Here is a 72,089-nt window from a genome sequence, read left to right on the forward strand (position 1 = left end):
CTGGAGATGGCTTCCTCAAGAGGAACAAAAATAAATACTGTTCATCAATACGTAGACCATAGATTGGGCTTCTATTTCGCTGATTTTCTAAAATAAAAAAAATCACCCAGCACACTTGAGCGTGAAAAATCTTGTTCACATAAAATAAAAGTTCATCTTTTTTTCTGTAAAAATAAATAGATGTCAATGCAAGATGCTTATAGCCTATTTATGCTAACTAAATCACATGAAAGTTAGCCATTATTTACTAATTAGTAAAAATGTTCCTACACATCCCTTTGCATAAATGTATTATGTGAATGTGTCTGCAAGAGCATCTGTATGGCCACAGCAGGTAGGGCTCAGATATACAAGAAATAGTTTCTGAAAGATCATGTTTCCCATTGAAATATAGTGTGAAGAGTCCTGATAGTGAACAGGCAGAACGTTGCAGGTGCTGATTGGACTGGCCATCTTCACAACTAGAATACTTTGAATGAAATCTGTATGCCCCTAATTTGTTTGCACTATCATTAACCCTTTAGGTTAATTTTTATTATAATAGATTAAACACCTTTAATGTGTATTGGGCTACATAGTTTTGTAAATGTGTGGCTGTAGTTTATTTAATCAACATGCTGTATTATTGCAGGAGTCCTTCTATGAAGAAAATAGCTTAGTGTGTAAACCATCATCAGGGGTAAAATGTTGCATGCTGCATTTTCCCTGGGTTCATCTGCACCTTGTGTAGCATTAATGAAGGGTCTAGGAATTATGGTTGGGTTTTTAATATTCAGAGACGCAAAATCCTTGTACAAAAAAAGGTTTAATTATTAGTTATTTGGTAGTTGTCGAGCTGTTTTACATTTCACTTATATTTTGGCTATAGTTACATTAAAATCAGCATGTGTAAGGTGTATGTGGTGCTGAAACATCGTGTGGTTTTTCAACATGTAATGACCTTATGTAACAAGTCTGAAGCACATATATGATATTAACATAGGAACCAAATATTTTTTACTTTTTAAAGCGACAGTCAGTTGATCTGTATTCACATGATTATTTTTGTCCTCACTTTAATAACATTCTACTCTTTCTATTCTCAGTGCTTCTATTTCTCTTTAAATACCACACTCTCCAATGAATTTCTAGTATTATTTTGCATTGTATATGTGACACTGAAGAAAAACTCCTTTTCCAAGCACCACTGCAAAATGTATAAGTGGCACTCCTGTTTTTTCCTATTTTCTGGCAATTATTCTTGGAACAATTCTAGACTTCCAATCCGTTCTGGCATCTGGAGTTATTACTGGTTATTGTAGGACATGTTTTCTCACCAAGAAGACTCTACACCCGGCACAAAGAAGACCTACTCTTGATAGGTTGCAAGGCCAACAGATTCTGAAGATGGATCAGATTCAAGAATTGTTAATAGTAGTGAACAACCTGACTCTTCCAGTCCAAAGTCTGACCACAGAAAATGCTTCCTTACGTCAATCTCTGGTTGTCTTCCAAAAAGGTTCACCCTCCTTTAGCTGGGTTGGTTGAACAACAATGTGAAAGGAAATCTTAGGAATTTAAAGACACTTCTTGATACTTGTCAGGACCACTTCACTTTTAAACCCCGTATTTACTCCAGTGATAGATCTAAGGTGGGTTGTATATATGTAATACGAATAAAAATGCATTGGCTTGGGCTGTGCCTTTAGTTTCTGATGCTAATCCACTTCTGGACAACTTCCTGGCTTTTCTGACAGAATTTAAAAAGATGTTTGAGCACCAAGACCTGAAATATTCCACTTAAGAAGAAATTCTGGAAATTAATCGAGGTTCCATGGATCTACATACCTACCTCTTCAGGTTTAAGAGTTTGGATTGAGAAATGTGATTTGCCTGACTCTGTCTTGTTCATCTTAACCCAAAGAGGTCTGAAGGAAGAGTGGGAGAACTAACTTGCTAGAACAAACTGATAGACCTGTGCCCCTACAAGAACTTTTTCAATTAACCATTCAAATTGACTATGGTCTTTAAGAAAGACAAATGGAACGTCATAAATAATTTCAGTCCAAACCGCCTGAAAGTCCTGTATTTAAAACACAATCTATGGTTCCTGATTTGGAAGAAGAACCTAGGCAAATTGCTCACTCAATCAGGCCTTTGACTGAGGAAGAGAAGACAAGACTTTGTAAGCAAGGGCTGCTGTACTTGTTCAGTGCATCCACTTCACAAAAGTATGGAAACTAACAAGCTATTCCCAGTGCAGGGAACAGAAGCAAGTGAAATACCCCTGCTTCCTCCCTAGAAGTCCCCTGGGGTTTTCTTATTGCTAGGAGAACTTTGGAGTCAAACTCAACTTCTCCTAGCTCCTGACCTTGTGGATTGTGGAGCTTCCAATGTTTATATGGATAATAAATGGGGTCTTTCTATAGAAATTGCAGTTCAAACAAAAACAATTCCAGTTGCAGTAGAAGCAGTTGACTTGGGTCTAGTCTATTCACGGTTAGTTTAAGAAGAAACTCAGGTTTTGTCTCTTTGAACTGCTGCCCCTTATGATAAAATCACCTTTGATTTAACGTTCTCTACCTGTTATCCTATATTTTGTTTAATTACCTGGTTATGCTGGCACAACACATAGAGATACTGGTCTGCAAAAGCATTGTTTTTGGGTTATGAGTTCTGCATCTCTAATCGATCCATAGATCAACCTTCATCTATTGATAGTTAGATAGTTCTTTTGAAGAATTCTCCTCATTCAATTGCACAATTATCTGAAACTCACAAATACATAGATGTTTTTAGGAATCATCAACCAAGGAACTACCTCCTCATTGACCATTTGACTGTGACATTGAAATAGTTCCTGAGGCTATAGTTCCCCATAGGTACAGCTTTCTCTTTTCCCTTGTAGAGAACTGTCGGATCACTACATATAACATGTCTGTGTGTGCCTCTTTTTTTCATACTGAAGAAGGGCTCTTCTGAACTTTAGCCCTGCATCAATTATAGGGGTTCAAACTCAGTAACCATCAAGGATCATTATCCTTTGCCCCAAATGCCTGACATCCCAAGAACTAAATTATTTACTACATTTGATCTGAGAGGCTCATATCACTTGAATGCAGATCCGATCAAGTGATGATTGGAAGACTGCATTCAGAACAACTTTTGGGCATTACGAATACTGTGTAATGCTATTTGCTCTTTGTAAAGACCTTGATGTCTTAACAGTGTTTTACAGCCGCAATCATTTCTGATGTAATTCTCCAGACTATACTTGTCTATCTGGACAACAGTCTTGTATTTTCTAGGGATCCAGCAGACCATACCCATCACATCAAACAAGTTCCATGGTGTCTTAAGGAATGATGGCCAAGCCAGAAAAGTGTCTATTCAGGAAGTACCCAGTAATTTATTAGGGGTATGTTCTTTCTCCAGAATCTATGGATCTCTAGAAAGTCCAAATCATTTTGGATTGGCCTATGTCTTCTTCTGTAAAGGAGACACAACGTTTTTTAGGTCTGGCAAATTACTATTGGAAATTCATTAACAATTGCACTCAGTTAGTCTCTCCAATTGTAGACTTGTTCAAGAAGTTCCTGCTGAATGAAATTATTCTGTTCTGGAAAAAGAACTTCTAACTATAAAGTCAAAAGGTCGTTCATACACACCAAGAAGATTTACACCTTTCACCAAACAAACCTCCTCTTGACAAAAATGCGGAAGTAAATTCCCTTCCAGAAGGGGATGTGAAACAAAATCTACCTAAGCATAGTGGGAGTGCAACACTATAAATAACTAATTTTTGGCACCACTATAAGTGGTTCATCAAGAATAGAGTTGATATTTTCTAAAAACACTGCCAGGCCTTTTGTGGTACTGAAAATTCTGGACCCGTGTTATAAACATCGTCGTATCACAACGATTTTGGTATCAGCAGACCGAGAATGATTAGAATAGTATGCACAAGCATTGTATTCATATTCGGGTAACAAAATCACCCGAATATCAGAGTTTCCGTCCTGAACCCTCGTGTTCCATTTAAACGACAGCCATTTTGTGATTGCCCTCACATAGGCCAATGTCTAATGCCGAAAACGAGTCTGAAGGACACGTACATCTTTGCTGACTCCTCTGTGACCTGGGCAAGCTGACTCCACTGCCTGAAGCCAAACCTGTTCGGCCAGTTTCTTTCCCAGTGGCCGAATGAGATTAGTATCAAGGCACAACACATCATAAAACCTTTCATCACACACAAACCATGCCTAATCTTACACGCACCTGTCCCTGTTTCTTTCTTTATGACTTGCTTTACAAGGAGGAGGTGCCTGTTTATATTGGGGGTCCGTTGATATCTGATGAAAGTACTGAGCCTTGCCGGGTAATTGATTGAGGGCTGGACAAACTGAAATATGGGCTTGTCATCATAACCCTGCTATTTCTTTGTAGTGAAAATATGTGAATGGTCAACTGTAAAATAAGGAATGTTTGCCCAAAGCATAATATTTTGTATAAAAGAGAAGGTTAGCTTTGCAAGAGCAGCAGTCTCCTGAGAATATACACTGTGTTGTACTTCTAGGATACCTGTTACTGGCTGCAGCCAATAAACAAGATCTTTGACTTCACCAAGAAGACTCTGTGTTTCTGTAGTCTGAAACAGGAAGGACTCGAAGTCTTAGGGTGTGTTCCCTGGCACCACTGGGTTCTGAAAAACCCAGTACTTCAGTTGGCACCCAACGTGGGGCGATTTCAGCGGTACCAGTCCAAGCCAGAGGTTCGTGAGGAGCTTCGTGTGAAAATTCTGGAGGGAGGCCGCCACTTCATCGACCCCTGTATGTCGACGTGGTCCGAAAGTCTTTGCTGTGAGGTTCCCCGCTTCCCGACGGCTACGAAGGACTGCTGCCCTGACTATCGCCCTGTTTTGGACCCTTGATGATTTGGTAGAGCGAAACGATAAACGAGTCTTCTGGTGACGTCATCGATACCTCAGTTAAGTATAAGTGGAGCGTCTCCCAGTCCTTAGTTTCGTTCTTAGTTTGGTATCCCCTTGGGATCTTTGATTTGGAACTTGCAAGTACCAAAACCGAGGGATTCGTGTATTCACGAGACTATCGTATTCGATAATCCTTTGAAGTTTGAAGCTAGACTAGAGAGCGAAGATGCCTGGTCTTAGCAGACATGGAAATTTGTTTTGTCTTGGTTATAATAGGGATTCCCGATTGGAAGACTCGTGTCCGGTTCCTCCGATTGGAACTCCAACCTATGAACTATATGTGAAACATGGCATAGGCCCCCTCACATATAATGAAGTATGGATCCGATACACCAGGAAAGATGGTGTTTTAAAATGGCCCCAATATGGTAGTTTTGACACAGAGATTCTGAATAATCTGGAGGTTAAACTTTTCAAGAAGAAAGCCCGGCCGGCGATGTTTGACTCTTTCCGTCTATGGCGTAAGGAAGCCAAACAGAAGGAAATTAAATTAGCAAAGAGAAATAAGAGGGAAGAGGGTATCTCGATAATGCAAGCTGCCATGCAGTTTAAAGATGATGAAGAAGAACAGATGAATGAGCAGTTGCACAGGCAACGTAAATTGGTGACCGATAAATGTTATCCAGTTTTTCCGCTTCTTCAGCAAGATGCAGCAAAAGAACTTGAGAAAGATCCTTTAATGTCACACTTGTTGAGTTCGTCACCCCCTTATGCGCAGAATGCTACAGCACCCCCGCAACCTTTAGCTGTGCAACCTCCGGTTATTGTGCCTCAGGTTCTTCCACAGCCGCCAGCTCCTCTTCAGTTGGCTCCTATTACTATGGCGCAGCCCCTTCAAGGGCCGCAGACTTCGCTACCTGCTCCATCTGTACCTCCTGCGACTTTTCTGTACTACATCGACTGCCTCTTCTGGTGTTCTTCTTGATACTGCCTCTGCGTCTGCTTCTGCGTCTGCCTTGCCTCCCTCTGTTTTTCCTCCTGTTCTTTCATCAACTTCTCCTTCTGTCCGACAGAGAATGACAGATACTGTTGCCAGCCTTATATTTCCTCTCTTTGGGTCGTCTGGTGTGACCCCAGATTCGGAGCGTAAGCAGTCGCGTAGTCAACTGCCTAATTCTCGAGAGAGAGAAATGTTTGACCGTATGGCGCGTAAATGGGTTGTTTACCCTTTAAGATACGATGTAGAGCCTGTTATGGATGTCTTCCATCAATGGGAAGCACCGAAACAAAGATACGTTTTTGAGAAAATGTGTGCTTTCCTTTGTGAGGAATTGGAGGATAATGATTTGGAAACAAATCCGCCTGATTTGTGCCGTGTACGGTTTGAGTTTGAAAAAGGCACGATTGTGGGTCCCGATGTTGAGAAAGCAGTTGCGACGTTGATGTCCTTTAGGAATAAGGATCCTTCTCAGTCATTGTTCCAACATGACTCCTCTGTTAAAAAAAAGGTGCGACAGTACCCAATGAGAGAAGTCCCTCCGGTATGGAAGGACGCCGTTGCGGCTGATGTTGCTAATCAAATTGATGCTGTCCCAGCTCATTTTCAGAGTGTTTGGGTACATGTTCCGTGGAAGCGAGCTGAAGTTTTAGCCCTTAAGCAGACTTCGCCTGATCCCCGTAAAATCTCTGCAGGGTATTATAAGGAATTATCACAGACTGCAGACTCATGCATTATGAATTTAGCCGACATAGACATGTTATTTGGGAATGTTGTTCCACAGCCTTTGTGGGGATTGATTCGCCATACAGATCATGCGCAAGAGTTAGGTGACTCATGGGCTAATATTAGTGCTGCAAATGATAGACAAGTTGGTGGTGCCAAGCCTGAGCCTTTGGTAGCAGAACTGCCTGCTAGGATCATTACTTACATGAAGACTTTAATGCCTGCGATGCATGTGAATTGGGATAACTTGTCTGCGTGTAAGCAGAAGAAAGATGAAACAGTGTCTGATTTCTTCACCAGGTTTGAGGAAACGTTTATCGACCACAGTGGTCAAGATATGAGTACAGAAGGTGGTCAACGGTTGTTCGTCGACAAATTTGTGCACAATTTGCTTGCCGAGCTGTGTAAGAAATTGAAGGATTCAGAGAGTTCTTGGGCCGTTTTCTCTTCAGCATAAATATTGGCTACTGCACAGTACTACGAAAATAGGGATAAAGATGAGAAGGATAGAGCAGACAAGAAAACTAAAGAATTAAAAACGAAGGTTCTTTTACAACAGGCGTATCCGCCACGTGGTGGTCAGAGTAACTATCAGCAACCTCAACAGTTCCAGAGAAACTCGCAAAGGTTCGAGTTTTCTCAACCACGTGTTCCTATAGGTCCCAATCAGTGTTCATATTGTAAAGAAGAGGGTCATTTCAAGTATAGTTGTCCTATTTTGTTACAGCGTACGAATGGTGCTTCTGGCGCAAGAGGTCGAGGTGTTCAACAAGCTCCTAGAGGTAGAGGACGTGGAAGTTTTCCCCAGAACACGAGTTCCTTTCCGTCTCAAAACTCAATTAATAGTTTTGACCAGCAACATAACGCGTCTGGTAGGACGGCTCAGTACTATGCTGACGACTACTATGCAGAAGATGAGAACTTGGAAGGTAATAATTGCTAGGATAGCCATAGACGAAGAGAGGGTTTTGTTTAGTTCCAGTAGATCAGAATGGACCTTATGTTAAGGTGATTACCTCAGGTGTGTCGGAGCCTTTTCTGTTGGATACTGGTGCTACAAAGAGTTCTATTATGCACTCAAAACTCCCTGGCGCACCTTTGTCTGGCGAGATGAATGTTTCAGTAGGTTTTTCTGGCGCCCCGGTTGGGAACCCGATTTCTAGTCCTATGTCCCTTTCTGTTGGACCTTGTGAATTGGAAGCACCCCTTATTCTGACGACAGGTTGTGGTGAAAACTTGTTAGGATTGGATTTGTTGAAAAGATTGTATGCGACATTATATTGTTCTCCTTCGGGAGTACAACTTACACTGGGTAGGAAATTGGTCTCTCCAATGTATTTGTCGAAGGATAAACTTGCGACCGAATTGTCGTTTCTTCCTGATACCATTTGGGCTACTGGTCCTAATGACGTGGGTCTGTTGGAAATACCGCCTTATGTTGTGACATTGAAAGCCAACGTTAAATTACCACGCATTCAACAATACAAGATCTCTAGTGAAGGTGAAAAGGCGTTGCTAGCGATCATTTATGATTTAATTGAAAAAGATGTAATTGAAGAGACAAGAGGCAACGTTTGTAATAGTCCTGTTCTGCGTGTTTTGAAACGTACTGACCCCTCTAAGCCACCTGTTTACAGGCTCGTGATTGATCTTAGAGAGGTAAATAAAATAGTTGTGCCACAATTTCCGGTTGTTCCTAATATCACTGCCCTATTGACTATGGTTCCAGCTTCCGCCACCTGGTTTTCGGTGATTGACTTAAAGAATGCTTTCTTCAGCATCCCGATTGCAAAGGAGAGCATGGCTTCAGTTTAGGAGGCCGAAGTTTCTGCTTCAAACGCGCTCCACAAGGCTACTGTGAAAGTCCATCAATATATAGTCAGGCTTTAAAAACACAGCTTGATGCAATTGTTTTACCTGACGGCGCTACCCTTATTCAGTACGTCGATGATTTGCTAGTCGCTACAGATACTGAAGAGATTTGTAAAGAAGCCACCTTGTCGTTGTTGCGTCATTTATCTGATTTACATCACAAAGTGTCCCTTTCAAAACTGCAATATTGTCAGCAAGAAGTGACCTACTTAGGTTATCTCTTATCGAAGGAGGGAAGGAAACTGACCTCAGAAAGAATTCAGGCAATTGCAAAATTGAGTGTGCCAAGGACACAGAGAGAAGTACGTGCTTTCTTGGGCATTACATCATACTGCAGACAATGGATACCGAATTTTTCTTTGCTGGCCAAACCTTTGGTAGCATTGACCTATAAAGATACACCAAACCCCGTTCCGTGGTCTGAAGATTGTCAGAAAAGTTTTTCCGAATTGCGTAATGCATTGTGTTCGGCTCCTGTGTTGGGTACCCCCGACTACAGTAAGCCCTTTACACTGTATGTCCATGAGAAAGAGGGTTGTGCATTGTCAGTGCTGACACAGTCTTTTGGAGACAAGCAGCGCCCATGCGCATATTTTTCATCAACTTTGGATCCTGTAGCTAAAGCATTGCCGAGTTGCTTGAGAGCCACAGCGGCCGCAACTGTTTCTATTCGACAGTCTGCTGGGTTAGTGATGAATAATATGTTGATTGTGATGGTTCCACATGCAGTGGACACGTTGTTAAACAGGACCAAGACACAGCATTTAACTAGTGCTCGATTGTCAGGTTGTGAGTTGACACTGTTAGCGAGTCATGTGCACATAAAGAGGTGCAATACGTTGAATCCAGCCACGTTATTGCCGATTTCAGTAGAGACAGATGATGTTGAACAACATGATTGTTTTCTTAGGACAGAAGAAGAAACGAAAGGGAGAGTAGATCTTAAAGATACTCCTCTTGTAAAGTGTGATGGTACCTTATGGTGGATGGTTCATGCTTCAAGCTTCCGAATGGTGATATGACTGCAGCATATGCAGTCACAACTTTGCATACGATTGTTGAAGCTGCACGTATACCACATAATTCAGCTCAAGCAGCAGAGCTGATTGCACTTACGAGAGCGTGTGTGTTATCGAAAGGAATGAAAGTGACCATATATACCGATAGCCAGTATGCGTTTGGTGTGGCCCATAGTTTTGGACGATTGTGGAAAGAACGTGGGTTCCTGACTTCGCATGGAGCTAAAATTCAGCATGGTCAGTTGGTGAATGAGCTTCTTGAGTCACTGACCTTGCCATTACAAATTGCGATTGTGAAATGCAGTGCACACTAGAAGGTTACTGATGATGTCGGTCATGGCAATGCATTTGCTGACGAAATCGCAAAAGAAACAGCAAAAGATGTGATGAATCGAATGTATGTTGCAGGCTCCGCAAGATGGGTTGGTGACGTTGGAATATGTGAAGATACGATAGAGGGTGTGAAGTCTCTTCAAGCGGAAGCTTCAGAGAAAGAGTTGAGTGTGTGGAAAGAAAGTACGGTAAATTGGATGAAAATGGTTGTTGGGTTGACTTGTCAGAACATCAGCGATGGTTGTTACCCGATGCCAATGTGCTTGCAGTGGTGACAATGGCTCATGGAATGGCCCATATCAGTGTGAAAGGGATTTGTAAGTTGTTGGCTCCAGTATGGCAAAATGCTGGAATTCCTAAATGTGCAGAGAATGTGGTCAAGAATTGCATGGTGTGTCTGAAATACAATCCTGGTAGGGGAACCCCAACTCCAGCTGGTCATTTTGCGCCTCCAACGTATCCGTTCGAGGTTTTGCAGCTAGATTTCATCCACATGGAAAGGTGCAACAATCTGAAATACATACTCGTTGTTGTTTGTGCTTTTTCAAGATGGGTAGAAGCATATCCCTTAAAAGACAACACTGCCTTATCCACAGCTAAAGCCCTTGCCAAAGAATTCTTCCCTAGGTTTGGAATGCCGAAAATGGTCTGGAGTGATAATGGTAGTGAATTTGTGGGTCGAGTGATGAAAAAAGTATGTGAGGGGCTAGGTATCCAGCAAAAATTCCACGCTGCAAATCACCCCCAATCAGCTGGACTAGTAGAGTGCTATAATGGCACGCTAAAACTGAAGTTGGCAAAGATACAAGCGAGCTCTGGTCTTAAATGGCCTGACGCTCTGCCTCTAGCACTCCTATCAACAAGAATGACTGTGCATTCGCGAGTGGGACTTAGTCCCTATGAAATTGTGTTCGGCCGCCCGGCCAACACATGGGGAGTGCCAAGACCAACAAAATTCAGTGAGATCGAACACCCTGTACTGCTTGATTATTTGTATGAATTGACGGCTAAATTGCGTGTTCTACATCAACAGGTTCACAATACTCTGCCTCAGGTCTCTGAAGCTCCAGGACATCTCATCGATCCTGGATCATGGGTGCTGGTCAAGAACTTCCAGCGGACAAAGAATGACCAGCCCCGTTGGACCGGCCCCCACCTCGTGATTCTCTCAACAAGATCAGCTGTTCGAGTGGAAGGGAAAAATAACTGGATCCACGGCGTACACTGCAAGAGGGTCCCTTTTCCTCTACCGTACGACCGGTGGGACCAGGAGGGGATCGCTGACTCTGAGACTGAGACTGTGCCTCGTTTTTTGCCATTTAGCGATGCATGTGTAAAAGGAACAATTTCTGAACGAGAAAGTGACAATAATTTGCAAGAAGCTGTGCCACCGTCAATTCGATTGAACACTACCGAGCCTGAACTCTTGTTCCAGAACCAGACAGTACCTGGAAAAAGCCGTTATAATTTGAGACCAAGAACTAAGGACAAATAATTTTTTTCCCGTTCCTTTGCTATTTTTTTTTAAAGTGCGGCTCTTTCATTTGAGAAACTTTCTTATTTTTGTTTTTTTCTTTTCGAACCGCCATCCGGGTTCAGCTGTAGGGTCGTGGTTGCCCAAGTCTTTGGAGTGCAGCTGAAGACGTTAGGTCGACAGTTCTGGTCGGTCTAAGGGAGTTGCCCTGGACTGACAGAAGCATTCCCTAGCATAGAACACCCTACCACCACGAGCAGCAATTAGAGAGGATGGAGTTTTTCAAGAATGAGAGACCTGCCAGACAGATGGACTTTAAAGCCAGAATGTGTATAATAATGACAAAGAAACGATTTTTGATATTATGTATTTTCATGTTGCTTAGTGTAATGACGTTTTTAATAGGATATGTTTTATTCACTTTTCAAGCGACATTTGCACCCATTACACAGCCCATACCTCCTTCTACTGTTTCCTCGCATTCTTTTCACCCCCTGCCTGAGCACGAGTCTGCCAGAAGATTAGAATTTGTCAACAATTCATTCATTCAGCTTCTACACCAACACCAATTAGTAGTGAACACAACTAACTGTTGGGTGTGTGGTCTTATGCCTCATACTACTGATAAAGGTATCCCTTATCTGGTCCTGCCTTTCAGCCATAATGGTTCTGTATGGGCATATAGAACGGTGTTCATATACGCGTATGAAGCCAACCCCCTACGTTCTGTGAAAGATAATCCTAAAAATAGTCTAGCTAAGGGTATAGTAGATATGATTAGGGAAGATATTTCCTATGAGACTATCCCGAGAGATGAGACACTAGCATATATTGGATGGAACATAACAGGATATGGAGTTACTCTGAGTGGGAACCAGCGAGCAAAGAGATCCTCCCCGATTTGGATTGTACCCCATCAGGGTCACCTATGTCTGCAAGGTAATGGCAAGAATCCCAGAGCTCAGTTAGGGAAAAGTATCTGCACTGAAACATATGTTTTTGCGCCTCAGACTTCTCCTTCGTTCTTAGCAGCTAAGGGTACCTATTTCATCTGCCATAATAGAGCCTATACATGGTTGCCCCCTGACTTCTCAGGCACATGTTTTGTTTCGTTCCTGTTACCTCCCACCTACACGGCCGCGGCAGATTACCATAAGACAAGGATAGTTAGAGGTGTCATAAGTAAAGAAGACACTACAGGACAAGAATTTGGAGATTTCGGAAAGGGTTTTCTGCCGTTTTGGGGTCCTATGGTTAACAGCAGGAACATAAGGCAATTGACAAAGGTGGTTGAATCCACGGTAGTTGAAACCGCCGGTGCCCTTGGTAATTTGACTGCTGAGCTCCAGTCGGATCTCCTTATGACTCTTCAGAACAGGGTCGCATTAGACGTCATACTTGCAGACCGAGGTGGGGTATGTAAAGTGATCCAATCAAGTTGCTGTGTTTTCATCCCAGATAACGCTCCGACAGTCTACCAGGCCATTTCCAAACTGCACAAGGTCTCTGAGTCTATTCACGTGGATAAAGGAGATTGGTCATTGATGGGGTGGTTCTGGGAGCTGATATCCACCTGGGGATGGAAGACTCTGGTAGTCATTGGGATGATCTTAGCCATTCTTTTCCTGTCCTGTCTGTGTGTACAGTGTGCTCCTACAATATGTGGCCTCTGTGCTACATCGTGTGTAAGGAAACCTGTATCAAGGGACGAGCTAAGTAATAGGATGATGCTACAGCAACATCTAAACCACTTTATGAATATAGACCTGGACTCAGATTAGCGTGAGTATAGGTTATTGCCTATGTAAGGGCAAAAAGAGGGTCTGTGGTACTGAAAATTCTGGACCCTTGTTATAAACATCGTCGTATCACAACGATTTTGGTATCAGCAGACCGAGAATGATTAGAATAGTATGCACAAGCATTGTATTCATATTCGGGTAACGAAATCACCCGAATATCAGAGTTTCCGTCCTGAACCCTCGTGTTCCATTTAAACGACAGCCATTTTGTGATTGCCCTCACATAGGCCAATGTCTAATGCCGAAAACGAGTCTGAAGGACACGTACATCTTTGCTGACTCCTCTGTGACCTGGGCAAGCTGACTCCACTGCCTGAAGCCAAACCTGTTCGCCCAGTTTCTTTCCCAGTGGCCGAATGAGATTAGTATCAAGGCACAACACATCATAAAACCTTTCATCACACACAAACCATGCCTAATCTTACACGCACCTGTCCCTGTTTCTTTCTTTATGACTTGCTTTACAAGGAGGAGGTGCCTGTTTATTTTGGGGGTCCGTTGATATCTGATGAAAGTACTGAGCCTTGCCGGGTAATTGATTGAGGGCTGGACAAACTGAAATATGGGCTTGTCATCATAACCCTGCTATTTCTTTGTAGTGAAAATATGTGAATGGTCAACTGTAAAATAAGGAATGTTTGCCCAAAGCATAATATTTTGTATAAAAGAGAAGGTTAGCTTTGCAACAGCAGCAGTCTCCTGAGAATATACACTGTGTTGTACTTCTAGGATACCTGTTACTGGCTGCAGCCAATAAACAAGATCTTTGACTTCACCAAGAAGACTCTGTGTTTCTGTAGTCTGAAACAGGAAGGACTCGAAGTCTTAGGGTGTGTTCCCTGGCACCACTGGGTTCTGAAAAACCCAGTACTTCACTTTGCATAATCCTTGAGAGAACATATTATGCTTCCTTTGGGTAATTCCATAATCTGCATGAGCATTTTGCAGTAACTCCAGGTACATTTGAAGTAACAACTCCAGTGATGACCAGTGCAAAAATGACATTTTTATGGTTCAATATTGGAGTGGGGTTGAATAGTAAATTTTACCCCCAATATATTTACTTCAAAGTTTGTCCTACTGGAGTTGGATAGTAAATATGCCCCTCAGTGTACACTCTTTCCCCACTCTTTGTTGAACTGGAATTAGAATAGTAAATCACACCCAGCCCAAAATATATGTGTTCACAAATGATAACCCCACATCAAATTTATGCATTTTCCACAATGTTTCCTTGAATGCGGCTATAATAGTAAATCCGACACCCTATTAGAATAGTGGATTTGACCCCAACTCCACCCAATAACGGAGTGTGTTCATTTTTCATCATGGTTTTGGAATGGTTTTAGATTGCTATGCTACTTTATCCTGGACATTTGTTTTAGATATACTGAGCATATATAATTTAAAATTATATATATTTTAAATTATTTATTTCTTTTAACTATGTACCTATTCTGTTTTGTTTTTGTAAATTTATCTACTATCTTTGTTATGTTTTATAGTATTCTTATAATAATTTTGTTACATATTTTCAACCACTATAAAAAGCGAATACTTTTAAAATATATCAAATATATTTTAAACTAAATCATATTTATATGTTTATGTTGTGTTTCATTCATTAATGTTTAGTGTTCCATGATTAGTCTTTAAACTATTTGCTTGCCTTATTACCCCTTCATCTCTACTGGTCATGCTTATAACACCTTGGGGCCTTTTCACAAACTGCATTTTGTAGTACATTCAGTATATATGTCTCCAACTAGTTGAGAAAAAGCTACCAATAGCTCCAGACACAGAGTATCTCACCACCATAAATTAATTTTTAAATAAGCACAGGGTCATATTTTCCTTTTAATACTAAGGGAAGGCTGTGTTATTTTACATTATTATCATCAGGCTGCAGTGATCAAGGCATGATCAAGGTATGATTGCTGCTATCATGTTTTTAAGCTTTTGCACGATGTCTACAGCCTGTTTCTAGTTTTGCTTCCTGAAAAACTAGTGATTTTTAAAAAAGGATTAGTTGCACTTTGCTATTTTTGTGTTGCGTCGCATTTTTATATATTTTATACTTCAGTTAAGGCACTGTTTGGATTAAGGAAGGGACTGGTGTTGTAAATCCTATAGCTGTCTTAGTTGTCAGGCCTTGTTTAGTGCCTCACGATTAGGATGAGAGCAACCGCCATTTTGGGTGTAGTTAGTACACCAGTTGCTATTTGCCCGGCCCTGTATTTGATGGAAACTGGGGTGCGGATGTGCCAAAAGTGCACCAAAGGCAAGCCCGTCTGGGCCAGTCCACGTCAGGGCTGGTCTAGGGGCTGGGAATTTGCCAGTCTAAAGTTCAGAAAGAAAGGTTTTCTCAGCTGACCAGTTAAAAGGTCTATGTTCAGAGTGTCTGGAGTTGTGTGGATCATCTTTGGACCCAAGTAAGGAAGAGCAAAATTGTAAATCGGGAAAATGTTTGTGGATATATATCCCCAGTTTAAACAACGAAGGAATTCTAGAGACAGAACAGGACGAGGAGTGGAGTTGGATCAACCCGCTATAGATACTCGGCTGCAGGATGTCTTAAATATTAACTATGTACCAAGTTAGATGTTATCAATCAGTCCCGTGGTTTCAAGAGGCATTGCGGATAGAGAATGACAGCTGTAAAAAACTGGAAATAGAATGGAGGAGAGAGTATGCGGTAAAAATAAATATAAACTTGCACTAAAAAAATATCACTGGAACTGTAAAGCTACCCATACAGTTTACTATTTGGAACAAATCAACGTAACCAAAAATGTTCCAGAACCCTTTTCAAGGTAGTCAGTGAAAGTTCAGACCCTAGTAAGAAACTCTCAAGACCAGAGTTGTCACAAACAAAATGTGAGAAATTAGCCTGTTTTTTGGGAAGAAGGTTTCAGATATACAACTGACCTTGATCCAAGGATAGAAAGAGAAGTCCCCCCAAAATACTACATCAGGGATATTGGGGCCTAAAGATCAAGTAGACCTAGACCCCTTATAAGAGGTTGATAAATTGAGGTCGTGGAATACACTAGACCTGACGGAATTTATGCCATTATTATCAACAATTAAATCAGGATCACCTGAAGATCCACTCCCTGCACATAAGATAAAGTTCCTAGATTTGGATAACGTGCAGCTATTAGTGGAGGTTATCAATGCCTCACTAATACGGGGAACTATACCAAAAGCATAGAAACATGCTGTGGTCCAACTATTATTAAAGATGCCTAACTTAGATCACAATAACTGGGCTAACTATAGACCAGAATCTCTGCTGCCCGTTATGGCAAAGATAATAGAGAAACATATTAATGGTCAACTATATAGCTTTTTGGAGTCACAAGAGCGTCTTCATTCCTCTTAGTAAGGATTCAGGAAAGAACACAGTACCGAGTCAGCTCTGCTGGGAGTCACAGAACACCTCAGACGACTCCTAGACAGGGGTGAGATGGCAGCGCTGATACTACTTGATCGCAGTGCAGCATTCAACACTTTGTAACATTCAACTCTCCTGGAAAGACTGACAAAAGTGGGTTTGGAGGGATTAGACCTTGCCTGGATGTCTTCTTTCCTACAGGACCGGTCATTCCAAGTGTTCTCAACATTGGCTGTGTCCAAGCGACATCCTCTCATGTCAGAACTTCCTCAAAGATCATCCCTAAGTCCGGTATTATTCAATATCTATGTTTATCCATTAGAAGACTTAGTGGAACGTTGTGGTGTCATGTTATTTTCTTATGCAGATAACACTCAAATCATATTTTCTCAGAGACCTTGAACTCCGGACTAAGACAAATTGCAGAGTGTATGGACAGGCATTCACTTAAGCTCAATGGAGGGAAGACAGTGATACTTCTATTACATAAGAACTCTGTTCTGTTGGGCCCTCAAAATTTGCCGGAAAGTCTGGATCCTTTTCCTATGCCTGTACTCAAGGCAAAAAATCTGGGAATCATTGTGGACAATAAGTTGAAGCTGCACACAACAAACCTAGCAGCTACGTGCTTTGCTGTTTTAAAATGGCTTTGAAAAATCATCTGGCTGCTCCCAATGTATGCCTAAAGGACAGTGATCCAGGGTTTAGTCATCTCTAGGCTGGATTAGGGAATGTTCTATATCTCAGAGCAGACAAAGCAGGCATTAAACAATTGCGAGTGTTCCTGAAGTCAGCAGCCAGGATATTGTTTAGGCTGCTAAAAAACACTTCTGCAACAGAGGCTCAGTATGGAGTGGATCAAGGGCGAAGTGTCAACCTTAACAAAACAAAAACTATTTTAGTAACAAGGAGACGATCCTCATCACCCATATTTTATATAAGTGGGTCTGTCTTGGAACCTGTGAAGAAGTATAACTACCTGGGGGTGATTTTCGACTCTAGAGGGGCATTTGACAAGCGGTGCAGTGCAATATTAAAAATAAATAACACTCTGTGCTGCCTTTTATTGATTAAAAAATACCTTAAAAGGCTTGTCCTTCCAGCCACTTCTGCCATTAATGGTGGCTAGGCATACTCCCTCCCCTACATATTGCTTAGAGGCTTTGAGAGGAAGAGCCATCATTGGGACACATCGGCGCTTATTTCAGCTACCTCTTCAGGCTTCTCCAGCCCAAACTCGATTAGAGTTTGGTCTAAGAAGGCAGAGTATAAGTAGTCTACATTCTTACTTGAAATTCTGTTACAAACTAAAGAATGCCACAAGACCCACCTTATGTTCCATTGTCTGGAAAGCTATAAGCGACCCAAAAAACATCAGGGCATATGACTATTTTAATTTGGCCTTAAAATACATACAAGGCAGAAGAACTCTGGGCCTTGACTATTTCCCAAACTGCATTTAACAGAGCCATAAATTTAACCGCATCTCAACTGGGCAAAGCTGTGCTGTCAAAAAGATCCCATGCGTGGATGGTAATGGGCTCATATGGCCCCCTTAATTTCAGCCATACTTAGGGGTTTTGTAGGCAAAAATCCAAGCTTAAGCTGTTGCACCTTTGGCTGGGTGATATTCACACATGTAATAACTTCCCTGTCTGGAGAAAATCTTCTGAGGAGTCAACTTGTCTGCTTTGTAATTACCATAAGGAAGATATTTGTCACATTGTTTGCACTTGCCCTGCACTCATTTTAGTACAGAAATGGCTCTTGAGACTGTGCTTTCATAAAAGTTAAGTATGTAGATGTAGGCAAGCAACAATAGCCTATCTTCAGGGGAATGATGTGATGCTCTGGGGGAAATTTCTGAAATTAATATGCAGTGCAGAATCAAAGCTCGCAAAATTTGAGTTATGAAGAGTTGCTACAAATTGCTGTTGTGGTTAATGGGCGATGTAAAAAGAATGACAATTTTTCCTGGTTTAGTTTATGGGATTAGCAAAATTAATCCTTGAAGTGCTGTCTTTCTTGTTTCAATGCTCTGGAACAATGGGTATGATTTATTTTGAAGCCATATCTTTTTATATTGAAATGGTTTTTAGCATCAAGTCCTGTAATGATAAGTTAGCACTTACCAGAAGCTTTTTCACTTACTGTAAATTTTGGTTTGAATAAGCTTTAGGCAAATTCAACAGGTCACTATATATAAATGGTATTTTAAGATCTGGATAAGCTAGACACTAGGCACTTTATTGAAACTGCTCACTGAATTTAAACCAAGACCTGATGCAGTTGTGGTACCCATTTCAGCTATACAATTTTGTGTGATTTTAAGATTGAGGGCCTCATTATGACCTTGGTGGCCGGCAGTAAGCTGGTGATATCACCGCCAACAGGCTGGCGGTGTTCCGGCAGCTATTATGACCGTGGTGCAATAGCCACGGCCATACCCCTGGCCCCTCCACTGAAGCCTGGCGGTCATAATCTCTAGGGCAGTGGTGCAAGCACTGCTGCCCTGGGGATTATGAGTCCCTGACCCCCAGCCCGGCCACAGCGGTAAACACAGCCATGGTAAGGCTGGTGGTAAGGGGGACTTGGGGTGCCCCTGGGGGCCCCTGCACTGCCCATGCACCTGGTGTGGGCAGTGCATGGGCCCCCAGGCATAGCCCCTTTGTGCATTTGACTGCCCGAATTTCGGGCAGTAAAATGCGCGACGGGTGCTACTGCACCCGCTGCACATCAGCATTGCTGCTCTATTACAAGCCGGCAGAAATGTTGAGGTGACTTTTCTGCTGAGCCAGCGGATGGTAACACTCTTATCGTCCGCTCCCCCAGCAGAAAAGTTGTAATAGCGAGCCAGAAATACGGTATTCTGGCTCCTGCAGCCTCGGCAATCTTTGGAAAAGACCGCCGAGGTTGTAATGAGGGCCTTAATATTTTAGAATATTCCACAATCACTGTAATGTGATTTACGACTTGTGCTATTGCTTCTCGATTCAAGTTAAGAATTCTGGTTGGGGTAAAAGTGAAATACAAGTGTGTAATATATGTGATGATATAGGTAGTCTTATGTGCTATGACAGAATTTATTGGTAATATTTTATCTTGGATTTGAATTTTTTATTTTTATACGTTTTAATTTTAAATAACAATAAAGTATTACCTTACCTAGGCAACAGCTCTGCTTTAAGAGTTACATTGGCTACCCATAGCGAAAATGATTCAATTTACAACCCTATGCTGTGTGCAGAAAACTAGAGCAGGGATGGACCCAAAGTACATACAAGAACTGATAAAATTATATCAACCTTCTAGGACATTATGGGCCACTGTACAATCTTTATGTGTGGTCCCTGTAGTAAAACGCACATGCATGGGAGGCCGATCCTTTGCATTCCTAGGGCCAAAATTATGGAATAGGCTTCTAGACTCCCTCAGTAACTGTTCATCAATGATGATGTTTGGAAAGAAGCTCAAGACATGGCTGTTCTAAGGTATTTGCAATATATGATACCTATTTTTGTGTAGGACCGGGGAACCCTATGGAGTAGCCAAGAGCTTTACAAATGGCCATAACATAACATAACATGATAATGAGCAGTGCTCAATCAGATTTATGACCCAGGCTGGGGCACAGAGGTGAAGAACTGAAGCACTAAGTTATTTAACTCTTAAATGAAAGTCCTTGTCAGCTCACTATTAGAGTGTGAGTGCAAATTATGTTTCTGAACACTTTTAAATGGGAGAAAATGAAAATGAAAAGTTAGTGTAATGATTAGCTCTTCATTTTAATTTTCTCCCATTCCATTTCAAAGTGTTGTATTTACAAACAGCAAGTCTCTTGCTCCCAGTGGCTACTAGACAGTGTCATATTTATAACTGAAAAATACAGTAATTTTTCTAAATGTTAGAAATGTTAAGTGAAGAAAAATATTTCTATGAAACATTAAGGGCCTGATTACGATCTTGGCTGACGTGGTTACTCCATCACAAATGTGGCATACTAGGATCCTGTTTTATACTATGGAGATCGGAATATGGTGGATGAAATATCAGTCACATTTGTGACCGAATATTCCATCTGCTAAGATCGTAATCAGGCCCTGAGTCTTATTTCTTTCTCCACTTTCAATTAAGCTAATTACTTTCTAAAGTTTAATGAAGCATGGTTCTTCACTTTAAATTCCTCCCATGTAAACAACTAGCAGTATTTTTCTGTTATAAATATGGCACCATATTCCCTGGGAGCAAGATGCCTGGTGTTTGTAAATGTGACACATTGAAATGGGAGAAAATGTAAATTATGTGTTTTATGGAATCCATATAAACATAAAGTAGCTCTACAGTTTACTTATCTCCCATTTACAAAGTATCTTCTTTGCATACAGCAGGTTTCTTGCTTCCAGTGGCTGGTAGACACTTTGGCCTATTTATAACTGAAAAATACAGCCATTATTTTCTGTGGCAGAAATTTAAAGTACAGACAAATGTTTCTTATTGTGAACATTTTGCAGAACATTTTTTGCACTTTAGATTTTGCCCACTTAAAAAATGGTTGTATGTTTGTGTTACACTTGTAACTGTGTCACATATGGTGAAAAGTATGTGCTATGCCACAAATACATATTACACAGGGTCTAAGTCACCCACATACATATATCCCATTCATATGTACACATGTTCATACATCCCTGAAGCCCACACCCTCTCTGACACACATGGCAGCCCTGTCATAGTGCCCTTATGGTTCATTAAAACCATAGTATCTGGCCTAAGGTCATAAAGCTTAAAGTCAACGAAGCTGGGCGTGGGGTGTCTGGTAACAAGGCACGAGTTGCTTATCCTTCAGTGGTCACAATGATTTGGATTGAGCAGAACTAGCTCTCACAACAGAAAAGTTTGAAGATCCCTGATTTGGAAGAACTACACTAGTGCAATTAACGTCCTACAAAATGCTATTAACTAACCTTCATGTGATGGTCGCTACCTCTGCCCATCCCATCTTTAATCAATGGTGGTCTCCACCCCAGCAGCAGAGATCTCCGCACACATAAAGGGCAGGGGTGTGGCTGTAAAATGGTATATACTTTTATTAAATGGGAAGGATTCAGGGCAGAGTAAAGAGGGATTTTGTGAGGGTCAAGGAGTGGTTTATGGAAGGGCATGCAACTACCCGCAATACATTAAGCCCATTGTTATTCTCAAACTGCATGCCTGTAGTTACTACGGTGAAAGAACACCCAAAACGGTAGTAACTATACTCCAGAGCTGGATTAAGTGAAGCACTACACAGGGCCAACCACTAATACAGCAGTATGCTCCCATTGAAAATAAAAGAGACAGGGACTTAAAATAAATGCCTATAGGAGTTAATGTTAATACATAAATAAAAAACATTTATCCATTTACTATAAAATATGCTAATAACCTTTTTTAATCACAATAATTAATGTACCTATTATTTTTTAAAACATAATAAATGAATTTAAATTAAATAAGTACATAACTTTAAACCATATGACACACAGTTTGAATTTTATGCTTTAGGTGGGATTTTCCTTTATTTAAATCTTAGAAAAGTTATTTTTAATTAATTTTATATATTCAAAATATTTAGGTATTTAATTTTTATTGTGTGTTTAGAAAAAATATTTTAAGTTAACTTAGAATAATATTTGACATAAACATATGTTTACTATTTTTTTAAAGTTTAATAAACTTTTCTGTGTACTTTTAAGTAGGGAGAACTCCACCCAGTATGAAAGACCTACTTGTGAAATGTTACAGGCAGTAACTTTACACGTATACATTAGCCTCCAACCCCTGAGTTAAGAGGGTAGTGGCATGTGAGGGAGATCTAATTGTATTAATATATTGGAAAGTAACGTAGCAATGTAAAATGTGCATGTGGCTGCCATGCATATTTAACATTATGTTTTAACATGAAAGATATATTGCATTTATATTAAATGAAATACTAATATGAATTAACATTAGGGGTGTTATTATTATGATTGATATTAGAACTGAAGTATTAAATGGACATGAATTAATTGTACTTATATTGATTTAAATCAATTTTATTAACTTGAGTTACATGTGTGTAGAAAAATAAATGCACATTTAAAATAATTAACATGTCGTAAATAATTATTTCAATTTTAAAGGATTTGCTTTGCATATTTAAATTTAATTATAAAGTGTGCAATAGGTTGTATTAATGCATTAATTGTATTAATATTATATTAAGGCTTTCTTAACTTGACTAGGCCTGAAAAATCCATTTTTCAGCAGTAGAGGAAACTATTTGTTTATTCTGTTCCCTCTGACCTGAAATCTTTCCTGAGGTTGCTGATGTGATGTTGAATGTTCTATTGTATTGAAGGTGAAGAGCATGTTTCATTATTAATTATGTAGCAGAATTTGTTCTACCTGTCGAACAAGACAGGAAACTCATGATTCTCATGTGAATTGTGTTAACTTATTTTGTGTATCGTGAGAAAGGACTTGAAGTAACACACAATGAGATAATGTGATATTTTGTCGGAATTATGTGAAGTCATTGAACTGACAATGCACTTTTGCTGAGAACATCCGGCATAATTGCAAACTTCATGGTGCCACCGGCAGCATCTGAATGCCAAATCTTGCATGAAGGATGAGCCCACCTCAAGGACCAATCGATGAATGGTAGTTATTTCTAATTAGTGGGAGACTTTGAAACTTTGAGTTAGTCCACTCCTGCCTCAAGGCTGTCTAGAACTCTGCCAGCATCAGTCTACTCCTGTCTTAAGTCTGTTGCTTTCATCTTCTGTTTTTCTCATCTTAGTTTTAATTGCCCCATGTGTTTATGCTGTTCATTACTAATTTGCCCAACTAATTCTAAACTGCTTACTTGTTCTGTGTGCAGCCCGTGTTCTACACTGTCCGGATGCTGCTGTCAATTGACGTTGGGATAAAGTGACCGTTCAAGCTGATGAAGTATTGCTGTCCCATGAGGATAGGTATAACTAAATGTGGTTTCTTGTTTCCTTTTCAGCTTGGATAATTACACCAGCATATTTTTATAGAGAGTACCCCTAGTTAGATGATGTTTTCTAAATGATTTCTTTATCTTCTTTTCATTTTGCTCGCATGTGTTAGCCTGTTCCCACACATGCCAGTCTGAATTTGTGTTAGTGAAAGGAATGGCCCAGCCCTGAAATTGATTGTGAAAAACTATACTTTGATGATTAACTGATGTCACGATCATCTGCTTTGAAATCTGATAGAAATGTGCATATTGTGTTGTTGCTAATGTATATCATTCTTTAGAGTGTTTAACAGTATTGATGTTTAGTAGGTTAAATCTTTTCAGACTCTTTGGTCAGCCAATGAGCTTCACGTATGTTTATAATTTAGTTTTGCACACTATAAACGTTTCATTGATTTTGGGATTGTAATAAAGTCTTGAAACTTTATTTTGTTAGGACTTTTATTTAGTGTTAAATTGTTCATGGTGTTTAAAATTGTTGATGGTTTTATATAATTGATTTGTGATTGAATGCATCTGACTACTACACTCTTCACCAAGTCCAAAGTTCTTATCGACCTCTATTGGTGAGATTAGTGATGGTGCCTCACCAGCGCGCCTGTGGTTTTTGAACCCAAGGTGGGAAGAAGACTTCCCCGGCCAATGAGCTAATACACGTAAGTCTACACTTTTGATTAACTTCACACTCAGAAATAGCGAATAGCCAAAAGTAGTATTGTTACTCAAAAGTGTAAGAGTAAATTTAAATATAGTAAATCTATATGTGTAAATGTACCTATGTGATGTTTGCTCACAGCTCAGTATTATCAGGCTTACTAATGGAAATATTTTAATCCCTCATAGGTTTAGAGCAGAGTTTGTGGCTGATGACATTATGCAGGCACCACTGTCAACAAATCCCAGAGTCAGTTTCTTCTCTATACTTACATCTCTTTTATAGAGATGTGCTCTGGACGTTTCCATGGTGCAGTCCTACAACCTCTATATCCATTGGTTGGCTTGATGTCTCTTTGAACGTTGTCAAGCTTTGTGCCGTAATTCCACAAATTGAAAGCACTGAGCTCAATCTGGGGTACAAGTCCTTTTCACTTCCTGATATTTCTTCAGGTATTAGACCACTTTTAATTACCACTGACTTGGGTTGTAGAGATTGGTCCAGAGACCTTGACTGAATAGGCTTGAAGGTAGGAATTGCTACGTCCACAACCCCAGTGTAATTTGTATGTTGACACATCCATCTCTGCATATGTTAAGGCAAGACATTGATGCATTGCTCGGGGAGTATTTCATCCATAATATTGTCTTTGGTAGTTGTTGAGATTTGTAGCCACTGGGCCACCATGTATTTTCCTCTGTAATACAACTTCATCATGGCCATCCTTTCTAATACATGTTTCTTTATGCCTGACCAGCCAGTATGTCTGTTAGAATTGTCCCCCTGGTAAGCCTTTTCCATGTCCTATTGAGGGGAGTTGCTATATAATGTGCCTTCATTCCTGGTGATATGCTGTTACAAATATTCAGGAAAATAGAGCTCAGACTTCCCAAAACTCTCTGGCAAGCATAACTGTGGACCAACTTTCCAACTTAAGCCAGAAAGACAGACAGTAGAGTATTGCCCAAGCATCTCTGATGACTTACCAAGAGTTGAGGCTTATTTGACAATGGCCATTCCTTTAGACACTGCAGGGTTATATTAGTATGTTCTGCAACCTCCCCCCATCCCCGGTTAATAAAAACACTCATAAGACTCCACACTGTATGTTTTTAATGGCTTTGTTACATTTTATTGCATTTTAAAGCACAATTCTAGTACAAATGTTATGCAGCAATATTATTGCAGAAATAAAAATAACGGTATAAAGAAAAAGTGCAGTACATGAATATATTTTTTAAACTGGCAGCATATCAAATGTAATTAATTAGATTAAATCCTTGATTGACTCAAGATATTGATAGTATCATTGATTCCCTTCTTCCCTAGCCACAACATGTACTATGTATTATATTAACACAAATATCTTTTGCTCATTTTTTAGTCAATGTTTTTCTATCTGCACCCTAGGTATGGAAAGTGAAGACAATGGCTGCTCTCTCTTTTTTTGTTGAGCTTTTTCCTGGGAACCAGACAGATACCACTGACAGTGTTGGTGCTTGACATTAGGCAAACTTTCTGCAACCTCAATACTCTCTCAGAAATCTGAAGATGTTCTCTCCAATAAAATGATATATATATATATATGTATATACATGCGTGATAATGTTATGAAGGAGCTATAACTTGCAATTGCCAGGTCAAATAAAAAGCTTTGCTACACATTCCCCTCAACCTATTGTCCTGTCTAAATCATACTAAATGAATTCTTAACATTTAAGGTGTTACTGCAACAAAGCAGTCTGACTTACATGGAGATAATGTGTACTGGACATTGACCATTCCAGTCAGAGACTGCAGCATTTAGGAGCTATACAACCCCTTTCTTCACAGGGTTCATGCTGTATATCATTTCAAAGGCTTTATTAGATATGAAAGCCAAGTGCTAGTGCAGATTTTTTTAATTAACACGATTGCAGAAATAAAAATAATGTTGAAAAGAAAAATGTGGCACAGGAGTATATTATAAAAACGGAAAGCATAGCAAATGGTATTCATCAGATGAAATCAGTGATTGAATCAAGCTTTTGACTGGGTCATGGAATTCCTTCTTCCCTAGCCATTATCTATTATATGTATCAGCACCAAAAAAATGCCATGCAACACATTTCCTTGATGACCTTTTAACACACATATGTTTCACTCATTCTTTGTCAATCTATAACAAAGCATGTCATATACTGAATATATGTAGTAAAACAATGAACAAAACATGAATACAAATAAATAAATAAATCAATGCAACGAGTGATTCAAAAGCAAAAAAACACATTACAATGTATCCTTTATGCGTTGTTGGCAACCGTACACAGACAGCTAGAAAGTATTCAATGTCTTTCCTGGGAACTTACATTTGCAGAATATTTTGAAATGTTGAAGTAGACCTGGCAATCCCATCAATCAGCTGGAAACTGCCTCTAGATGCTTTCCTGTAGGAGCTCCCTGAATATGCAGGGCCAGTGAAAGAATTGGTGATTCATCTGGGCTTACTGCGGATACATTTCTAAAGCTTGACCTATTTTTTTAATCAACATCAGATATTAAAAATGACGTAGGTACCAGACCTGATTTATCAAAGATTGATATGTTTTTGCTGGGCCATTTTCCCTAATAATTCAACAAAATCAGTGTGTAATCATAGGGTTTTGTCTATATGATTTTGTGTACATAATGTATTATCTCTTTCTCCAATCAATGCTACAATAGGCAACCACAACCTTGACTTTTTTTTCTGGGGTACATTGGTTATCCAACCTATAACCTTTAACCGTCTCCCTTACCCAGTCCCCTACCTGTGTTGAGCTTGTAGACATCCACTTCTTACATATTTAATTTCTTGTTAGCAGCTTCATATAGAATAAACATTTTCAATTCTGTACATCAAAAATGTCTTTTCTACCCCTACTTAGATCCCTGCCAAACAATTTGAGAGTTGTGCTTATGTTAGTTTTTGTGTGAGCACTTTTGATATTGAAAACTTTAGGAAAATCAAAAATGAAGACTAAAAAAAATTAGTCCAAATTTGAAAAATCAAAAATACTTTTGCACTAGGTCAATTTAGAGGATTTTTAATTTGCTTCACTTAATACTGTATTGCGATATTAAACACAAGTACTGGATCCCACCGCTGCCACCAAAACTGTTGGAAGCTGGATTATTGGTGAGGACAGGTAAGTACCTACACTTAGCAATAGGCCAGTAACCCCCACTAGGTCCGGTCAGGTCTCAATAAATTAATCTCAGCTTAACCCTTGGTAGCTTGGCAATGAGCAGTTAGGCTTAATTTAGGAGACAGGCATGTAAAGCATTTAAACATCTTAAAACAGCAAATAAGTAAAACAAAAAACAATAAAATTCCAACCAGTTTTAAAAAAAAACAACAAACATCTAATAAAGGGAACCGCAGATATGAATTTTTAAAGATAAATGTTTTTTAGCGCATATAAACTAAAAGTGCTAATCTGGACATCTGGTCGCACTCGACCGGGGCAAAGTCAAACTTCGAGGTCAAGCATGATGGAGCTCTGCTCAGCTACCGCGAGCGGGAGACCTCAGTCAAAGTTCTACCTTCTGACGTAGTCTTTTTTTAGGACATGTTTCTTCACCGGGATGAAGTCACGAGTCAGATCCGTCCTCCCTGGAGCCCTCTTCAGATACGCATCGCAGGAGACCTCAGTGAAAAATGTTTACCTACGGACTTAGGCGATTTTCATGACAAAATGTTTGTCCGGGATGAACTTGACATTGAATCCGACCTCCCTGGGGCCCTCTTCAGATACGCTGCGTGGGAAGCCTCGATCAACTTTTTACTTTCAGATTTTGTTACTTTTTTGAAGCTTTTTCTTTCGGATGTCAGGCGACCCTCCAAAGCAAACCCATTTTGAGTCAACGTCACCAGATTGCCTTTCCACAGCCCCGGGTGGATTCCTGGAAGTCTGGGGCTCTGGAGCTTTTCACTGGGATGAACCTGTAAGTCATGCCAGGGTCACGGTCGACAGAAGCCGGCTTGAGTTACGATGTCAGGTTGGTCCACTTATGGAGCTTTTTTTCCAACAGTACTCCAATCTTCTCCTAACTTCTGGATCTTCTTCCAGAAGGTCTTTGAAGGTCCTTTAGAAGTCCACAACTCACCCCAAGGTTCCAGAAGCTCTGAGTTGCTTCTTGAGGGTTAGGACTCCAACTCCCAGAATCATCTGGCTCAAATACAAGAATGACCACTGTTGGGCTGGTCAGTTTCTTCAGGGCTTGATGCAGAGGACTCAGGTCAACTATTTTCTACTTGTAGCAAACAGGGAGTCCCTTCTTGAGGCAGTTGAAGACAGGCAAACTCTTTTTAGTGGTGAAGTCCAAGTGTGCCGCTGGTGCAGTCCTTCGGAGTGCAGTATCCAGGTACAGGTCAGGGGTCCAGCAGGGCAGTCCTTCTTCTTTGTCTTGTTCCTCGCAGGGATCTGAGGTGGGGGTTCAGCTCTGCCAATGTTATCCTTGCTTCAGGGGTGGAAAGCAGGGGGCCTCTTGACCAATCACGAGCAGGCCACCACTCTTTTGAGTGACCATTTCCTGGGAAGTGTGGCAAAAATCAATCCTAAAATCCAAGATGGCAAAAATTAGTTCCTAGAGGTTAGTTCTGGCTGAGCCCACCCACTCGTGTGGCTAAGTTTCCCCTAACACACCCCTTTCCAGCCCTCTTCTAATGTAATCAGGGGGCACCTGGCTGTCTGGATTTGCAGGAAATGGGGGAGGTGCATTTGCTGGCCCAAATGCCCTTCCCTCTTTTGAAGTACAGTTTAGCTGCTCTCCCTATCCTGTTTCACCATCTGCTGAGGTAGTTCTCTTCCCCCAGGCATTTCCTTGCTGTTAAGCCCAGGCCACTTCACAGCTCATCAAAGCAGCCTGGCCAGGCTGCCAAAGGCTGGCCAATCAGAGAAGAGCATATGGGGCTGAAGTCGACAACTTTCAGGTTGAGTTGTAAAAATCTTTCCCTGAGTTAGTTACATGGCAAGTTGTTGGATTTATTATAACAATAGGTTTGATACCAAACTTGAAATACCTAGCTCTTTTTGAGACTTTATTAATTGAAGTCTCCCCATGTTAGCCTATGGAGCCCATTCACTCTAATGGGGGAAAACAAAGGTATCTATTTTTCCCTCACCAGGGCTTATAATACATCTTTTATAAAGTCCCCGCTTATAGTTACACTGCACCTAACCCTGGGGGCACCTGGGGAACACCTTAGGGGTGACCTATATGTAAAAATAAGGTAGCTCAAGACTTTGGAAGTACTTTTAATTCCAAAGTCGAATTTGGGGTTAACTTTAACTTAAAAGCAGCATGCAAGTCTGGCCTGCCTTTAAAATGACACTGGGCACCTCAGCAGTGCACCTATGGGTGCACTATCTATGCTGGGGTCCCTAAACCTACATGCCCTACCATATACTAGGGACTTATAGGTAGGTTGACACAGCCACTTATAATTAGCCTAATTTGCATAATCATTTTAATCAGAACACCGGCCCTGGGATTGGTTAGCAGTGCCCAGGGCACCATCAGAGTCAGGAAAACACCAGCATAAGTGAAAAATGGGGGCAAAAAGTTAAGGGGCTTCGCCAATCGGCCCGGTTTTCCCACAGTATTGTACTATATTGTATTAGGCACTTATAGAGCGCATAGCTACCCTAGGGCATCCCAGCGCTATAGTGTACAACACATTACACAGTGGTGACGATGTAAACATCTGCCATCAGAGCCAGGCGGTCAACAAGATTGTGTAAACTGACAAGTCTTTAGCTATTTGTGGAATGGTATTTCCAATTAGGCAGTCCGCAAGATAGTAGACATAGAATTTCATAGCTTGCAAACAATATACCGGAAAGATCGTCCATCTCTTTTCACTCTCTGGATCCTCAGAACCATAGCCAGGTAGGGGTTGAAGAATACAAGCGTCTTGTAGGGATATAAGGAGTGATCCATGTACTCCCAATTTTTTTCCCATACACTTTTGATATCATACTACTTACTGTGTCTCAGATATTTGTCAGGGAAGGGCAACTTACAAACATATGCCAATCACTCACTGCTGCTGTGCCACATTTCTTACACAAGACCTCTTGAATTCTTCCAATCTTTGTGACATGTGCATGCGGAGTACAGTATACCCCATGCAACATGAACAAATGATTCTTCTTTGAGTCAGCCACCTTTGCAATGGAGTTTAAAGTGCTTAAAGATACTTTCCATACATTGTGAAGCTCTTTACCCAGCAATCATCTTTCCTATATGTTATGCAACGGTTATTATACCCCGACTCACATAATGCCTTATACCAATTGGATATATTTATTTTTTCCCTTCAACTTGTCATTTTTCCCCTTCAATGTCTCCAGTATCTGCTTTACTTAAATGTTGCTGGCGTACTGCAAGCTGTTGTAGAAAATGTTAAATTGGCATTATGGGATCTGAGGATGCTATTTCTGACAAAATAAAATTAATACCATACATATAGACACTTTACTTTATGCCTCTCAGTTCCGTGAACATCAGATAACATGGCCTGATATACAAAAAATACAGTTATAAAACGTGGTTACAAATTGTGCACCGACATTTTGCGAACCAAATCTTATTTTGCTAACCGAACCATGTAAATGGTAAATATACGTTGGTTTAGAAAGCTCTGAATAGCAGGGGTGTTTCGGTATTGCAAAATGGTTCAACACCTGTAATTCAGGGTGTGTGGATGCTAAATAACTTTGCACCTCAGGGCCACAGTCATTTGGCATTTCCTTACAAGTAGTAGGGTGCATTGAAGGTTGAGATTGCTTTCTCTCTCTTTCATTCTAATCATGTGATGGACACCACTCCCCCTACAAATAAAGATGGCCTAAGCAGAATATGCCTTGTCAGGTTCCCTGCTCCTCATCGCTATGCCATTTCATTCTGGAAACCTCACATACACTTTCAGAATATCTTTGACAAAAACATATCGAATAAATACTGTCTATGAAATACTGTTTACAAAAGACCATCCCATCGGGTCTAGACTTTATATTATTAGCTTCAAAGAGGCAATACTTTTGTAAATTATTTAGAATGCTGTAGAGAAGATTTACTAACATTTCATACAAAGCAGCACAACAACGTTGGCTGCTGTTCTGTTATACATAAAATGAAGAGAGCAGAATAGAGCCAGATCTCCACAGTATGGTGCTGTTTTCGTCACTCCTAGCGCCGGCGCACTTTAGGCTGCCATGCGCCAATTACCGCACCCTTAAGCCCTACGGGAAGGATGTGTGCATGATGCCTAGCATGGTTTGGTACTAGAAGGTTACCCTTCCAGGACAAAATACTGTGCTTAAATATAGTTTAAAATGTTTCCAATTTTGGATGTGTGCTGTACAGTACAGCACACTTGCAATGTTGGAAAAATTAGGAGACGTGAAAGCATGTCTTCTTTTTAACACCTACCTTGAAGAGACTTTTTTTTTGCTACAAAGTTCTGTCTACCAATTTTAGTAGATAAGGCTTTGTGCAGAAACCCATTAGTGGTAGCATAGGAATGTCCATTTACCACAAATGGAATGCCCTGTTGATGCAAGGCCACGCAATGCAGTGCTAGTGCTACTTTACATTACTTCAGGGCTACTTTCCAGCACCAGTAAAGTTTCACGCTATCCAATAAATCGCAAATCAACACTTTGCACCACTTTTCATCATTTTTATGATGCACACCTGGTGCAAACAGCTGGTAAACGTGTCCCAATATTTGTCAGACAATATTTAGTCCACAATATTCTGTTGCCATGCTTATTCATCATCACCATCTCTACTGTCAGCTGACCTTCCACTCTCCTCTGTCATTGTATTGCATTAATAGTGTTATTTATGACCACTTTGTTTACAGACTTGAAGACAGAAGAGGCCCATAAAAATCTAATGTGGGATCTAGGGGTCTCAGTGCTTAAGCTGCCTAAATGTGGGGGTCCCTATGCCACTTGTGGTCTATAATGGAGGACAGGAGTCAGTGGCAGCCGAGTACATTGGCACTGGCAGGGACAGGAACCAGTTCCGATGATGGCTCAGGACGACAACAAGTGATGCATGGCACAATACGATTTCCATCAGATAGACACGTGACAATTGCTACACAGACATGAGTCAGAAAACCCTGAGAAACACATTCAAAGAATTGCCATTGATGAATGGCAACGTGCATTTGAAAATACAGAGCATCACCTGTTTTATGTGTTTTGAGAGTCACTGGGGTGTATTGGAGTGAGGGGGTGGATGGTGGGGTACTGATTCTTTTCCACCAAAACTCTCCCTCTCCACATGCTCTCTCTCCACATTCAAAAGGAGGCCTCAAGAATGTGGACCTTTGGGGTCTGTGATTCATCAGAAGTCATCAGTAACCTGTGGTGTAATGTTATAAACAGTTGTACTGATTCCAACCTGGCATTCGTTTACTGGCTCAGCTGTCATGGGGAGGTTAAACTGTTAGTGATCCAAAAGTTCAATACTAGGGCAGCATGTGATCTTTTAGCTAAATTAATCCATACACAATGGCACAGATGCACCACAGAGTATGAACTCTAGCACTGGAGTGCAAGCCAGACTCAAATCTGAACAACATGAATTACAAGCACAACTGTTTTTTTTACCTCTGCATGAGGTTTGCCTTTATTCATTTCAGTGTTATTTCGATTATTACGTAAGTGACATATTGGAATATTTCATAAGCCCACCCCTAAAACTGCTTATAAAACACACTGATTTCCAGTCAATGGGGGTCATTACAACATTGGCGGTAAAAGGCGCTTACCGCCGTGCAGAAGACCGCTGATACACCGCGGCGGCGGCGGCATTCCGCCACAGCTATTATGACACACATCTTGGAATCCGCCGAAATTCAGACACCCACACAACACCGCTCCCAGGAGACGATAGCGACGGTCCTGGACAAGTTGCAGGAGACCCTGCGCCTGCAGGACGAACTGTATTTGGGGATCAGGGAGGAGCTTAGGACCATCAGCTCTGCCCTGGGCACCATCGTAGGGATGCTGAAGGACATACAGCAGACCTTGAGGGACACCGTGGCACTCCAAGGGGCCCCTGACACTAGCCAGGACGATGAACTGCCCACCACCTCCGCCGGCGCTAGTGGACAGGATGCCCCGCCACAGGACCACCACACCAGCACCCCACCCCCTGCAGATGGACAACCACCACGCAAGCGGTCCTTGATATCCAGGAACAGGACAGAGCAAGATGGCAAGACCCCCGCCAGGAAATGAGACCACCCTGATTGTCCTCCCACTGTCCCACTTTGTTACCCTGTCCATACTTTAACTGCCCCAGCTCCACTTCCTATGCCCAGATGGGCAGTGCACCTGTGGGACTAATAGACTGGACTCTGCCATGGACATTCCTCCGCCATCACCCATCACCATTTTACAACCTCTTCCCATTTCTGAGCACTTCAATAAACACCCTTGAAACACAAAACAATCTGGAGTCAGTCTGTGATTTAGTAAAAATGTATTATCAATGACAGTGTCATAATGGGTGTACCATTGTAAAGCTAACATACCTATGTCACACATCACAAGCCCTTGAAGGATGCAAGCAGTTGACACGTAGGTAACCACACCTGTGAAACCGTAATGGAAGGGTACAACTCAGTTACCAAACAGTGATTTAAATAGAAAAACAGGATAGAGGTAGACGTGTGAAAGTTAATGTAATGCTAAAAATGAAAATGTTCTCACCTGTGTCTCACTGGAAATATTGCTGTATGACTGACTCCCTGTTGTCGTTGTCTTCTTCCTCAGCTTCATCCTCATCACTGTCCACAGGCTCCACAGCTGCTACAACACCGTCATCGGGATCATCCTCCTGCAGAAAAGGCACCTGGCGTTGCAAAGCCAAATTATGGAGCATGGAGCAGGCGATGATGATGTCGCACACCTTCTTCGGTGAGTAGAATAGGGATCCACCTGTCATATGGAGGCACCTGAACCTGGCCTTCAGGAGGCCGAAGGTGCATTCGATCACCCTCCTAGTCTGCCCATGGGCCTCATTGTACCGTTCCTCTGCCCTGGTCCTGGGATTCCTCACTGGGGTCAATAGCCAGGACAGGTTGGGGTAACCAGAGTCCCCCAATAGCCATACACGGTGCCTCTGGAGTTGACCCATCATATCAGGGATGCTGCTATTCCGCAGGATGTAGGCGTCATGCACTGAGCCAGGGAACATAGCATTTACCTGGGAGATGTACTGGTCTTCCAAACAGACCATCTGTACATTCATCGAATGATAACTCTTCCGGTTCCTGTACACCTGTTCACTCCTGTGGGGGGGGGACCAGAGCTACATGGGTCCCATCAATAGCACCTATGACGTTGGGGATATGTCCAAGGGCATAGAAGTCACCTTTCACTGTAGGCAAATCCTCCACCTGAGGGAAAATGATGTATCTCCTTACGTGTTTCAGCAGGGCAGACAACACTCTGGACAACACATTGGAAAACATAGGCTGGGACATCCCTGATGCCATGGCCACAGTTGTCTGAAAAGACCCACTTGCAAATAAATGGAGCACTGACAGCACCTGCATGTCAGGAGGGATTCCAGTCGGATGGCGGATTGGTGACATCAGGTCTGGCTCCAACTGGGTACATAGTTCCTGGATTGTGGTACGGTCAAGCCTGTAGGTTCCGATGACATGTCTCTCTTCCATTGTCCACAGGTCCACCAGCGGTCGGTACACCGGAGGATTCGGCCATCTTCTCATACGTCCCAGCAGACGGTGCCTACGAAGGACAACAGCGAAGAACCAGTCATTATTCCTACAGGTATGTACCCACAGTTACACACAAGACTATACTACTCACAAAACCCTTCCTGTATGTGTGTTAAGTGTAGGCCTAGCTATGTGTGACGCAGTAGTAAATGAAGCCATGTGGGTCCCTGAAATGGCGGCTGTCTGACCTCTAAAGTGGGACAATGGGATTGTGGGGTAACTGCGCTGGCGTTGCACACCGTCGCGGTAGGCGGTCGTAGACCGCGGCGCAATGCTGCATTGGTTAACATTGGACCCTATGGGTCCCAGGAGCCAATGAACAGGTGCGCTGGCGGTGATGATGCGCACCGCCGCGGACGTCACCGCCGCGGACGTCACCGCCGCGGATGTCACCGCCATTTTCTATCTGTTCAATCACTAGATACCTGACCTTCGACAGGAGAGGACCTACACTGCAAGTGCTGCTGTGACCTCGGTCTGGAAGCGACGATGGCTGCTGCGTCTGGGGAAAGGGCCCCTGCCTTCACTGCACAGGAGTTGGAGAAACTGGTAGACGGGGTCCTCCCCCAGTACACGCTACTCTACGGTCCTCCAGACCAACAGGTTAGTACACAGGGAGCACGTTGTATGGGCTAGGCCTATGTGGAGAGGGCTGGTTGAAAGAGGGAAGGGGGCAGAGTTCATAGAACATTAATGCATGGGAATGAATAGGCCAAATGGCCAGAGTAGGGAGGGGGCCACTCACAACGACGGTGCGGTTGGTAATGACTGTTCCTGTTCCCTTGTGCATGTCATGTAGGTCAGCGCCCACCAGAAGAGGGACATCTGGCGTGCCATCGCCAAGGAGGTACGGACCCTGGGGGCCCACCAGAGACGGGGCACCCACTGCCGTAAGAGATGGGAGGACATTCGCCGCTGCAGCAAGAAGACGGCGGAGGCTCAGCTGGGGATGGCCTCCCAATGTGGGAGGGGTGCCCGTCGCACCATGACCCCCCTGATGTTCCGGATCCTGGCGGTGGCCTACCCGGAGTTGGATGGGTGCTTGAGGGCATCACAGCAGACACAAGGGGGTGAGTACACTCTCATTCTGCGGACTTTGCGTGCAGTGGAGGTGTCTGGGTGGGGCAGGTGGGCTGTCGGTGTCCCTAGGCGAGTTAGGTAGGCAAGGCCCCTCCGTAATGTAGGCCATGTGGCACTCTACCCCACCTCAGCAGAGTGCCAAGTCGAGGTATAGTTGCCCCTGTGGCATCCATGTGCGCAGATGTCCACCATTGCCATATAGGCCATATCCCAGAAATTGCATGTGCAGAGGGCAGGAGCACGGCATAATGCAGGGGGCAGCTGCGTTTGTCTTGTCCGCCAATGGTAGCGGTATGCCATGCACTAAAACTCTCTTTCTTCTGTCTCCCCCCCTTTTTCTGCTCTCCCTGTCCTTTTGTACATCAGCATCAACAGGCGGAGGTACAGTGGCACCAGAGCACGAGGGAGCTGCATCCCACATGGCCATGGAGGGCCACACCACGGACTCTGAATGCACCAGTGGGACGGAGGGCGAGGGGAGCTTCACGTCGGCCACCAGATCACCAAGCAGCTACACGGACTCGTTCGACGATGTGGGCTCCCTTGTGGTGGCGGCACCATCTGTGCCCCCCACCTCTACAGGTACAGCCGCCACCTCCCCTACCAGCCCCGCCCTCCCAGCAGCCCCTCAGCGTTCGCCCCGTGCCCACTCACCCAGGAGGGTGGGCATCACCTTCGCCCCAGGCACCTCAGGCCCTGCCCCAGTCACCCCTGCTGCCCTCAGTGAGGAGGCCATTGACCTCCTCAGTTCACTCACTGTTAGGCAGTCTACCATTGTGAATGCCATCCAGGGTGTAGAACGAAAGTTGCAACACGGTAATGCATTCCTGGAGGGCATTCATTCTGGTCAGGCTGTCCTTCAGCGAACCCTGCAATCTCTGGCCTCAGCACTGATGGCAGCCATTGTCCCTGTGTCTTGCCTCCCCCCTCCAACTTCCTCCACCCAGACCCAATCTCCTGTACCCCAGCCCATCCCAAGCACACCTACAGACCAGCATGCACACAAGTCAACACACACAAGTAGCTCAAGCAAACATAGGCACCACACACACCCCAGGCACTCACCCACAAACAGACACAACAACATCCACTGCCTCCACTGTGTCCCCCTCCTCCTCTTCTCCCTCCTCCCTCCCAGTCTCGTCTACACACACACCTGCATGCACCACATCTACAGGCACCATGAATCGCACCAGGACACCCAGCACCACAAGCCGCTCACCTGCACTCACCACCTCCACTGCCATTTACACGTCCCCTGTGTCCTCTCCCAGTGTGTCTGTGACTCCCCCTCCCAAAGTACACAAACGCCGGCAATCACTCACCCAACATCCATCCACCTCACGACAGCCTCCAGTACCTGCACCTGCACCCAAAACAGCTAAAGTGACACCTCCGACAACCACCTCCTCTTCCTCCACTCCCAGACCCCCTCCAGCTACCCATCCCAGTGTTCGTCAGAAACTGTCCCTCTGTAAAGTTGACCTTTTTGCCCCCACCCTCCCCCCTCCAATTCATCAGTCCCGTCGTAGCACCTCAGCCAAAAAGCCTCCAATACCAGTGGTGCCTGTTCAAGGTTTGTGGAGTGCACCGGCCACCAGGGCAGGCAGTAGGACCCGGAGCCAAGGCACTGGCAGCCCACCCCCTGTAAAGGCTCTAAAATTGGAGAGTGGACGACGGGACCGTGTTAAGACTCCTGGTGGGAAAACAACTGACATGGGTTCCAAGGGGATTGGAGAGTCAGCTGTGACTCCACCAAAGGTGGGGAAGGGCCAGAGGAAGTCTCCTCAGCCTGTTGTGAGTGTCAAGGCGGAGAAGTGCGCCATCATTTCCGGCGGTCGAGACACAACCGCCAGAACCGTCGTCACTGGTCCAGAGACCACCGCCGGAGTCATTGCCCAGGAGGGCCCAAGTATCGTCACTGGTCCAGAGACCATCGCCAGAGTCACAGCCCAGGAGGGCCCAAGTATCATCACTGGTCAGGAGACCACCGCCGGAGTCAGTGCCCAGGAGGGCCCAAGTATCGTCACTGGTCAGGAGACCACCGCCGGAGTCAGTGCCCAGGAGGGCCCAAGTATCGTCACTGGTCAGGAGACCACCGCCGGAGTCACAGCCCAGGAGGGCCCAAGTATCTTCACTGGTCAGGAGACCACCGCCAGAGTCACAGCCCAGGAGGGCCCAAGTATCGTCACTGGTCAGGAGACCACCGCCAGAGTCACAGCCCAGGAGGGCACAAGTATCGTCATTGGTCCAGAGACCACCGCCAGAGTCACAGCCCAGGAGGGCACAAGTATCGTCACTGGTCCAGAGACCACCGCCGGAGTCGGTGCCCTGGACGGCCCCGGATGACACAGCCCCGCTGGGCAATGATGAAACGTCATGCCACACACCAATGTCCAGTGTAAAGAACGTCATGCCACACACCAATGTCCAGTGTAGAAGACGTCATACCACACACCAATGTCCAGTGTAGAGAACGTCATGCCACACACCAATATCCTTATCAGAACTGCCATGTCAAAGCACCGCTGAACAGGGCATAGACCGCCATGGCAAAGAACCGCTGAACAGGGCAAAGACCGCCATGGCAAAGCACCACTGAACAGGGCAAAGACCGCCATGTCAAAGCACCGCTGAACAGTCCTGAACCGCCATGTCAAAGCACCGCTGAACAGTCCTAAACCGCCATGGCAAAGCACCGCTGAACAGTCCTGAACCGCCATGGCAAAGCACCGCTGAACAGGGCAAAGACCGCCATGTCAAAGCACCGCTGAACAGGGCAAAGACCGCCATGGCAAAGCACCGCTGAACAGGGCAAAAACCGCCATGGCAAAGCACCGCTGAACAGGGCAAAGACCGCCATGGCAAAGCACCGCTGAACAGTCCTGAACCGCCATGGCAAAGCACCGCTGAACAGGGCAACGACCGCCATGTCAAAGCACCGCTGAACAGGGCAAAGACCGCCATGGCAAAGCACCGCTGAACAGGGCAAAGACCGCCATGGCAAAGCACAGCTGAACAGGGCAAGCACCGGGTAGGAATGAATGGACCGCCACATCAGGCATCCTTATCCCATGTGCAGCTGGGACAGTGACAGGACACGACCTTTCACGGGGAGACTCATCCAGTCTGGGCACCAGTCCCCCCCAGTACCAGTAGAGACCTGCATCAACTTGAGAGACTGTGGCTTTGCACTCCCCAGGATGGCACAGTGGGCAAACCACCCACTGTATAGACTTGAGAGACTGTGGCTTTGCACTCCCCAGGATGGCACAGTGGGCAACCCACCCACTGTATAGACTTGAGAGACTGTGGCTTTGCACTCCCCAGGATGGCACAGTGGGCAAGCCACCCACTGTAGAGACTTGAGAGACTGTGGCTTTGCACTCCCCAGGATGGCATAAATGGGCATGGAGCCCCGTCGTGGATCTGGCTTTGCAGTCATCCGGCTGAGGTGCCCCCCCTTCCCTTCCCCCTGAGGTGCCTGTGGTATTTCTATCTGATGCCCCGGCAGTGTTCTCTCCGATTGTGGTCAGGTATCATTTGTGGGCCTCGCCCATGCATTTTTAGACTGATGGTGCACGGACATTGTTATGTACATATCTGCACTACTTCTCGTATTGTATATAATTATGACTGATTTTGAAATATATATCTGTATATTTTTGTATGACATGTATATTGGCACATTACATTGTTTGACCGATTTTCGCTTTGTGTTTTAATTCTTCCGGGGGATTGTGGGTTGTTACTGTGATTTTTTGTGAATGCATTGGTGTGTATGTTGTAACATGCGAGGGTGGGGGTGGGGGTGTTTGGTGGGTGTCCCCCTAACTTTTGCCTCCCCCATGTCGTAGGTGCAGTACTCACCGTTGTCTTCGGCGCCTACGTAGCTGTTGGTCATAGAGGAGCAGAAACACAAGGGCAGGGAGTATTTGTAGTTCTGGCTCCATGGAGTCCTCGTGGGATATGTTCAGGTGAGCGTTTTCCCATAGCAAAAGCTGTTTCCGCCGTGTTTTTATCCACGGTGAATCCGACCCGGAAAAGGTGGCGGATTGGCGGGTTGTAATAGTGTGGGTGGTACATTGTCTCCCGCCTGTCTGTTGGCGGTGACCGCTGCGCTGCTTGTATGTACCGCCGTGGCGGGCGAAGTGTTAAAGTGGCTGTCTTTGTTGGCGGTTTCCGCCAGGGTCGTAATTCCCTTTTTTTGTCCGCTGGCCTGTTTGCGGTATTTCCGCTGCTTTAACACCGTCCGCCAGGGTTGTAATGACCCCCAATATCTTTTGGAATTGACATGCAAGGTATCATTTCTTTCAGAATTGTTCTGGACAAGAACTCTACCACCTGCACATCCCTAACCGGGTGGGTTCACTTGCTTTGCAAATGGACTAAGTGGTATTCATCATAACTTTTGCCTTCTCCTCCCCTTTTTTGCTTAATTAGTTTTTGTTGGCTTTAGGACTCTGGGTACTTTGCCACTGCTAACCAGTGCTAAAGTGCAAGTGCTCTGCCAAAAACATGGTAACATTGACTTTTTCATAATTGGCATATTTAATTTACTTATAAGTCCCTAGTAAAGTGCACTACCTATGCCTGTAAATCAAATGTTACTAGCGGCCTGCAACACTGACTGTGCCACCCACATGAGTAGCCCTGCAACCATGTCTCAGACCTGCCACTGCAGTGTCTGTGTGTACAGTTTTAGAATACCATTTCATCATGGCAAATGCATCCACTTGCCAGGCCTAAACCTTCCCTTTTACTACATGTAAGCCACCCTAAAGTAGGCCCAAGGCGGCGACATGGGCAGGGTGCAGTGTATTTAAAAGGTAAGCCATATACTGGTGTGTTTTACATGTCCTGATAGTGAAATACTGCTAAATTTGTTTTCACTACTGCAAGGCCAATCTCTCCCACGGGTTAGCATTGGGATTGCCTCATTACATTTTATAAATGTAACTTCCAATTGGAACCCGATAAATAGTTTGAGTTTGGTGTCTCTGGACTCACAATTTAAAATTGCAATTTATGGTAAAGTTGGATTTTAAGTTGAAAGTTTGTAAACTTTTAGAAATTTGACATTTTCTTACTTTAATCATTCTGTGCCTCTGCCTTTCTCTGAATACATGTCTGCGTGGGTGACAGCTGGGCTCTTGTGCATTCCCTCTAGGCAGCCACACACAAAGGGAGCTTAGTTGTGCCTGATGACCCATCATATCCTGATAGGCCACTTACATCTTGATCGGTCATCATGAGCAGGATGGGAGGGAGCAGCTGACACACCCAAATAGACTGGGTCCTGAGCCCTCACAAAGGGCTGCATAACCCCCTGTATTGTGTCTGGAGCCAGGGAAAGGAAGGGCAGGGACTTTGTGCATTTTAATGACCTCTCTATGAAGTCTCCCCCACTTCAAAGGCACAACTAGGTATAAGTACTGGACCCCAAAAACCACTACATCAGTACTCCTCAGGACCTGAGGACATTCTGCCAGGAAGGAGGATTGCTGTGCTACTAAAAGGAGTGTCATTCTGCTTGAACTCTGCTGGACTTTGCTGGACTCCTACTGTGCTGTGTATGCCCTGGATCCTGCAGCCGGCCTTTCCTGGGAGTGAGAAGGACTGGACATGCATCTCTACATCCCCAGAACCAAAGTGACTCCAAAGGCTTTCTGGCTTGCCTTCTGTTCTGACGTCTGAGGGACATCAAAGGCTTCACTCTATTTTACTACAGCATCTGGACTCTGCCAACTGTGAGTCCTACCCTGCTTAGTGGTGTCAATCCAGTCCTGGGCCCTTGGAAGTGGGTTCTGCAGCTGTTTCCTACAGAAATCTGTGCATCGTCATCTTTGCACTGATCAGAACTGCCACATGTCTCCTTTATGCCGACTCATCACCCCTGCCGCCAAGGACAAAGACATTGCAGCACCCACTGTGCGGCTTGGAACCGGCGCATCGTCCTCAGCCCGACGCATCACCTTTCCATTTCCGGCTGAGCACCTCATCAACCACGTATTGCCTTCAGTGTAAAGGGTTTGATGCAGCACCTCAATGAAATTGCACCAACAACTGTGTGGCTCGATGATGACACATCCTTGACTGTCCGGATCGGAACTGACCCATCACCTGAACTTTGGATTCACCCAGGTCTAGAATGACCAGATAGCCCTAGTTGGCGCTTTAAGCTTTTAAGCACAACAATTGCAGATATTCTTTAAAAATTCATATCTCGACTTATAATTATTAGATATTTGTCATTTTAGTTTTCATTTGTTCATTAGTTTAAACTCTGTTTTTCTAACATGATGTGGATTATTTTTGTGTGGTGTTTTCACCGTCTGTTTTGAGTGTCGCACAAATACTTTACACATTGCCTCTAAAGTTAAGGCGTACTGCTCTGTGCCAAGCTACCAGGCGGTGATCACAGGTTAACTTTTAGTGTGTATCTGACTTACCCTGACTAGAATTGTGGTTCCTGCTTGCAAAGGGTGCATACCTCTGCCAACCAGAAACCCAATTTCTAACACTGTTGATCAGCAGTGCGGATACGGCTTTGGTTTGTGCAGTGTCTTACAGTAATTTGGTGTACACTACCATCAACATATAAGACCAATTCAAATCAATTGTCTCTGAGCCTCATTGGCATTTTGTTTCCCTACTCTCTCTGATTCACATTTTCAATTTTTCTATTCTCCCTGGCTTGCATTTTGGTTTTCAGTAAAATCATGTCTCTGACTGGAGCTCCTACATCTACATCTGAAAAAATGGACTGTGAGCTGGCCAGGCTGGAGAGTTACTCTGTGGCCCAGCTCAAGGATTTCTGCCAGTGGTTTGGGGTGTCTACAAAAGGCTTTACTAGGAAGGTGGACCTGCAGAAGGCACAGATGGCGTGGTTAACAGCCCAGGATGCACCTGTCGCGTAGGCTCTCATTATCCTAATGAGACTACTGGATTTTTGGGCGGCAAGATTGTTCAGAGTGTGGGGGACTAAGTCTGACCCACGGTGAAGGACCTTTGTCACCCCAAATCCGGGTTGAGCTCCGGCTAACTAGCAGTGCCTTATCTCTCCCAAAAGTAAGAGACAATTGGGCAGCCGAGCGCATGACATCTTAGTGCTTCCCAGGGAAGTCGTGGTCACTCAGGTAACAACCAGTTCTCTCATACACAGTGTGGTCTCATATATAAATGACAAAGGCAGTTTGAGTTTTAAAGATTGGTTTAATAAAACGACTGCATTTTAGATAACAAGGCGTGAGCCACAATAACCAGAACCATACAACACAGTAGAATTGAAATAGTAACGAGGAGAGTGAAACATAAGAATAATGCTATCATAGTGCAACTAGATTACGTTCTTTCTCTAAGTCATATTTTGAGCACAGCATGTGATGCTCTAAGCCTGCCTTTCAGGTTCCCCCGGGAGGACATCGACCCTCATACCTGAGCAAAGGCCTGTGATCGGGATCAGCATCTACAACAGGGCAGTCAGCATCTAGTTGTGGGTTCCTGGTCGGAATCTCCCTCTTATGTGTACCAGGACTGGGAAGTGTTTTTATAACTAACACGCCGGTGTTCTAAGAAACGTCCCTATGTAAGAATGTGTACTTTCTACGAACCATAAAGACTAAACTTCTACCACGTCTATCGGCAATGTACCAGACTGTATCCTTGACTGAAGCACAGAGCGACCAAGAATGTATTGTTTGAGAACTTCAGTGCTGAAGTAAGCTAAACAGTGTGATAGAAGAAAATAAAACAAGACCGTGAAACTGGTTATTGTAAAATAACAGTGCGAAGCTAAATAAAATGCATCTAGGGCAAAGTGCACAGAGGCCTAATACTTTAAGCAAACGCGCAGAAAGCTACATTAAAAATGGCTACACTACAACATAATGGAGGATGATGTGGAGCTGGATCAGGATTCCCTTGAACTGCCAGTGGGGCAGGGAGCCAATGGAATGGAGGTTCCTCTTAGGGCAGGGAGCAGCATTTGATCTAGAGACCTATCCCCAGAAGAGCTTGAGGACAGGAGAGAGGTGATAAAATTAAAATTGGAGCTGCCTAAGCTCAGATTGGAGGAGAGGATTCCTCTGGAGTGGTTGGCATGAGAGAGGAGCCTGAGGGAACGAGACATCAAGGCTATGCAAGTAGAGTCTACTGCTGACAGCAATGTTTCAGTGCCCTCTGACAGGAGGGTCCATATACCCAATGGTCTGATGTGTATGTGGTGGGAGACGACATAGACAGATGGATTGAAGCCTATGAGATTGCTTTACAGATGCACAAGGTCCCTGAGGAGGATTGGGGAGCTAGTCTGTTAAGGAACATTCCTAGCGTGTAGATGGACACTACTGGCCCTAGAAGGGAGAGGCAGGATGAGGTATCCCCCCTTGAAGGAAGCCTTAATCAGGAAGTTTGGTTTGACACCATAAAGATAAAGGCAGAAGTTCAGGGACAATCAGAAACTATCCCAACAGACCAAAGTGGATTGTGTGAACTACTTTTGCAAGGCACTGGGTGGTTGGGTATAGGCAGCGAAGTCAAGGATTAACAGGGGCTGTATAACTTGATGGGAAGGGAGCACATGTTCACTCTTCATTTTCCAGATCTGCACCAACACTGTGTGCATAGTAAGCTCACTGTCCTCAGGGAGCTTGCTAAGGAAGTGGACTGCTGGATCAGCACCAGGGTCCACAGGAAGGAACCTGGCAGTGACCCCAAGAAAGGTGGCTCGGGTTCCCCCCAGCAGATGCAGGGGAGCTCAAGGGAGACACAGACAGGTCCCAGAGTAAGGGGAGGAGAAAAGGGTCCCCATACCCCTTATGAGAAACAGGGAGGAGGTTCCAGTTGGCGATGCCCAGGGTACCCCATTTCGAAACCCACTGCTTTGATTGTTCTCACCTACGACTCAAACAGAAGGTTCTGTCTGTCATAAGAAACCACCCACTGGTGGGACCACTAAAGCGGTGGCCAATGTGGCCTCAGGGGTAAGTACCCCTTAGTGGCAGGTCATAAACCATGCCCTCTTGTCAGGGGAACTGAGATGAATGGCCACCACTGGCACCCTAACAGTTCAGGTTTCTTGATGTACTGCTTCCAATCAGAGGATACTGAACTCCAGATTAGGGAGCAGGCTGAGGGAGAACCCACCCCTGCCTCCTGCTGAGCCTAAGGGTGCAGACTCTAGGCTAGGTGGCCAGCTTCAGGATACCCCACCTAACTGGTGGGAGGTCAAGTGGAAAAACAGTGCAAGGTATTTGAGGCTACTGCCCCCCCCACTCTGAAAAACCACAGAGGTTAGAGACTCCTAGATGGCCCCGGGGCTGGTTATTGGCACTGACAGCTGGCAGTGGCCTCTGTTGGTTATTGTCCTTGTAGACAGAGTATTCCTTGGGTTGGGGGCAGAAGTCAGAAGCAAGGGGTGCAATGGGCCACATTAATTTGTTGGCCATGGTGGTTCTGTCTGCCTACTGCCATTCATCTGTGAGCAAGTTAAAGTTAGGTGCTGCACAAATGGGGTCCACAGGTGAGGGGAAGGGTTCCCCATGGGTCAGTTCAGTTGCTTAGGAGAGTATGGCCAGAGAGATCTGACTGAATTTCAAGAGGCATAAAACTGCCAAGTGCCCCTGCAGTAGTGGGCCATTGTCCACGTTAAAAAACCTAAGCAGGGAAGTCCATCACAACATTGATTAGTCTACCTTGGCTTTAAGCTGGTGGGGGACATGTTGGACCTGGCCCTTTCAGCAGGGTCATCCCCAAACGTTTTGCCTTCTGCCCCCTCTTTTTTGCTGAATTCATTTTTTTGGCTTTAGGACTCTGGGGACTTTACCACTGCTAACCAGTGCTAAAGTGCATGGCCTCACTGCTTAAAACATAGTAACATTAGCTTAACTTTTAGTGTGTTTCTCACTTACACTGACTAGCATTGTGGTTTCTGCTTGGACAGGGTGCATACCTCTGCCAACCAGAAACCCAATTTCTAACACGTGGTAATTGGAATGACCCTCTGGGGCCCCCCATTACCTGTGGCCCAGATAATTTGGGGATGTGTTCTAGCTACTGTAATCGGGACCTATCTAATGGATAAATTGCAAAGCAATCAGTGTCGGATTTTACTGCTCAAAAAATATTTAATCTTAATTTAGGACAACCAGCTGTTAAACAATTGTGTACAACTGGACGAACCGACCTACAATATTGATTATTGCTTATTGACTCGGTAAATTACAGAGGACACCTTCCTATGAACACGGCCACTAATTTCCTCCTACTGCGAAGATATCATCCATCCTTAAGCAAAAACAATCAAACGCTGAACTGAATATTTACAAACGTGAGAAATGTGCATTATCCACGCCAGTACTCAGCTGAGCATGCAGTGCACATTCTCCTCTCTCCTGAAATGTTTTTGGGGCTCCGTGTAGCTAACCAAGATAAAGATCCTCTGGCTTATCATTCATTGTCTTCTGATTTCACGTGTTATTCTCTGCCTCTTATCAATTCTCTTCAGAACCCAGCAGTGGAGAAGCACAATAGGAGCTGGGAGGCGCAGCCTGCATCTCAAGCAGGTTCTTGGCTTTCAGTGGCTCCTTGGCATTGTCATGTCTTTGTAACAAATGCACTACAGGCGGCGACGAGGATGCAAGCTGTCAATTTTGGACCTGGCTTGGCTTTCCGCTCAAAAGATCCTTTAGGTTGTCAACGGAATGCGCCATAATGAATAAAACGGACTGCAACTCATAAAGCTCATAAAGTTAGATTTGATTGATAGATAGTTTAGGCTTAAGGTTAATCAATGAGTTTTCTCGGTGCATGTCTGGCCTGAGCAATGGCAGTAAGTGATAGCAATACTGGATTCAACACGATGCATAATACAGTAGTGAAACTAATTATCTTGACAAAAATGGCTTACAGTCTCCTGGGTGAAAATCAACGGCAAACACTCATTCTTTGCATAATTTAGGAAATCAATGTACATTGTAGTCAGATTCTTCCATCTAGCAATTCATTGGAAGAGATTGGGAGACTCCATAACACCAGCGTAAATAAAGCCAAGTTAGGGTTAATGTTGCTACCTCTATGCAGGGATTTATAACATTTGGATGTGCTAACCTTTATGAGTGAAATGAAGATCGGGAGCAAAAGATTTACCACAGGTTCCATTTTGATCCCACATTTCACTGTAGCACCTCCTACCTTGACATTTCCCATGTAATGTTTTAGTGTCATTCTCTGCACTAAAAACCTAAAAACCAAAACATGTTTAATAAAACTTGACCTCACTGTTGGATATTTTCTGTCCAAGGCAAGGATGGACTAACAACTAACGGCAGTCCCGAAAAGTATTTTAATATCAACCCTATTTTGCGCAGAGTGACAGAACATCTTGGGTGAGTGTAACTCCCTTCCAGGAGGGTTTGGAGGGGAGTGCTCTGCCTTTAAGATTATTTTTTTGTAAAATGTGGCCACTTAATAAATTTTTATTTTTGACTAAGAAGTCAAAGTTTTTCATGACGTTATGACGACAAATTGCTTAAATATATCAAGATGTAGAATAGTACCAGGAGGCATTATTTTGCTGCTTCAGCAATGTTTGTCCTTCTAGGAAGACTACGTGTTGCCAGCGCTGTGGCCTTCTGAACAGAGTTTTGGGTACCTGCACTCATTCTTTTACAAATTAAGCAAAGTGTTTTGCTTCCTCAGCTATGAATTCAGTTTCTGCAGCCTAGCCTACCAGCCATGTTTCCTGTATCTCATACAGATTACCAGCCTGTAAGAAGTAACAGTCAATGTCGATATCATGAAATAAAAAATACCTGGCTATAGTACAGGAAGATATAAACTCTATTAAGGTCACAGAGGTGAGGTATATGCTCATATTTCTTTCCTAAATGTCTCAGCAGTCAAGAAAAACATAGCAATAGTTTATCACTTTGGACAGTACTGCAACTACATTGTCTAACAGTCTCCGGAAAAGTAAATGTACAACATGTGATGTCCCAGCAACGAAACATCTCCCAGTAATGTCCTGTAAGGATCCAAAAACGACAACTGTATCCTTTTTATTGGTAACAAGGCTTCTTGTAACACGTAATACCAGCCTATAGGTACAATTGCCTTGCCACTCCTGTTCCTTTTCTGATCTTGCAAAAATGAAAATTTTCTCTTAATAGACTGAATAATCTTCCACCAACAATAAATATGCCAAAAACAATACATAAATAACAATTAAGTCATTGTAAAATAATGCAACATAATTTCAATGGCTGCCTCACGTAATAACAGGAATGGACAATACTTATATTGGAATGGATAGACCTCACCTCAGTGTCAATAACAGAATCGATTATTTTTTTTATAGCTAAGAAGTGTTTTTTTAAAAGTAAGGAATATGCTCTTGCAAAGCTTACTATCAACCCAAAAAAGTAACCCCCGTCAGTGGTTTGAAGCAGAAAATCTTTAATGAAGGTACAACCAATTTGCCGACCTCATGATATCCAACAGCCTGCAAAGAGAGAAAGCATTGGAGGCTACAGTGCCACTCTTGGAACCTGCTTCAGGACAACTGGCCTGTACAATTTCCATACAAGAAAATGTGTGTAAAGTCGTAGAGAAGTAGGAGAATGAGAGAGACAATACACTGCATTTGGCTCTACCCTCAAGACTTTGGTAATGGCTATTACTTGGGAACTCCCTTCGATCATGAGGCGGGCATGTTGTTAACCAACCTACTGCATTTTAGTTTGACTTGGAGTATTAGCAATACAGTGTATAATGTAAAATACATACTGTTATGTACATAAACAACACTGATTAACAGGTAGGGTGTGTGATAGAATAAAGAGTCTAACAAGAATCAAAACTTTAATTATCAAGCAGTTTCACTCTATACTTCTTGGATGTAGTGGTTGAGAAACCCCAGATCGTACCCACTCTGTGACCATGGAACATTGAGGTAACACAGTGCATTTTACCACCAAGAAGAGGAATCACTCTGTAAGGAAAATGGATGGAACCAAAACAGTTAACATCATAGAATTGGAGAAAAGGGAAAAACATAAAAGTACAAGAGTAGCAGAAGACATACAACCAACACTAGTTGCAGCACATCTATTTCTTTCCACCGTCTCTACTTAAACTCCCTCAGAAGTACTCAACCCTATTCCTGAGTGGATGTTCCCTGAACCAATCCTTGTCCATTCTGCTTGTCTGTGCCCTGGAAGTTATGACCTTGTTCACAATTTCCATCATAGACATGTCCTCCACATTGTCCATTCCACTTGTATTTGTCTCATTGTTACCTTTGCTCTTACACCAATCCTGACAGTACTCTTCCCTCCCAGAATTACCTCCCTCCCGATTAAGTGAAGTTTCCTCTAGAAAGGAGAGAAATTCTCTAACCAAACGGATTGCATGCACAAAGGACAACTCAATGTACAACTGAAAATTTAAAAAAATACTCTAAAGGTCTAGGAATTTGAAATTGGAGGCTAAAAATTAAATTAGTATCCTCAGATTGATTTATAGAAGTAGCGCAAGTGCATCAAACAGAATATAGTATGGATGATGTGTGGCTTCAATTGAATTTAGAAAAGCTCCAACCTTCCTATTAAATGTATATTCTTATTTTGTTTTGTTTATATTTGTTTGCAAATTAAATGAAATGTGTTTTCATGTGTATGTGTTTGATGAATGCTAGTTTCTATATTTTTTGTGTATTGTTTTGCATTTCAAATCATCGACAATGCTTAGGTCGGGGTCCCCGGCTTCCAGTAATGACTCAGCAGAGGGTCCCCAGATTCCAATAATGATTCAGTGGTGGTCCTCGGGTTCCAGTAATGATAAATTGGGGGTCTACAGAAGTCAAAAGGTGGGGTACCACTACAATGTTTGATGATCATATTGAGCCTCTCCACAAACTCATCCATGGTTTCACAAACTCCCTGTCATTCTTGACTGAAAATGTACCAGAATTTTCACAGTATTAGAGAGCCAATCAGCTCATCCTCCTACCCTTTTCGGCCACCAATTATCCAACTTACTGTATGCAGGTGACCTGCTGTTGCCCAGCAATTCTAGAATAGGTTTACAGAGACTCTTGCATAGTCTAGGAGGGAATACTGAGATCATGAGTTGGAAATAAATCATAGTAAAACAAAAGTGATCACCCTTAACCGTAGACCCTCTAATGAACGTAAGTGGCATTTAAATGGGAAGTTAATTGAGGAAGTGGCTACTTATACGTATTAAGGGGTCAAGATAGACTTGTGCAGGCCATAGGAAAGCAATAAAGGATAAGGCTCAAGCTCTCAATCACGCCGTTGGAATTTTGGCAATATCTATTCATGGGCATGCTCTCAAGCTGTTGGCAGCAGTTATGAGAGCTAAACTACAACCAACGCTCTCTTATGGTACAGAAACAATGGGGGACGGAGAAGATTCTCTTGGACAAACTAATGGTAAAATCATACAAGCAAGCTATCTGGTTACCCATGTTGACACCGCCTGCCCAAGTTAGATTAGAATTCTCACAAGTAAGGCAATCGCTGGCTAGACATGCAGCATTTATAAAAAAAGGTTGTCACAAATTGCAGCTTTCTCCGGAAGAGATGCTAGGTAAGTTAGGCCCATATTTATACTTTTCAGCGCCGCATTTGTGTCATTTTTTTACGCAAAAGCGGAGCAAACGTACAAAATACAATTGTATTTTGCAAGTTTGAGCCGCTTTTGTGTCAAAAAGCAGCGCAAATGCGGTGCTAAAAAAGTATAAATATGGGCCTTAGTATGGTTGTAAATTAATCTTGAGAGGGGCAATAGTAACGATAAGGAGTACCTTGAATAAATTCTAGTACCGCTGAACCTGGGTGACTTATGGGCAGTACCCCATTTGGCCCAGTATTTAGGAAAGCAGTTTACAAATCAATTAACCTCCAAAGCTGGTTAGAAGATATGGAGGAATTATCCAAGTGGTCACATGGGTGGTTGGTTTTAAAATCATATAAAGCATGTAAAGAATCACCCATTATGACCGCTCCTTATTCTCTGAAAATCAAGCAAAGTTTTTAAGGCTAGGACTTGGAGACATTCCAATATTAGACTTTCTACCTAAGTGGAAGAAGGATATTGAAAGAGAGAATCAGGAATGTCGGCTATGCCAACAGGCTATGGAGACGTTGGTACATGTGGTCAGTATCTGTCCAGCTCTGGTTAACAAAAAGAAAATTGTTGAGAAGGGAATTTAATGTCCTAGGGATCAGAGCCTGTAGACCAGCCCTTATCAAAGCATTTGATCCAAGAAATGAAATTGTGAACATCAGGCTGGTCCAGTTCATGAAGAACATCTCTTCCTTATTTAGTTCCTAGTGATAAAGGAACATAGGCTAGTAACAGGGCATGCTAACAATGGGGGTCTGTATTTGTTTTCCAACATTTTGATTTCTACCCCTTGTGAGTCCTGTTATAAGGATTGGGATAAGGATGTGTATACCGCGCCCTGCATCCTATATTAGTTATGGTAAAACATTACTTTTTGGGTATTTGAGTTGGTCTAGCATAGGGGCCAGTTGAGGAATAAAAATTGGTCTTTTGCTAAATACTCTGATTATTGCCTCCTATGTTGATGGAAGGAGAGACACTCTCCTGATTTGTTAGTTCACTATTTATTAGTGAAAGTACTAATATGTGGCTCCTATGAGGTTGAAGTATGAGGCACTAAGACTGTGTATTACTGAATGTATTAAAATGGAGATTTGGCTGGCCACCAATTCAAGGGCTTATACTTAGCTGCTTAGGTACTCTTACAGTGTTCAATCTGATCATAATGCCCCTTCGGTCTAATGTTGCCCAGGTTATCTGTTAGTATTAAAATGAAGATGAGCTAGTCTAGGGATATTCTACTAGGGATTAATTATTTAAGTCTGATTGGCACTTACCTATCACTTAGATGGAATGTTATGCACTTTTTGCTCAACTTTGCACATTATCTACGTCAGCATTTTAATGTTAACTGTTTCGATATTTAATACCTAGGAACAGGATTGAACATACCTTCATTGCATAATAATTTTATTATAATATGCAGATGAGTTGTTTTGCACATCTTGCATGATTTTGCACTTTATTAATGTTAGCCTTATAATGTCAATTATTCAGATACTTTGTTTCCTAGGAAGAGGGACAAATAGGCTCCCTCTGGCACAAGATTTATATCACAACATCCGTAATTGAATCTTTTTAACAATATCTTTTTTACTACGGCCAAGGAATATTTAAAAACTTGACTCCTAGATTGATTTGCACATCAATCCTGATGGATTACGAATGGCTGAGGGGGGACTACTTTGGGTTATAATTTGTTTTACTGTTAAATATGATTTGCTATTTGTTGAAAATTGAATTATGGGGTGCAAATGTTTTTATTGTTTTGATCACAGTTTCAGCTATTTTTATTAATCAGTTGGAATGTTTTAAGGTTATTATTAACTAATAAACAAATATTTACCTAAGTGAAGAAGGTGATTGTTCAAGGTCCCATGTTTACCTCAGAAAAATGTGCACATGTCAGACTGACTGCATGTGAAAAAAAATATCAGTCAAAGAAAGGTTGACTGGAAAAGCACCCAAGTCATTCAAACATTGTATGAAGATTACACTGAAAATAAATGGTTGTTCAATACCTTTCATCATCGACAGTGAAGCATTGATAAACATTATGCCTGTGAAGAAATATAATGAAGTATCTCCATTGCCATTACTAACACCATTGAAAACCAAAGTGGACCCCTAGGCTGCATCAACACCCTTGAAAAGTAAAAGTTAATTTATAGTGACTATGAAACACAAAGAAACAAAAGTGCAAGTGTCCATTCACGTGCTTCAAGGTACAGCGTCAAGTGCCTGTTTACCCAGTTTCAGCGCAGCTGCTGACATGGCACTGATCTGAGTGAACTACAGTATGAATGTTCATCACAAAATAGTAAGTTGGTCCCCTTGTTATTTCATGGGTTAGGAAATCCTAAGACTATGAAAGTACAATTGCTGTAGAAAATGAACTTGAATCATTACTTAAGCATGAGATCATTGAGTGTTCTACTGGTCCGATGCCGTGGGTTTCTCCCATAGTGGTAGTGCCCAAAAAGGACAGTGAAGGAGCTGTAAGCATCTGCGTGGATATGTAGAAGTAGCTGTAAGCATCTGCGTGGATATGCATCAAGCGAACAAGGCACTTGAAAGAGAGCAACATCCAGGGCTAATCATTACTGACACGATAACACAAGTGAATGGTGCAAAAATCTTCCATTAACTTGATTTGATTAAAGGATATAATTAATTGGAACTCAAGGAGAATTGCAGGTACATTACAACCTTTTCTACAGATAGTGGCCCGTTTCAATACAAAATGCTGAGGGTCATATTTATGGCCTGGTTTATGTCACTATTGCACCACGCAAAGTGGTGTAAGAGTGAACCAAACTTTAAGTGAGATATATGAAGCCATGCAAGACCAGCTTCATAAATCTTGAGTAATGTAACACGGAGCAAATTGCTGCATTATGTTATTCTGTGCCAGGAATGCATTTCCATGGGTGTTGCATGGGTGTTCCCACACAAAATCCATGGATTTTGACACATTCCCAGATTTAATAGAACTTGTAAACCTGGGAATGTGCCAAAAAGATATGCCTCCCCAGGAGAGTCATAACAAGGAGAAATATATTTATTTCTCCTCATTTTTAACTCTTCCTATGTGTGCTGCATCTTGCAGCACACATAGAAAGAGGGAAAAGCCTCTCAGGATTGTTTTTGTGCAGGAGGAATGGATAGGAATGCACCATATTGGATAAGGTTGATTTGTTGCGCTGCCCTGCACCACAAAGCCCATAAATATGGGCCTATGTTTCGGTGTGTCATTAGCTGCACAGATTTTTTAAGATGTCATTAGACGATGACACATTAGTTTTTGGAACTCCACAGAAGGAGCATTATAAAGCTCTCAGGCAAGTGTGCCATTTAACAGAGATGCAGGTTTAATGCTAAATGCTGAGAAATGTGAATTCAATAAAACAAAGCTAAAATTCTTTGGTCATATCTTTTCTGGTGGGGGCATGAAACCAGATCCAGCTAAAGAATAAGCATTGTTAACGACCATTGCCTCACAGGTTGTTTCCATGTTACTTTCATTCCTTGGCATGGCCAGCTAATGTTCCAGATACATACAAGACTTTGCCACTGTGAGTGCTCCATTGTGAGAGTTGATGAAAAAGAATGTTTCTTTTCCCTGGTCACATGAATGCAAGCAACGTTTTAAGAGAAACAAACAAACTATTAGAATGCTACAGAAACAGCATGTTTTGATCCAAAGTTACACACTTAAGTTGTTTTTGATTTTAGCCCAGTCGGGTTAGGTGCTATCCTTGCACTGCACAGCGGACACCCAAATGCTCAAAACATATTGTGGTGTTTACAAGCAAACATTTGTCCCATAATGAGTGTGCTTATTTACAACCTGAAAAGAGAGTTTAGCAGTGGTGTGGGCTTGTGAACATTTCCACGTATTCCTATAAGAAAACCTTTCACACTTGTGACAGATCATCAAGCATTGCTGACCATCTTTGGCAAGCCAAAGGCTAAGATGCCTCTGTGCATTGAACTTTGGGGTTTACGATTATAAGAGTACAGCTACAAAATTGTGCATCGTCCAGGAAAAGATTGAAACCCTGCCGACTACTTCTCCCGAGTTCCTATAAAGTGTTGAGGTAGCCTGTCTAAGACAACTAAGGCCTAGATATACTCCATTGTGATATCAAACACACCAGCTGCCATTTTAATGGAACAAATTGTCATAAACGAGTCAAGCCAGTGACATGTTAAAACTGAAAGACATTATTACACATCAGTCATGGAACTAACTTACTCAACCTCTTGTCAGTGGCAGAGAACACCCAAAGTTTAAAAATGTCAAAGATTAACTGTCCATGACACAAGAATGCATTGTCCTGAGAGGTTTGAGAATTGTCATTCTGGAGAGTCTGCAGCAACAGATAATTGAAATACCCACTGAGGTACATTATGGGATCGTTGTCATAATACTAGCTTTACAAGATCAAGTCTGGTTTCCTCATCTTGAAGAAAGAGTTGAAAGGGAGTTGAAGGTCTGTCATTTATGTAATTGCCTGTCATCAAAAACAACTCAAAACCCTTTAACTATGTCAGAGTTGCATAAGCATGCATGGGAAAGAATTGCTGTTGATTGTATAGGTCCAGTTGACAATGGATATCACTCGATTGGGATTGTGGATCAATACTTTTGCTTTCTATTTATAGAAGATCTATCATCCATCACTCAGAAAAAAAGTCATTGAGAGGCTAGATGGCATCTTTGCAACACTGGAGCAATATGGGGCATTCCTGCAATTTTAAAACCTAACAATGGCCCACATTTCAATATTTGAGTTCAAAGACTTTCTCAATCAGCTTAATGTGAAGCATCAGAAGAGCACACCTCTGTGGCCACAGGCTAATGGCCTTGTTGAATGTTTCATGAGGACACTAAAGAAAGTTATTCAGCATACTGCATTTGAAAAGCTCGACCTCAAGAATATCTTGAATTCTACCCTATGAGCTTACAGTTCTACTCCTCACTTCTCACTCGACCATAGGTGAAAGACCTGCAATGTTGATGTTCGGGAGAGCAATGATAACCTAGTCACCTCAGTGGACCAACACAGGATCAAAAACTCATGAAGGAACCTCTACAAAAGACTTGGGTAATAAAAAGAAAATGAAGGCCTATGCCAACAAGAGATGACTTGCACATACTTTGGGGCATATTTATAGGCCCCCAACGCCATCTTGCACCACATTTACGTCATTTATTTTGATGTTAATGTGGCCCAACGAAGCCAAAATCGCGCACCGTATTTACAGGGTGGCACGATGCATGCATTGCGCCACCCTGCAACACGTTGCGCAACATTATGCCTGCGCCAGCCATAATGTATGCAAAGGGGGCATTCCCCCAGGAGGGGAGCTGGTAAAATGGTGGAAGGAAATCTATGGCATTTCCTTGTGCCATTTATTATGGCGCTTTTAACACCTGCTCAAGAGCAGGTATTAAAAGGTGGCTTCCGTTCTTTAGATTGGGCCCGATGTACTCTGCAGGAATAGCGTCAACAGTTTGGCGCTACTCCTGCAGAGTACATCAATAGAGTCATTGAAAATGAATCTATTGGCCCCTACACTGCGCCATGGTGTGCCGTATTTTAAATACAGCGCACACATGGTGGCAGTAGGGTGTGCTAGAGGGTGCGGGGAAAGTGGTGCTACACCGAATGCAGCGCCATTTTCCATAAATCTGCCCCCTTGTTTTCACAAGAGGAGATCGAGTGCTCGTCCGTCTGCAATAAAACTTAAAGCTGATGCTCCATTTGATGCCTAGCCATTCCATGTCACAACCAGCAAAGAACAACTGGTAACTGCCCAAAGTCCTGAGAAACCCATCGCACAAGATTCCTGACATTTCAGACAAGTGGCTCATCGCTTGTCAGTAACTGATATCAACTCAAAGACTGGTTCAGACAAGACATTTGGAAAACCACAGGCTGCTGATTCTGCTGCTTTGCCAATGCAGATTATGGACATTTCTGTTGGTGATTCCCAGTTTCCGAAGACACGATTGGGGCGAGTCATCAAGTGCCAACAAGGCTTATTGAAGAGTCATGATTGTGCATAAGTTTGTAAACAAAAAATGATTTTTTTTATTTAACAGAGGTGGAGATGTTGTGTGAGTGCGAATGATGGAACCCTTTTTGGCTCCTGAAACATACTGTAGAGTGATGGCGTGGGTATTAGAACATGGTGAAGTTCATACAAATTTAGAATGTGGAGTTTTCAGTTACACACAAACAAATAAAGAAGTCTAATACATAGCTCTATGTGTGGGGGTCATTGACGGATACCCAGGCTAGGGAGCACATTACACCCATGTCTCTATCCTGGTCTATAAGTGATGTTGTATTTAAAACAGGTAAAAACAGGGACCACCTAATGTGTCTAGGATTAGCACACTTCCTTCACCTTAAAAAATCAGATCTTTGTGATCTTTGATGTAAAATCTGATCCCCTTAAATAATGCCTCCAATGTGCAAAAGCCTCTTTGATGGCCAACAGGTCACTATCATATATCCTATAATTCCTTTCAGCAACTACCAGAGTCCTGGAGCAATATGCCGCTGAATGTGGATCATTGGTTTTGGGGTTTCTTTGTGACAGAATATCACCCATAGCAAAGGCTGAAATGTCTGTTTCAACTATAATCGGTATTGAACATTCAGGACCTCTTATGTTAGGAGTGGCAATGAGGGCTTTCTTAAGGTAGCCAAATGTTTTTTTCAGTTTTGATCCCCAACAAAAAGGTTGCTCCTTCTTGTTTAAAGCACTGGAATGTTTTATTATAAGTGAAAAGGTGGGTATAAAAAATGTTAAACCCACTAAACCTCTGCATCTCTTTCATGGATGAAGGTGGAGCACACTCAACCACTGCATTAAACTTTTTAGCTTTCATCAGCATTTCCTTGTCAGGGATACTAAGGGGCCAGATGTAGCAAACGTTTGCGACTCGCAAACGGGCCGAATCGCAATTTGCGACAGTGCAAAATCGGAAATGGGATGCAAAAAGCCCATTTCCGACTCGCAAAAAGCGATGGGACCCGTTTGCGAGTCGCATCCGTTGCGACCCCATTTTGCGACCCGCAAATTGCAAGTCGCAATTTGCGAGTCGCAAACCTTATGCAATTGCAACTCGCAAATTGCGACTAGTCGCAAAAAGCCGAGTTTGCAAGTCGCATTTACCACTAACTCAGAGCAGGTGGTAACCATTACCAAAGTATAAAAGGAGACCCAGAAGGCATCTGGGTCACTCAAGATGGCGGACATATACCTGATAGCAGTGAGGAGGAGAGTCTACGCAGCCCAGCAGAGGAGGAGGAGGGGCCACAGACAGGAGAAGATATATAGAACAAGGCAGACCCTTTTCCAGCAAACTGAAGAGGAGATCTATGATAAATACCGCCTTAGCAGCGCTGCCATTCTAGAATTAATAGATTTACTAAAACCACAGCTAGAACACAAGACTCTGCGTGGCTGCGCCATCCCTACGCATGTGCAAGTACTATGCGCACGGCACCTCTTGGCCTCAGGGAGCTATCAGGGGGTCATTGCCGTGGCAGGTGGGGTATCCCAAAGTGCAGTGTCAAGGTTCCTCAGGGCATTCCTAGATGCCTTAGTAGCGCACAGGTCTCAGTTCATATACTTACCAAGGAATGAGGCAGAAATTAACAGCACGAAGCTGGACTTTTACAGCATTGCCCACTTCCCCCATGTCATTGGATGTGTAGATGGGACACACATTCAAATATGCCCCCCGCTAATCTGGAACATATTTTCCGCAACAGAAAGTGTACCCACTCACTCAACATACAGGTTGTTTGTGATGCCCATTACGTCATCACGGACATCGTAGCTAAGTTTCCAGGCAGTACCCATGACTCATACATTTTTAGACATAGTGGGATACATCAACGCCTGGAACGTGGGGAGTTTGGAGACGGATACCTCCTAGGTAGAGCTGCATACACCTTGCAGACATACACACAGGTCACTGTGCACGACTATCTGGACTTACTAACAGTGTACTTTTGTGCCCAACAGGTGACAGTGCATATGCTCTAAGGCCATGGATCATGACTCCATTTTTAACACCCAGCAATGATTCAGAGAGGCAATACAACAGTGCGCATAAGAGGACCAGGAACCTCATAGAGCGCACCTTCGGACTCCTGAAGGCAAGATTCCGATGCCTCCACCGCAGCGGAGGCGCCCTCCAATACACCCCCATTACCGCTTTCAAAATTGTGGTCACATGCGCCATCCTCCACAACATAGCCACCCGACGTTGGCTACCTCTCACCCCTGCAGATCCTGATGATGAAGAGCAAGAACAACCACATCGCCATCATGGGGATAGGAGTCTAGCTAATCAAGGCAGACTGAGACGGGACCACATTGCAACGCAATATTCTGGACGGTACGTGTCAACTCCCACCATACTCACCTATTAACCATTTGTTAAGTGGAACAAAAATAACTGTTTTATTAATGTCATGAAGAAACTATATACAAGTTGAAATTGTCCATGGGCAGGAAAATGCCAACCAGTCATGTGGCACATTAACGCCATGTGCCACATGAATCTGTCCTGGCTGTTATCTATGATCTCCTGCCCCTCCTGCCAGCCTGGCTGGTCCCTGCTGCGTCCATGGTGCTGTGCCTACCACTCCTCAGCACCCTACTGTGAGTGGCAGAGACACTGCTCACTGTTGAGCCCTCCTCCCAGGTGTATTTGTTAACTTCCTGGCTGTGATATCATCATCATGTGCCAGGAAGTGTTTCCAGGGTGTTCTGGTATGCTTTCTGGAGTGTTCTGCTGCATCTGCAAGCAATTTTGAAGGTATTCGCAATTTGCGACACCCACTCGCTAATTGCGAGTTCGTTTTTGCACACTCGCAAACAGCGACCTCGCAAACTGCGGACTCGCACACAGCGTTGCGAGTCCGGCTGCGAGTCGCAAAATCGGATCGCTTTTTTTTCTGGCATTCCAATTTGCGCCTCGCATTTTGCGAGTCGCATCAACTCGCAAAATGCGAGTCGCAATTTTTATTTTTGCTACATCTGGCCCTAAATCTCTAAAAAAGTAGTTGTAACGTTTCAAAAACAAATTTTTTCCATGTTAGCATAACGTTAATTTGTTCTTCATCAGGTAAATACCTTCTTATTATGTAGTCAATGTTGTTGTAATGTAGCAGAAAAAAGCATGGTCATCTAAATATAGTACTGCAAAAGTGTCTGAAAGAATCGATTGGCAAAGTGTGAGAATGCTGTGGGGACAATATATTATCTAAAACACATACAGCCCATACTTCATGTTAAATGTTTTCTTCTATTTGCCAGTTATAGTTTTGAGAAGACCTTAGGATTTTCTTGATCTAATAGGACCAATATAAGTGGTAGTGAAAAGGAGTTATGGGTGTTTATTTCATTAAGTTCCCTATAATCTACGCAGGATCAGTAATCTCTGTCTGGTTCTGAATTTAAAAAATGGGAGCCCTGGCTGGTGATACTGAATGAAGCATGAAGCTCTTCTCAAGATTTTCTTTCACCTATGGCAGTGGTTCCCAAACTTTTTCGATCCCCGGCTCCTTTGACCTATTGGCCGTGTTGGCCACGGCTCCCCATTATGTTACTTTTTTTTGGCGGGTGGGAGAACGTAATCCCAGCCTGTATCTGTACCTACACTATTTACAGTTTGACTTCTTTATTCTCTCGTTCAGGTTCCTGAAAACCATTTATTGGAAACTATTTTTGTTCTTTTGCCATAGGGATATTATTAATGGTACTTTGGCGCCCTCCGCTGGTCACAATAATTAATGCAGGGGTTTTTGTTTCTAATACCACGGTGAAAAGCTACCGATTAAAAGCACCTCCGAGTGGTTTCCAGACTGTGTGCGGCGCCCCTGGCTAATTTTGACGGCGCACCAAGGAGCCGCGGCGCACAGTTTGGGAACCACTGACCTATGGCTTCAAAACTGCATCTTACTTGGATGTCAAGGAGTATATATGCCCATGGGGAATCTTTGCATTAGGTTGAAGATCAATTGTGCAATCAAAATCCCAATGGGGTGGTAGTTTGTTAGCACTCTACTTGCTGAACACAGTTTTAAACTCTTTTTATGCCTCTGTCATTCTTCTTAGGGTTCGTGAAATGTATATCATGTCAACATTTGTTTTCCTTCAATTCAGACCTAAGTAACAGTGTTATGTCATTGGTTAGAATACAACAAAATATCTTCTTCCTTCCATTCAGTTGGTGGGTCTTGTGAGTTTTTAACCAAATGGCTCCTAAAATCAAGGAGAAAAATGTGGTCTCTATGACATCAAGCACTAATGTGTCTTTATGGCCGTTATTCAGGTGCATCGATATAGGATAGGGCTCTATGACATGAATTACTAAAGTGCCTTCATGGCTTTGAACCAGGGTCATCAATATAGGTTGAGTTTTACAGCAAACTGCTCCAGAATTCTAAGGGAATCTGTTGAGCTGATGATGGCTTCAGCCACGATTTGCACCTGTAATGGAATCCCCTGTTCAGTATTAAAAGTGGAATTGATAAAACACCCTGAAACTCCACAACCAAAAACAACTGGTGTTGACAAAGGACCTTTGATGTGGGGCCTAGGACATAGACATGTAAATGTGTTTTATTGATGTCAAATGTTTTTGAAAATTTCTCTTGGGTTTGTCTGTCAAAAATAGCCTTGTTAGTTTCTCTTCAATAAAGGACATTTTCAGAAAAAGTGCTGGTTTGCTGGAATAGAGGCATAAGCCCTCCGTTCCTCTTCTTTCTTTTACCTCCTGGGTGTGCATTATATTCTCTGATTGAGCTGATCTGCCTGGGTTCCTCACTCTTTCATTCAACTCTGGGAACTTCGTCCGTGGGGGTTGTCATAAATGTTTTGTATTGTATCCTTGTATCCCTTCAGTATGTTGAGCCTTTTGCTGAACATCTATTTGTAGGATTAAATTGATTAATGCATCACAGTTAAAAGAGAATAAGAATAGATATTAGAATAAAAGAGAATAAAATTCAAGGCCCCCTTCATAGCTCATAAAATATACCACAAAGAAGATCCCCTTCTGATTCAGCCCCTACTACATCCCTATACCTTCTGTAGGGCGTTAAGGTTTGCTGATGCAACACAATTTTCAATTCATAGAATAAGCAAAGCTGGGGCTAGTGGTAGGTCCTTTTAATATCTTGCTCCAAAGTTATGGAACTCCCTTCCAGCAAAGATGCAGAAAATCCCATTGAAGTCAGCTTCAGAAAGCACCTGAAAGCAAGGCTGTTTGTCAAATAGACCAACTTGACTACCTGGACAGATGGTACCTCAACCTAATTGCCACTTTCAGGTGGCTCAGTGCAGGGAAGCCCACAGGTAGATTCCGAGAATAGAATAATCATAATAATAATAAGGTAATCACCCAGAATAGAATAGAATATTAGTCCTCTTGGCCACCAGTGCTAGAGTTTCCTTAATTCCTTTAGACAATCCACGATAAAAAGATGCTTTCAACCGATTCATTGGTCTATTGTGCTTTGTCTCAATGTTGTTGAAAAAGGGTAAGGTACATTTCTTCTCAAAGATAAATGATCCCAAATTGGACAATTAGTTCGCTTGTTGTGTATTCTGCTATTTATTTAATAATGAAGTTTGGCAATCAATCATTGGAGTAGTCCAGTTCAGTGCTTCCTAATTTAAATGGGAAAGTCCAAAAGCCATGTCAAGGGTATTGTTTAAAAAAAGTTCCGCCTTTAGCCCCTTGAAAGCTTCCACATGCGCTCTCAGGTCATTTATTCTCTTGGCTTTTAAATGAGAAGGTGTCATCCCTTAGCCCCTGTAATCATGAAGATTCAGAATTGCTGATTCCTTCTGGGCGATAGGAGAAAAATGGTTATGGGCGATATGGATATAGCGTTATGGGCTAATAGTTTCTTGCTTCAAAAGAGGCTTACGTGCTGCTGATATGGCATGCAGTTTCCTTAGAAGAGGTTAATTCTTAGCTTCTTAGCTGATAGCTTCTGAATTAACCTCTTCTATAGCAACTATTGTACCTCCTCTACAGAGAATATAATTGTGATGTTGTGCCATTGCACAGGCCAATGCTATTAAATTACCAAATAGCCCTGCTTTACATTACTGTTGCTGCTCAGAGATGTTTACTTGTTTCCCTTTAATTTCCATGCTCACTCCAATCCCTGTTGTTTTTTTTTGTTCTTCCTCTTCTTTTGGAGGGCCCAGAAGCCACAATTTGCTGTTTTCAAAACAACTTACTTTTGCACACATTTTGTATTTGTTAATGCACCTCTCCTAGTTTCTCATCCACCATCTTAGAACAGGAAATTAAAAAGAAAAATGGGCTGTTGTGTCATGACCTATGCATGCTTATGCACAATAACTCATGCATGCTCATTCTTCTGCATGCTTGGGCCAAACGCCAGATTGGCTCCTGCATCATGAGATATGCAAACACCTCTGTCATTACATTGGGGCACTGTTGGCTACATTTGCTTGTGTGTTGACAAGTATGTTTGCATACACCATCATGCTTAGAAGGTTTGTTTGCTGAAGTTCTGTAGTATCAGCAATTACCATTTTCAAATGTCACCTACGGACCGCTTAACTATGTCTACAATACATTAATGCATAGAGTACTCTTTGTATCAACCCATTGCTTATCACTGGTTGTCTTTCTTGTCAGTCCCATTTGCTTAGTTTTTTTCAATTACTATCTTTCCACTTAAGGTGTTCCTCCAAAGAAATATAAACTTCTTTACCACCCTTTTGAGTTGAAGACTTGTATCTTTCCACTACTTACACATAGGGAACTACTTTTTTGTTTTTGTTTTTAGAAATCCATGGGAAAGCATGTGTTTTCTTGCTCTCTGCGCCTCTCCCAGATGTGCTGCTTTCCCCTTCACAGAATACTCTGCTCTTGTTGTTTCTTTGCCATCCCTTCATCTGTTCATTCTACCACCCCTCCTCATCAATTATTTATAGGCCTCAACCCCCCAGTGTTGCTCACCTGCTCCTTGCTGTGTACCACCGCCACTCTTCTTTGGTGTTTACTTTCTGCCCTCAGCCCCTACTCCTCCGTTGCTCTTCTGTTCCTACACATAATTTTTTTAATGAAATGTATTTTCACTTTTTAGAAGAAGCCCGAAAATGTTCTTTTGCTAGTCTTATATATATATTCTTTTCATTTTTAGCTTCCTGGTGGGTATCTGCCATTTAAAAATTAAAAAAGCCAAGTGGCCACTGTGTCATGATGTATGCGCTCACATGCATGGTGGTGTACACGTATGCACATGAAAAAAAATGTATGCTGGGGCCAGATTATTGCGTGTTAAGGCCAGTGGTATTTAGCATCAGCAACACGCATTGACAAAGACAAAAGGTTAGCTAACTCCTTTTGAAAACAAGACCTGATGCTTTGCCAATTTTTTTTTGCAATGCTGACCACCATTACTAAAATGCATTGACAAAGCCAAAATGCAAAACCCCGAAACCTTAAGCTCTTGCAATTTATCTAAACCTGCTCACTCAAGACACAAATTGCATATTTCACAAAAGTATAAGGTGAAAAATCGTCAGGATGGCTCTCTGAGATAATTTCTCACTGTCTACACAAGTGATATCCAAGTCATGAGTTGGAATCCCAATGACTAAGACTCAGCCTTGCATATTTTCGAAGTCCTTACGTGCACACCATCACTTGAGTAAATATTGACACTTTGGGGCATATGTTTTGAGAAAATGGCACATCAGCTATGATGCACCACTTTTCTTGCACCCCCCTGCCCCCTCTAATGTCACCATGGTACCGCCGTATTTACAATGTGGTGCACTATGGCGCACATTAGCACAACGGTGTCAAAAGTTTTAATGCTATTTTGGCGCATTGGTTGACTAGCACCAAAAATGATGGCGACAGTCCAGCAATGAGTGACTAGGCACATTGGAAACAATGGGAGCGTCACTTTAACTCCTGCCTTGGGCAAGCATTAAAAACGATGGGAAAAATAGCGCAGTGAAATCTTGTAAATTTCACTGCGCCATTTTTCTGAGCTTTGTAACAGGGGAACACCCCTTGCATAGATTATGCCTGGCACAGTCATAATGTGGCGCAAAGGGTTACACAGTGGCTCAATGCTTGCATTGCGTCACTTTGTAAATCTGGCATGGGAAAAAGACCTCTTTGACTCCGCCTTAGCTTAAAAAATAAATATGCAGTGGTGCTAGGAGGCGCTAGGGGCTTGTAAGTATGCCCCTTAATTTTTTACAGAACATAGAAATTACATGTGCGATATTAAGTGATATATAAAAAAATATATATATACATATTAAGCATAGACAACTAAACAGAGCTATGAGTATTTCACTAAAAATGCATATTGTAGCTCTTGTTTGTTATTCGTTTAGACTCCCCTGCAACACTCGCAATTGCGACGTAGGCCCATTTTCCCAACCTTACCCTTGTTAGACCTCTTTTACAAACACTGTAGAAAACCCTCATTAGTATGTTTTTCCACATAATTCAATTACACAAAATACAATCAACTGCAACCAGAGCTGTTCACTGCTTTGGGAGCATCCGGCAAGCTTTACAGGCTCTAGCTATAACTGCATAATCGCTATGTAAAGCCTTTCACATACAAAGAGACCTTTGGGGTTCTAATAAATTCATACCATTTTTTCAAACTATGATTTCCTAGCAGGCAATTGCTTTTAATTAACCGGATCACCTACAGCAACACATGTCCTTCAAAAACTTACATTATATTTTCTTTTTGAATTTCAAAGTTTCTCTGGTAGAAGTCGAATAGCTGAGTAGCTTAACCTCAAAGAATAGCAGGCTTTTATGATAGTCATAAACCACCGTGGCGCCTCCTTTATAAGAAGAAAAGATTCTTAGCACAACAGAGAAGAAGGAAATCTCTTTTTAGACATAGCTGGAAGCAAGCATTTCCTCAAAAGGGCATAAAACTTTTCTCCCCTTAAAGCTTAACTTTTAAGGACGTTAGGGCTCTACTTGTGTATGTAAGCTGTTTTACTTGATGAATTAAACATGCATTTTCCTGCAGCTAGCATTTTAGACTTTACAGCTGCATTGATAGGTGTTTCTTACCCCAAGAAAAGCTGAGAAGGCAAGAGATTATAACTGAGAATTTCTTTATGGAACGATAATGGATTTTTCTTCTTAACATACATGTACGAATAATTCAGCTAAATCTATATCAGTTGCCCCAGGAAGAAAGCACAGAATAGACAATTGGCATGGTTTAACCGTGTGAAAACCGCGGTTTTGTTTCAGGCACGTTTGATTAATTCATTCCTTAATACATTTTCGTATGTCCTTAGCAATAAACTACTTCACATAGTCCTCTGGTGTCCTTTGAGCATTAAAATTACAAATATCCATTCACCTTACCAAATGACCTATCGTAAGGCAGTAGACCAATGAGCATCATTCATTCCGATTCCTGATTGCCTACTATTCCCCATTCCATGCCCTTCTAGTTGTCCCTCCCATACTTATCTGCTCCTCACATACAAAACTAAAGATCCCCTGTGCTCGAGGCTTTGGGCTTCATTATGAGTTTGGCAGTATTTTGGCCGACAAAAGTCCACAATGTTGGCGGTAATCTAACCGCTGTATTAAGAGTCACACAGCTCAGTCCGCCAAAAAACAGCCAAATTTCCAAAACCACCTGGACACTGGAGGACGGAAATGACAGTCTCACCACCAGCACCTCCAGCCCGACAAACATCCTCTGATGGTATTATGATCCAAAAATCACAATAGTGGTTCTTCCATGGCAGAAAACCATTGGCAGTGGGAACAGCAGCAGTCTGAACTCACATCAGTTAGAACACCACACCACATTGGATAGTTTGAATACACCACATCTAACACACGTCCACACACCCGGCACACCTACACACTATATAAGACACCCCTACACAACCCGCAATCCTTTGCAACCAAAATGCCACACACAGACAAGTGACATTTTTTCAGAGATAGAAAAACCAAGAATAGGAGGCCATACACATTTCACTCAGCACATATCCCACACCTGCACAACATACACAACACACAATTTACTATCCCACACAATACACAACAACCATCGCCCACTCACATCACAGCACCCACAACTCATCACTAATATTTTGTTTTCCAATTTTTCCACTACCTCACCGTCTTTTCCACCACTACCATGTCCCCATAAAACATCCACATTTCACTGATGATGAGTTGAGAGTCATGGTGGACAAAATTATCAGGGTACAGCCATACCTTTTTGGAGCACAGGTCCACTAAACATCAATAGCCAGGAAATAGAAGTTGTGGCTAAGGATAATCGACAGGGTGAATTCTGTAGGTAGGAGGGCATCAAAAAGAGGTGGAACGACCTCAGGGGGAAGGTCCGTTCCATGGCCCTCAGGCACTAGCTGGCAGTCCTCAAGACTGGTGGCGGACCCCCACTTCCTCTCCCTACTTTCACAACTTCGGAGGAGATGGTATTGGACATTCTGCTTCCTGACGGCCTGACAGGAATACCTTGGGGAGCGGAATCTGGTAAGTCATTACACCATTCATGTCACCAAACAGTTTTGTCTTGCATGCTCACTGATCACTTTTCCCCATCTCAATGACCAAAACACCCACCACCCCTCTGTCCAAATAACCCTCTGTGGCATGCCACATGTCAACTAAACTCACCTGGTTGCCACAGAGTTTGGGAATGGCATGTGAAGTACTGGGAACTGACAGCTCTACAACCCCCAGAAGGCACTATTCCTGTAAGAAAATCTGATCAGTGTACTAAATTAAAATGCCTTGCATGTGAAATTAACAATCAAAGTAACCCCTATTGAATGGACCACTGTTTAACAGTCCATGGCAATGACAGCAATGCAGTGGCCCAGTACCAGTACAAGCAAAACACAGCCACCAAACTGGCCTTTGAGAAAACCTTCCTAAACATTTCATATACTTACCTGTACGGGGCGGGGGGGAGGCTGAAACTAAATGGCAAACTGGTTGCACTTGCAGTACATCCAGACAGTGGTCCAGCTCCAATGGTAACTGCTATACAGTACTGTTTGCCAGCTCTTACACCATTGTGCATTGTTCAGCTTTTAGTTGAATCAATGATGGTAAACACCTCATTAGGAGAGAAATGTAAAATTTATCTTCTTTACTCAGACAATATATGAGGGTATCAGCAGTCATCTAAACACCAACATATTCAGGAGCTTGGAGCATGGTGTATGCAATTGCAAATCTCTGTGTCCCACATAGCTCTAACCCAGATTTGGAAGCAGCTGTCATTGTCATATCAGGGGATTATATAAAGGCAGTGTGTGCATCTCATATACCATGTTTAGTTGTCAAAGTTAAACATCACTTGTTGCATCATTGACAGCAACTGGGTGTTCCACTTCTCCTACAGGTAACCTTGCCATTATCAACATGGAGAGGACACCAGGGACTGCCACTACCCCTCTGGATGAAGGCCCCAGTTGGGAAAACAGCCCTGGATGTTTGGACACTGAGGACAAAGCTGGCCCATCAGGGACCCCTGGTCAGTCAACAACTGTCAGCCTCACCCAGCCCACATCAACTCCTCCCAGTCTTGTTGCATCCACATCAGAAGCAACCATTCACCTCCAAACTTGTGTCCCAAGGACAGTTTCTTTTATCGTGTGCCCCCCAGTACGGGTACCTGAATCTCCTCTTGTCACCCCTGACAAATGATGGTCCTGCCACCAGTGGGAGTGGGCACACTGTGCCAGTAGCACAGGTACGTGGGGGCAGGGTGAGTGAGAGGGATGGTGTGGGCCAGAAGATGGGGGCTCCAAGAGACACAACTGACCAAGACTCAGGTGGTCATTACAACCCTGGCGAACGGTGTTAAAGCGGCGGTAAGACCGCCAACAGGCCGGCGGAAAACAAAATTTAATTACAACCATGGCGGAAACCGCCAACAAAGACAGACACTTTAACAATCCGACCGCCACAGCGGTACAAACAAACAGCATGCCGGTCACCGGCAACTGACAGGCGGAGGACAATGTACCGCCCACAGTATCACAACCTACCAATCCGCCACCTCTTCCGGGGTGGATTCACCGCAAACAAAAACACGGCGGAAACAGGACTTCGAAGGGAAAACGCTCACCTCTACATACCCCACGAGGAACCAGGACGCCATGGAACCTGAGCTTCACATATTTCCTACCCTTATCTCCTTGCTCCTCTACCAGGAGCACGAATGCCGGTGGCGAAGACCACGGTGATTACTGCACCTACGACACGGGGTAGGGCGGGGGAAAACAGGGACACACACACACAACACGCAACACCCCCACCCCACCCTCACCCACTACAACACACACACTAATACATGTTGATACATTACAGCTACACCCCCCAAGCCCCCTGGAAGAATGCAAAGACAAGAGGAAATGAGTGTAACCATTGTAAAATATTAAAATCCAGTACGCAAAAATATATATACACTATTAACAAATACATACACCAAGATTAGTAGTGCAGGTATTGTACCATTGAAGTCCGTGGAACACTGGGCCCACACTGCATGGGTGAGGCCCACACTCAATACCCAAACATGACGGAGAGAACACTGCAGGGGCATCAGATAGCAATAAAACAGGCACCTCAGGGGGAAGGGAAAGGGGGGGCACCTCAGCCGGTTGAGTGCACAACGCCAAATCCACGAGGCCCACTGTTCAGTCCTGAGGAGTGCAAAGCCACAGTCTCACAAGTCTCTACAGTGGGTGGGTTGCCCACTGTTCAATCCTGAGGAGTGCAAAGCCACAGTCTCTCAAGTCTCTACAGTGGGTGGTTTGCCCACTGTTCAATCCTGGAGAGTGCAAAGCCACAGTCTCACAAGTCTCTACAGTGGGTGGTTTGCCCACTGTTCAATCCTGGGGAGTGCATAGCCACAGTCTCACAAGTCTCTACAGTGGGTGGGTTGCCCACTGTTCAATCCTGAGGAGTGCAAAGCCACAGTCTCTCAAGTCTCTACAGTGGGTGGGTTGCACACTGTTCAATCCTGGGGAGTGCAAAGCCACAGTCTCTCAAGTCTCTACAGTGGGTGGTTTGCCCACTGTTCAATCCTGGGGAGTGCAAAGCCACAGTCTCTCAAGTCTCTACAGTGGGTGGTTTGCCCATTGTTCAATCCTGGGGAGTGCAAAGCCACAGTCTCTCAAGTCTCTACAGTGGGTGGTTTTCCCACTGTTCAATCCTGGGGAGTGCAAAGCCACAGTCTCACAAGTGGATAACAGTCTCCACTGGTTCTGGAGGGGGCATTGTGCCCAGAGTGCTTCATCCTGCCAAGGTCTGTGTGAGTGGATGTCTTTCTCCACTGGTTCTGGAGTGGGCTTTGTGCCCAGAGTGCTTCATCCTGCCAAGGACTGTGTGAGTGGGTGCCTTTCTCCACTGGTTCTGGAGGGGGCTTTGTGCCCAGAGTGCTTCATCCTGCCAAGGACAGAGGTAGTGGATGTATCTCTCCACTGGTTCTGGAGGGGGCTTTGTGCCCAGAGTGCTTCATCCTGCTCGTGGCGGACTCAGTAGCATCAGTACTCTTGGCGCTCATGGGCCAGCGGTGCTTGTGGTGGCAGTGTCCTATTCAGCGGTGCTTGTGGCGGCGGTGTCCTGTTCAGCGGTGCTTGTGATGGGGGTGTCGTTGGCAGCGGTGTCCTGTTCAGCGGTGCTTGTGGCGGGGGTGTCCTTGGCAGCGGTGCTTGTGGTGGGGGTGTCCTTGGCAGCGGTGCTTGTGGCGGTGGTGTCCTGTTCAGCGGTGCTTGTGGCGGCGGTGTCCGCGGTGCTTGTGGCGGCGGTGTCCTGTTCAGCGTTGCTTGTGGCGGGGCTGTCTTTGGCAGCGGTGCTTGTGGCGGTGGTGTCCTGTTCAGCGGTGCTTGTTGCGGCGGGGTCCTTGGCAGTGACTCAGCTGCTGGCGGTGCTGTGTGGCCCAGCGGGGCTGGTGCTGGCGGTCCTGTCTGGCCCAGCGGGGCTGGTGCTGGCAGTCCTGTCTGGCCCAGCGGGGCTGGTGCTCGCGGTCCTGTCTGGCCCAGCGGAGCTGATGGCGGTGGCCTCCTGGCCAGCGGGGCTGATGGCGGTGGCCTCCTGGCCAGCGGGGCTGATGGCGATGGCCTCCTGGGCAGCAGGGATGATGGCGGTGGCCTCCTGAGCAGCGGGGATGATGGCGGTCTTCTCTGCCGTGCTGCTCTTCCCAGACTTGCCGGGTTTCTTGTGCCCCTTCCCCACCTTGGAAGGTGTCACAGCTGACTCCACACTCCAACCTATACCCCTGGGAGCGGCTTTGGTGGCTGGAGTCTTACCCCTCTCCCGCCGGGCACTGGCCAACTTTTGATGCTTGACAGGTGGGGGACTGTCCGTGCTGTGGTTCCTTGCCACACTGGCTGCCCTGCTGCCTGGTGCACTCCAGAATCCGGTGACTACTGGCACCACTGGTCCCGGAGATGTTGTGGCTGAGGTGCTAGGTTGGGACCTGGAGAGTCGGGCCCTAGGAGACTGACGGGGTGGGGGAGGTGAGGGAAAGAGGTCAAGGGTGGACAGGAAAAGTTTCTTGGGAACACTGGGACGGGTAGCTGGAGGGGGTTTGGGAGTGGAGGAAGAGGTTGTGGTTGTAAGAGGTGTACGTTTGGTGACTTTGGGTGAAGGTGCATGCGCTGGAAGCTGTCGTGAGGTGGATGGCTGTTGGGTGGGTGTGTGCCTGCGTTTGTGTATCTTGGGAGGTGGCGTCACAGACACACTGGGAGAGAACACAGTGGACGTGTGAATGGTAGTGGGGGTGGTGACTGCACGTGAGCAGGGTGTGGTGGTGTGTGTGCTGCTGATGGAAGTAGTGGCTGTAGATGTAGTGCATGCAGGTGTGAGTGGCGACGAGACTGGGAGGAAGGAGGGACACAAGGAGGAGGGGGACACAGTGGAGGCAGTGGATGTTGGTATGTCTCCATGTGTGTGATGCTTGCGTGAGTGCCTGTCGGATGTGTGGTGCTTATGTTTGCCAGAGCTTCCCTTGTGTGTTGAGGTGTGTGCATGCTGGTCTGATGGTGTGCTTGGGGTAGGCTGAGGTACAGGGGTGTGGGTCTGGGTGGAGGAAGTTGGAGGGGGGAGGCTAGAGACAGGGACAATAGCTGCCATCAGTGCTGAGGCCAGAGTCTGAAAAGCTCGCTGAAGGGCTGCCTGACCAAAATGAATGCCCTCCAGGAATGCATTTGTTTGTTGCAACTGCCTCTCTACACCCTGGATGGCATTCAAAATGGTAGACT

The sequence above is a fragment of the Pleurodeles waltl genome, chromosome 5, assembly GCF_031143425.1.
Source record: "Pleurodeles waltl isolate 20211129_DDA chromosome 5, aPleWal1.hap1.20221129, whole genome shotgun sequence".
NCBI classification, from domain to species: domain Eukaryota; kingdom Metazoa; phylum Chordata; class Amphibia; order Caudata; family Salamandridae; genus Pleurodeles; species Pleurodeles waltl.